Source organism: Martes martes, assembly GCF_963455335.1.
Source record: "Martes martes genome assembly, chromosome: 8".
Classification (NCBI taxonomy): domain Eukaryota; kingdom Metazoa; phylum Chordata; class Mammalia; order Carnivora; family Mustelidae; genus Martes; species Martes martes.
The window spans coordinates 7,016,109-7,083,711 of record NC_137895.1 but is presented as its reverse complement, the minus strand read 5'-3'; the positions used below and the strand labels follow the sequence as shown (position 1 = coordinate 7,083,711).

The following is a 67,603-nucleotide window of genomic DNA, read 5'->3' as shown; positions in this document are numbered from 1 at the left end:
ATCTTTAAAAAAAGAAGTAGAACTTCCCATCACTCTCAGAAGCTTTTTCAGGCTTTCACTCACACTGCCCCCTACAAAGATAACCATTATTCTGAATTCTGGCACCAAATCTGCCTCTTATTTGTTATTTCTGTTAACTTTTTATTGAAGTATAATATGCACGGAGAAAAGTACACAAATCATAAATAACAGTTCAGTGACTTCACAGAGCAAATACACTCACACAGCCAGCAGACAGATTGAGAACAGAACATGACCAGGACCCCAGAAGCATCCCTTGCAGTCAGCAAACTCCCCCTACCTACCCCCAAGGCCTCCAGCCACGGTAGCCACCGTCCCGGTCACCACAGGTGTTTGCGTCTGTTGGGACTTTATGAAAGGAGAGTCGCACAGTAGGTACTGTGTATGTCCAGCTGCTTTTGTGCAGGGTTGTGTGTAGATTCGTTTGTGTCGTTGCACACAGTGAGATCGTCCATTCTATGGCGAGACCTAGAGATGGACTTTTGAGTTTCCTGTTCGTGGTTATCATGAACAGTGCTGCTGTGAACGATGCTGTCCATCCTGTGGTGAGCGTGTGATTGCATTTGTAGGGACAGTGCTGCCAGGTCAGCGGCTCCAATGATGCAGCTTTAGTAGACCATGCCCAGCAGTTTTCCCGAGCAGCTGCATCGGTTTCCACTCCATTAGCAGTGTAGGAAAGAAAGTTCCAGTCCCGCCTCCTCACCAAACACATGATCCCGTCATTTGTGGCCCTTCTTTTTTTTTTTTTTTTAAAGATTTTATTTATTTATTTGACAGATAGAGACCACAAGTAGGCAGAGGCAGGCAGAAAGAGAGAGAGGAGGAAGCAGGCTCCGCGCTGAGCAGAGAGCCCGATGTGGGGCTTGATCCCAGGACCCTGGGATCATGACCCGAGCCGAAAGCAGAGGCTTTAATCCACTGAGCCACCCAGGCGCCCCTTGTGGCCCTTCTGATATCTCTGGTATCTCATAGTTTTCATTCGTAATTTCCAGGGAACTAACAATGTTAAACACCTTTTCATTGGCCATTTGGATAATCTCTTTTGTGAAAATCACATTCAAGTCTTATACCTGTTTATTTGCAATGTCTGTTTATTGATCGAAGTTCTTTATTCTGGCTTTAATCCTTTGTGGGATATGTTCTTTGCATGTATCTCCTGTGGCTTGCCCGGTCTCTCTCTTTTAAAGATGTACTTATTTTAAGACTAACTTACTTATTTGAGAGAGACAGAGCACAAGCAGCAGGAGGGGCAGAGAGGGAGAGAAAATCTCTCTGTGCTGAGATCGTGACCTCAGCCAAAACCAAGAGTCAGATGCTTAACCCACTGAGCCACCTAGGCGCCCCTATTTATTTATTTTAGAGAGAGAGTGTGCATGAGTAGGGCCCAGGGGAGAGAATCTCAAGCAGACTCCATGCTGAGCACGGACTGAGCTCAGTCTCATGACCCGAGACGAAGCCAAGAGTCAGGCGCTCAGCTGACTGAGCTGCACGGGGGCCCCTCTCCTCCTGGTGTCAGTTGATGAGCACAAGTTCTTAATATTCATGAAATCAGACGATTAGTCTTTTCCATTATAGTTAGTGACTTTACGTCCTGTGCAGTGAATCTTTGCCCTGTCCCAGTTGTGAAGACGCTCTACTGTATTTCTTATTTCCAGACCCAAGTCCAAATCTCCACCTGGAATTGGCTTTTTTGTGTGAGGTGGAGATGTAAGATCTACTTTATTTTTCCATATGCAAATCTCCCTGCCCCCAGACTCTGTTATTAAAATGACTGTCCTTGGGGCGCCTGGGTGGCTCAGTTGGTTAAGCTGCTGCCTTCGGCTCAGGTCATGATCCCAGGGTCCTGGGATCGAGTCCCGCATCAGGCTCCTTGTCCAGCAGGGAGCCTGATTCGCTCTCTGCCTCTGCCTGCTTGTGCTCGCTCTCTGACAAATAAATAAAATCTTTAAAAAAAAATAAATAAAATGACTGTCCTTGCCCCACAGCACCAAGTGGCACTTCTGTCATAAATCAAGTGCCCGTGTATAATGAGTCTGCTTCTGGATGCTCCAGTATGTTCCATTACGCCAACACCACATGCCCCTAGTGGCTGAATCTTCTAATATGTCTTGATATCCGGAAGTGTCAGCCCTCTAGCTTTAGTGACTAGGTTTTGCCCTTTTACCTTCCTGTTTAAACGTTGGGATCATAGTATCATCCCAGAAAGCCCCACTGGGGTTTTGATTGTCCTTACCGCCAAGACGCAGCTGCGCTTCTGAGGGACTGAGCCCACTTGAGGAGGGTGTGTGCGTGGCAGCCGAGGATCAGAAAGATGGTGCCCTTGAACCTGTCCCTGCCGGGTCACCTGGGTGGCTCAGTCAGTTTAGCAGCTGCCTTTGGCTCCAGTCATGATCCCAGAGTCCTGGGATCGAGCCCAGCATCGGGCTTCCTGCATGGTGGTGAGTCTGCTTTCCCTGTTCTGCCACTTGCTTTTTTCCAACCAAACGGTGGGTCTTGGGCCTCTGTCTTTGCGGCCTCCTTACTCCACGGAGGCTCGTAGTACCGCGGCATGGTTGCTCGGTGGCATCTGGTTGCTTCCCATATTTGCAGTTGCGATGCTGCGGGCCGTGTCCCCTCACGCCGTCCTCACCCGCTTGTCCGAGTCTCTCCTGAGGTGAGATCTCTAGAAGTGGTGGTGCTCGCTCCAAGGGCATTAATATCTGGAACACCATAGGTATGGCCAGAGTTGGATTTTCAGTAAGGCTGAGCAAAGGAGAGGAACTGATTTCTGGGAAAGGAACCGACCCTTCCATGGATTGGCGTCTCTTGAGAGGGTCCAGACTCAGAGACCCAGACAGTCCTTCCCTGAACGGGGCGGGGGATGCAGGCTCTCTGCTAAGCAGAGTGACAGGTAGAGGCAGAGGCAGAGGGAGAAGCAGGCTCCCTGCTGAGTAGGGAGCCCAGTGCGGGGCTCGATCCCAGGACCCTGAGACCATGACCCAAGCCGAAGGCAGAGGCTTAACCCACTGAGCCACCCAGGTGCCCCAGTCGAATATATTTAGCTAGCAAATGAGTCAGGCTTTGAGGGCAAGCAGAGGGCTGGCTTCTGTGAAAATGATTTAGACCAGAGGTTCCCAATCTTTCTCACCTCACGGCACCCTTTCTGTCTCAGTAATTTTTTCATGGTTGCCCTGGGCTAAAAGAAATACCTAACAGTTCTGTTTATTAGTCAGGTGCAGACATCTTAATACACATTTATGTCTTAACAGTTTAGTAGTTATTGAAGAAATAGACACAAAGTTGAAAGAAGAAATAGTATTTTTTTTCTTGATAACTGTTATTACTGATCACTGGGGTACATGGACCTGTTGGGTGTCACATACCTTCTCAGACTTTGAAATCAGAGTAATATCAGCACTGACTTCTGATTTTCAGACAGTGCTTCCTTTTATTTATTTATTTAAAGATTATTTACTTACTTGTTAGAACAAGCGAGTGACTGAGCAGAAAGTACAGAGGGAGAGGGAGAAGCAGACCCCTGCTGAGCAGAGAGCCCGATGCGGGGCTCCATCCCAGGACTCTGGGATCATGACCTGAGCCAAAGGCAGATACTGAGCCACCCAGGCGCCCCAGTGCTTGCTTTTTTTTTTTTTAAGATTTATTTATTTATTTATTTATTTGACAGACAGGGATCACAAGTAGGCAGAGAGGCAGGCAGGCAGAGAGAGGAGGAAGCAGGCTCCCCACTGAGCAGAGAGCCCAATGCGGGGCTCAATCCCAGGACCCTGAGATCGTGACCTGAGTGGAAGGCAGAGGCTTAACCCACTGAGCCACCCAGGCACCCCCAGTGCTTGCTTTTTATTCCAGTAGCCTTTTAAAACTCAGCTTCGTGAAGATGTGACATCCAAAGGGAGATCGTGCAATCTCACATCGAGACTTCAAACTACCACCACTTAGTAGTTTACGTGGTGTCTGACTCGTGTTGGGCATGGCTGTATTTACTTCAGAAATGTGAACTTCCCGTGGCGCCCTTGCAAGTTCCCTGGGTACTTCGGGGTACCTCGGCACACAGTTTGAGAACTATAGGGTGAGCCTGGTGTGGGAGGGACACTGTGGAACTGGGCCTGGCCAGGGACTGCAGGGTGGCTCTCAGGATCTAAGCAGTTCTGAGTCTCCTGCCACAGCTGCTCAGTTTGGCAGTTAGCAGATGAGTTAGAGGGGACGGGGCTCCTAGGCCACAGCCTGGGGGGATTCTGGTGTCTGTAAAATTTAGGGAGATTATCGTAGCGTGATAATGCCAAGAAAATTAAAAGAGTAACAGAAATCATTCTTTCAGTTTGCCTCCTAGAAATTACACTGTGGATGATTGTACCCCAGGATTTATATGTCTTATTAATACAAACCGCTAAACTCCACCTCTCACACATACAGACACACACACACACACACACACACACACACACACACACACTAAGATGTCTTAGAACTGAGGTTTTTCTGCAGTATTAAGCTTAGACATATATTCTAACTTAATGATTTTCTAAGTCATTCTTTGGGTTCCTTTTGCAAAACCGCCTAACGAGGCTTTGGTTTTGCTTTTCTTGCTGATATTTGGGATTTTCTGAGGGACCTGTTGTTTTTTATTGTTATTTTGTTTTTTAAAAGATTGTGTTTATTCATTTGAGAGAGAGAGAGAGGGAGAGCATGAGCAGGGGGAGTGGGAGAGGGAACTGAGCAGGGAGCCTGATGCGGGGCTCGATCCCAGGACCCTGGGATTGTGACCTGAGCCAAAGGCAGACGCTTAACCGACTGAGCCACCCAGGAACCCCCAGGACCAGTTGTTCTCAGTTTCCCCTGGAGCAGCACTCTGCTCCCTTACTGATGAGGCAGCCGTGAGAAGGTTCTCTGACTTCAGACGCCTTGGGATTGCCAGCGCCCCACGCCCAACCTCTTGGCCCATTCAGGCTCCTCCACTGCAGTTACAGGCTCAGATTCTGCAGCACTTTGTTGAGGGTCAGGTGAAGGTCATGGGATTCCTCTGCATTTGTTCTCCAGTATCCCGTCTCGAATATGGTGGTCAGTAAGGAGGAGGGAAGGTCATGAGTGCTGCTGGCCCCACGATTAGAGACTCTGGGGAAGTGCTGTGATCGTGTTGGGGATCTCTATAGGGCAGTTGGGCCAGGCCATCCAGGCCATTTTCTCTCAGAGTCAGGCAGCACTCCAGATTCATCCCCCACCGCCCCCCATGAGAATCCGTCATCTCGGTCTGTGTTCCCCTAGCAGCACTTCGGTGGTGCTATTTCTGATCCTGGCATTCAAGTCGTCTGAAGCCGTTACATTAGCTGATGGCTACTTAGAGCCCAGTAAAGGTCAGAACCATCAGACTGAACCAGACAGGGAGGCACTGACCTCATTGTGGAGGCAGGGGCGGAAGTGTGAAGGTTAAGTCCGCGAGCCTGTCCCGGTGGCCCCTCTGGGTTTCCTGAGCTCTGGGTCTTGTGCTTCTCCCTCCCTCCCATCCTTCTCGGCTCAGCTCCTTGTTCACATGGCCCGCACTGACTGGGCTTATGAGTTGGAAATTGTGGATTTTAGAGTAAAAATACCATCTCTCAGTAAATGACAGAATTTCTGAAAACACGGCTGGACGGCGCATCTGCAGCACTTCCTGGAGGCCTGGAGTGATAAGACCCCGCAGGCGAGGAACGGCCTGTGAGACGAGGGCACTGGCTTCGAGGGGCCCAGCAGAGAGGCTCTCAGAGTCTCTCCCAGTCTTCGCTCACAGGCTGGTGTTCACGTCAGGGGATCCTCTAGGCATGGTACAGCAGTCTCTTTAGGGGACTAGATAAAGCCTTTGCAAAGCCAGCTCTGGGGGGAAAGACAGCAGCTGTAGACACGCATGCCTGTGTGGATCCTTGGACAAGCCTGGGCGCTACCCCATCACCCCAGTCTTTCCAGCGTTGACGGTGACAAAAATAACAGTTCCTAGCTGCTTGCTGTGTGCGTCTTCTCTACTTTTAATACTCAGAGGTTAAAGAGATGAAAAACCAGTCAAAGTGGAACACTCTTTTGCCTCAAAATATTCTAAAGGATAACTAATTAAAATGCCGGATCAGGAAAAGTCCCAGGATCCGGGGCGGGGGTTAGGGGGGTGGTGCCAGGCTTGGCCTTACGAGGCCCTCACAGGGCTGAGGATGAACACGCGGCTGCAGAGCCTCCGTGACCTCTCCTCCTCGAACCTCCCCTCCTCACCTCTGCAGGCTGAATGCCAGCAGGGCCAGAGGGAGATTGCACGAGGGTGAGGCCAACCGAGCAGGGCAGGGTGCAGCGGGGGCCCCATACGTGCCCTGAAACCTTGTTCCCCGCTCTTGCCGGTCACCAAGTCGAGCTGGCTCCCCCAGAGCCACTTGCCCTGGTTTCGGTGGCGTTTACTTCCACGGAGGTGAGGGGCCCGGCCCCCCTGCTGATCGTTCCCCAGCCTGCCTCCACCACAGTGGTGCTCTCCAAAGGCCCCGTGGTGGCTGCAGCTGACATCCTGCCACCCTGGAATCACCGCTGGTCCTTGTCCTTCTGCAGAGCTACTTCCTCAGTAGAGCCCAGAGCCTGTGTGGCCCAGAGCGCAGCGCGGTCCCCGACTCGCTGCGCTGGCTGTGTCACCCCCTGGGCCAGAAGTTTTTCATGGAGCGGAGCTGGTCGGTGAAGTCGGCTGCCAAGGAGAGCCTCTACTGTGCTCAGAGGAACCCAGGTGAGAATTTGGCAGCCATCGGGGATTGGAGAAAGCCACGAGAGCCTCCAGGACCTCAGGGGGACTTTGCTCCAAACACGGGACAGAGGTGGTCTCAGTCTCATTCTCCCCAAAGCTCAGGGACGTCACAAACCTGGCTGGCTGCTGAGCTAGGTTTGCAGCCTGCCTCTCTCTGACATTCAGAGCCCATGGCTCTTATCTCCATCACATTGTTCTGGGTGCTTTGGAGACACAAAGGATGAGTGGAGTTGCTGTTCACTGGCCCCAGCCCCCCAGTCCCACTGGAAAGCAGTTGTATACGGAGCAGTTAGAGAACAGTAGGCGACGGGGTCATCAAGTGCTCAGAGTGGTGGCGGGGACAGGGCCCCAGGCATGGAGATGCTGGCTTGCTGTCCCTGGTGTCTGACAGTGATTGGAGGTGACTTGCCCCGCTCTCAGACTTGAGCGGCCAATGGCTTTCTGCTCCCTGTGTGCTCTCCCCTCTCTAAAGTGGGAGCATGGGGAGAGTGGGGCGTGTTCTGCAGATACGGCCCGGGCTCGAGCTTCCACTATCTTTTTTTTATTTTTTTATTTTTTTTTTATTTTTTTTTTTTTTTAAAGATTTTATTTATTTATTTGACAGACAGAGATCACAAGTAGGCAGAGAGGCAGACAGAGAGAGGGGAAGGGAAGCAGGCTCCCCGCTGAGCAGAGAGCCCGATGTGGGGCTCGATCCCAGGACCCTGAGATCATGACCTGAGCTGAAGGCAGAGGCTTTAACCCACTGAGCCACCCAGGCGCCCCTACCACTATCTTTTTTTTTAAAAAATAATCACTTACGGGGGCACCTGGGTGGCTCAGTGAGTTGGGCCTCTGCCTTCAGCTCAGGTCATGATCTCAGGGTCCTGGGATCGAGTCCCACATCGGGCTCTCTGCTCAGCGGGGAGCCTGCTTCCCCTCTCTCTCTGCCTACTTGTGATCTCTCTCTCTCTGTCAAATAAATAAATAAAAATCTTAAAAAAATTTAAAAAAAAAAAATAAAAAAAAAAAATAAAAAATAATCACTTACGGCTCTGGTGCGCAACACCAGAAAGAAGGGATAAAATTTAAAGCCATCCTGAATCTCGGCTCCATCCCCACGGTCTGCTTTGTCTACACTGCAGACTTCCACAGGCTCTCTCACCTCATGGGGGCTCCATTTCTAGGCCCTGTTGCCCAGAATGTGTTCCCCATCCTTGTCAGGTGGCGGCCCCCACCCCTGCACAGGACAGGAGGGAAGGGGCCGCTGCCGCCCTGCTTCGGGCCTGCCAGTTGGCAACTTGGCCGTCACAGCTGTTGCAAGCAGTACAAGGCCACTTGTTTAATCAGCACAGCCAGCCCATCATTGGCCACAAAGTTCTGGAAAACAGGAGCGTGTCATGTCAAGGCAGCGGCCACCACTTTGTTGTCCTCTGCTGACTGTCCGCCTTCCCATTTCTGTTTCCTGCTGAGGCTTGCCGCCCCAGCCTTGAATGGAAGTCGAGCACTGCCAGGAGACACAGCACTGCCCTACCTCACGTCCCCCCACCTTCCAGCTATCGAATAGGGTGCTTCGGGGCTTTGCTGGAGAAGGGGGTTCAATTCCCGTTCAGACAGGAGAGCTGTTTCTGGGGTTCCTCTCCCCATCCTCTGTTTTCTCAGCAAAGCCAGAATGGCCTTATGAGAACGCCCTCTGACCCTTTTGGTCTTTCTCCTCTTCTTCAGCGGACCCCATTGCCCAGGTCCACCAGGCGTTCTGCAGGAACCTGCTGGAGCGAGCTGTGGAGTCGCTGGTGAAGCCTCAGGCCAAGAAGAAGGCTGGAGACCAGGATGAAGAGAGCTGGTAATGCCCCCAGGACGGGCCCCTGCCTCGGGCATCTGCGAGGCCCACACGGCTGGCAGGAAACAAGCCCCAGTGTAGGGTCTGCGGGGCAGTCAAATGACTCCTTGGTGTTTATTTCCCAAACCTGGCAGCCCCACGAGAGTCCCGGGGGAGCTCTGACCTGACCTCTTTACCCTTTACCCCCAGACCGAGTGTGCCGAGATGTGACGAGGTTGCTGTGCTTTTTGGGGAGGGGAGGGATGGCCTGTCAGGAACATAGGAACGGAATGTGGAGGGCCGAGCAGAAGGCAGACGTCTGGGGGATGCGTGCCGAGCAATTTCTTATTCCTACAGAGCAGTGGAGCGCTGTCTTTTCTCCTCAGAGTAAGACCTGCAGAGCAGACAGGTGCCCAAGTCACCGTCCCGCAAAGCCCAGGTCCCAGATGGAGTGTACCTGAGTGGGGAAGGGAGGCCAGTTCTGCCCCATGACATCAACAGACTGGTGGGAGGAGAGGACATGTGAACTAGGCCTTGAGGGGAGGAGTCAGGTTTTGCTGGACAGCGGATGGAAGAGAGAGGCTAGAGCATCAGGAGCCGCCCCGGGACGCGTGAGGAAAGCAGGCCTGTGGCGACTGGGAACGGCGTTGGGGGCTGGGCTCAGGGTGTGCCTGGCGCGATGCGGGAGAAGGGACCAGAATGGTCACTGGGTCTTGGAACTGGAGCCTCGAAGCCAGACACGAGGGTGGGCCATCTGTCCAATCTGACATACGCTGGGACTGTTTCTTTTCTTTCTAGTGAATTCTCTAATGCTCTGGAGTACCTGAAATTACTTAATTCTTTTGTGGACTCCGTGGGGATTGTGACTCCGCCCTTCTCCAGCAGCTCCGTGCTCAAGTCGGCCCTTGGTAAGCATCCGCAGGTCGGCTCTGCAGGCCTCGTGTTGCCGAATTCCCTCCTTCCCAGCCCGTTGGTCCCAGGGGCTCCGGGGCAGCTACGAGTGTGCACTGGAGAGTCTTCTCTGGATCTGAGGCGTGTGTGTGTGACTCGCACGTAGCCCCACCTCATAGGTACCCCCAGCTGGGTGGCATTCTGAGGACAGGAAGTCCTGATTCTGGAAGTGGGACGACGAGCAGTGGGATATCTTTCCTGGGTCCCGGCCGAGTGGGGCAGGAACTTCCCCCAACACCCAGCCTGGGCAGCAAGTGGTCCAGACACCGGGGGCTGGTGGTGGCTCACTCTTGGATGCCCAGGGGCCCCAAGGCTGCTTTTGGGTCTGGCACTCTCCACTGTAGAGACTTTCATCCAGGCATCTGTCCTCTGCAGCTGCCCGTCGGTCGAGCCAGTGCAGCCCGCTGACTGAGCTGGCTGGCACCAGGGCATTCTTTGCTTCTGTCAGGATGTTGGCATGGCAGGCGTTTCTGACGCTGCTGGGAGAGGGGAGCTGCCAGACTCTCTTCTGGCCATTCTCCCTGGGGAGGAAAAGATTCCAGAAGAGCAACCGCCCCTGACCCCTGACCCCTGACCCCGTGGACTGTCTTAAGAAAAGCACAGGCTCTTCCGCCTTTTATCTTCGCTTCCGCCCCCCGCCCCACTCCCACCCCACATGGCGAGACCACCGGCAGCTGAGAAAACTTGAGTCTCTGAGAGGAAAAGACTAAAGATCCTAACAAGAGCCTTTTATTGCGAACATTTGGGAAGCCCCATTTTTCATGACTGGGAGATTCAGGTTGTTTCCAGCATTTTCCTTAAAAACTGCACTACATGGGGCGCCCAGATGGCTCAGCCGGTTGAGCGTCCGACTCTTGATTTTGGCTCAGGTCATGATGGCAGGGGGCTGAGCTCGCTCCGTAGGCGTCTGCTTCAGATTCCTGCTGCCCCTCCTCTGCTCGCGCACTTGCTCCCTCTCTGTCTCTCTGTCTCTCTCTCTCGTGCTCTCACTCTCAAATAAGTAAATCTTTTTTTTTTAAATTACACTACAGTGCCCACCTTTGTTATTCCTTTTTTTTCCCTCTATCTGGGGCCAGTTTTTTTGTGATAGGTTGCCCAGAATGGGATTACTACCTTAATAGGAGTGAACATCTTTAAGGCACTTGATACAGGTTGCCAGACACTTTCCAAAAGATAGTGCTGGCTCATGTCCCACCAGAATTGTATAAGGGGACAATCCAAAGGTCCCCAGCCCACGGCCAGAAAGTAATGATGGCTCATGCTCACGGGAACTAGGCGTAGGCAGCCAGGCTGAGCGCCGTCGGTCTGTGGGTGCTGGAGTCACGTTTGATACTGTTCCCTTCTAGGTCCAGATGTCATCTGTCGGTGGTGGACGTCCGCCATCACGGTGGCCATCAGCTGGCTCCAGGGAGACGACGCGGCTGTACGCACTCATTTTACTGAAGTAGAGCGTGTCCCCAAAGCCCTGGAAGTGACAGAGTACGTAAGCCCCCTTGACCGGTTACGTGCTTCTGCCCGGGGCGCTCCCCGAGGCCCGCGTGCCAGGCTCACTTCTCCGTGTGAGCAGGAGCCAGCGGGTCTGAGACGTCACCAGGGTAAACGGTCAGGCAGCCAGGGGACTACGTGGTAGACAGAGAGAGAAAGCGAGAGGCGGGGAGAAGGCGGCACGGAGAAACCGAGCTCGGCAAGCTCCCCGCCTGTGCTGCGTTGTCCCGGCGGCTTCTGCTCATTGCCGGCGCCGCCTCCCCCATCCCCTGCGGGGCCACAGGCTACAGGGAGAGCAGCGCGGCTGCTGGCATCTTCAGAAGCTGCTGGTGACGCCAGGCGGTGTCATGATGGCTCAGGGCTTGGGAGGGCCCTCGGATCCTCTCGTGGGCTAGTGTGGTATCGTTTCCTTCCAGCTGTCTCTTAGCTCTGTGTCAGCTCTGTCCCTCAGAGGGCCCTGGGCCCGTAGCACGAGCGTAACCAGAGAGCTTTTGGCCTTCCTACTGGGGGACTCAGCGCCTGCCTCTTGGGGGGCATTTGGCCCATAGTAAGTGACACTCGACCCTGCCCGCTGACACTCTGCTGTTGCTGACTCCGTGTCCCTAACATCTTCTGCAACTCCAGAGAAGTAGTAAAATGCTCCAAGACAGGAAAGCCCCATCAGGTCTGGTCCTCAGAGCCAAGGCTAGAACATTGCCTGTCAAGCAGACCATGAACCAGGAGAGCAGGAAGGACCCGAGAAAAGTAGGTCTAGGCAGGTTCTCTGAGGTAGGTCTGACACCCCCATTTCATTCAGGTAAACTTTTTTAAGCACCCTGACCAGTCAGCACCCGCCTTGCGCTCTGCCCGCATGTGTGCTCTCCCAGCCAGGGTGCCTGAGGACATGGCAGGTCAGTTGTCCGGGGTCCCCTCGTGTAAGCAGCAGAGCCCTGGCATCCGCTCAGACCCTCAGCAGACGTTCCTCTCCCTGAATCCATTCCCTCTCGGGTCCCTCTCATGGATGATGATGCTCTGGGGCCCCCTTCCATCCCCAGCTTCTCCAGCCTCTCCCCGATGTGCTCTATGAAAAGAAGCCATGTGTCTCGAGAGAGTTGAACAGCCAGCTTCTGAGGGAATGGCCCCTCAGAGAGGAGCTGCATATAATAGAGTCAGTACATCATGCCACCACAGGTGGCAGCAAATTACGGCCACTTTACAGATGAGGAAACTGAGGCACAGATGGTTTGTCAGGTGCTCTTTAGTGGCATTCCTGGTGGGTGAGCCTGGGTCTCTGATCCTTTCCTCGCCGACACACGCCCTGTTCCCAGGTCTCCCTCCCCCTTTCCTGGTTCCATTGTTTATTGAGTAGATGCTTAACTGAGGGCCCTCTTGGTGGCAGCTGCATTCTAGGCTCTGAGAGGCAGCAGGGAACGGGAGAGCCAGTTGCGGCCACAAGCAGGCGATAGTGGCCAGGCCTGCACGGCCGCTTCTGTGGGCAGTTGGCACAACTGCCTTCACCAGGCCAGTCGTGGCTTCTGGGAAGCGGCCAGCACGTCTCTTCACCCGGAGGGGTTCTGGGCCAGAGGGAGGGAGGCCCGCCTACCACAGGTCGGTGTTAGGGTGACCAGAGGTGGGTACAAAGGGCTTGACCCCGTGGGCGGTCAGAGGAGGCTGGGAGGGGGCAGGACAGGAGAAGGCAGCCCAGGGGCCACAGTGCATGGACTAAGTCTCAGGGGACAGGTTGGCAGAAGGGGCGCTCCCCTGCGTCCACGTCAGCAGAGGCACAGAAGTAGGAAAGGAAAAGGAGGTGGGCTCCGGGTGCCGGCCTTCTGGAGCAGTCAGAAGCAGGTGGGGGCCGGAGCCATGGCTCGGCGGAGAAGGGCCTGCCCTCTCTCCGCTCCCCTCACTTCCTTTCCTCCAGTCACGCTGGCCCCTGGATATTCTCCCATGCATCGGAGACTCGGGGCCTTTGCACGTGTTGCTTCTCTGCCTGGAGTCCTCTCTAGAAACCCACACAGCTCACTCCTGTGTTTCCTCAGGTCTCTGCTAAAATGTCCCTTGCCCAGAGAGGACATCCTCGACCAGCCTCCCTCATAGGATGCTGCCTTCTTCCTCTGCTTGGCTTTCCTTCCTGGCACATCTGCCGCCTGTCCTTGCGCCTTCCGTGTTCGGTGCATGTTCTCTCTGACTCTTGCCCTAGAAAGTGAGCGTCCACAGGCAGGGACTCGGCTTGTTCATGGCTGCGTCGCCAGGCCCGGGGCTCTGCCGCCCCCATCCCGCATGAAGGAGGTGCTGTGGGGGTGGGGAGCCCCTCCACCCCCATTCGGGGCCGGCGTTTCAGATCTGGAGCCATTGTGGCAGCATATGGAGTGGACCTACCTGCATGTTGCCAGCTCAGGCCCGGCCTCCTGGTGCCCCGGTGACACCCACTGACCTCCCGCCCCTCCCCTTCCTCTCCCTGCCCAGGAGCCCCCTGGTGAAGGCCGTCTTGCACACCTGCAGAGCCATGCACAGCTCACTCTCTGGGAAGGCGGATGGGCCGCAGAGTGCCTTCTGCCACTGCGAGCGGGCCAGCGGCCACCTCTGGAGCAGCCTCAACGTGGGCGGGGCCACCGGCGACCTCCCCCTCAACCATGTGAGTGGGGGCTCGTCTGGCCCCTCAAGGAGGTGGGCGGCTGTGGTGGGGAGGGACGCTCCGGCCCACCCGAGTTTGTGCAGCCCATGGGGCCATCCAAAGACAAACCAGGCCAGCAGGTGCTTGTCCCGCAGGCATCGCCTCTGGGCCCAGTGGGGGGTCCCTTGTCGGCCGTCGGGCAAGCGTGTCTCCGCCTGCGTTTCGGCTGGGTTCCCTGAGTCCCAGACCCTGCCGGCCAGGGCTCTGCACTTCCCCTGGGCAGCTTGCGCAGGGCGCCCAGGCCACCGCAGGCCAGCCTTCGAGGGGCCGCCCACCCGCGCCCCCGCCCGGCCCTGGGCCCGCCGACCGCCCCGGGCACCTCCGCGGCCCCACGCACGCCTCCGAGCGGGCAGCTGCGGTGCATTGTAGTTGCATTGCATGTTCCGGCCGTACCCGTGCAATGTTTCCACAGTGCATCCCAGAGGCCTGCCTGGCCCTCGGGACGCTGCCTGCCCGTGCCCCCTCCCAGGGGCCCTACTGTCCCTGCAGGATTGCCCGTCCCACCAGAGGGGAGGGAAGGGGAGGGGAGGGGGGCCCACAAGGAGAAGTGAAGCCTTGTCTGCTCCCTCAGGAGCCTGGTTTCCACTGCACGAAGGGAGGGATGAGCTGTGGCCTGGAGCGTTCGGCTCTGAGACCCTCACTGAGGCTTGGTCCCCAGCGGCTGGCCGGTGGCCTCCGGTACTGAGGCGAGCCCAGGAAGCGCGCCGGCCCTGCAAGACAGGCAGGGTGCAGAGGGCCCACCAGCAAAGCCCATGGAGGAGCCACCGCTCACTTTGTGCCCCTCCTCCATGGTCTCCGGTGGAGTTTGTCTTTGTGAGAGAACCAGATGGTCTCAGCTGGGTTTGGGGAATGGGAGAGAGGCCGTGGTGCCCTCGGGGCTGGGGTGCCCGGGTGGTAGTTCTCTGGGAGACTGGGCCGAGAAGGAGGAGATGCCGTGGAGCCTGGCGTCTCTCAAAGGACAGAATCCAGCCCCAGGCTGCTCCCCCGTCCACAGGTGCTCCCCCCAACACTCGCGCCTTAGAAATGTCAGGTTCTGTTTGAAGAGGAAGGCCTCATCTGTGTCCCCGGAGGCTGTCGTCAGCCAGAAAACACTGTGACAAAGGGTCAGCACACAGAGCAGGCACGAGGCAGGGTCCAGGGTGGGTCCAGTGCCCTGGCGAAGGGGCGAGAAGGGGAATGTCCTGGGGGCGTCCGTCTGAGCCGGAGGACCGCATGTGACCCCGCTCAGAAAGGACTGGGCTGTCTCCTCACTGTCACCGCTCCCTTGTGCTGACGGGAGCCAGGCAGGCGGTCCGGCCTCGTGGGTGCCGTGCAGACGACAGTACATGAGGCCCCCACTTGTGCGGGGGTCCGTGCACCAGCGGCTGGCGTTGACAGTGCCTCCCAGGGCCGGGCGCGGGACACACACACACACACACACACACACACAGTGCTCTCATGTAACACAAACAGCCTTTGGTGCCCACTTCGCGGATGAGGAGACTGAGGCCGAGAGGTTCAGTCGTGTGCTAGTCGGTGGCAAAACCATAGTTGATTTAGGTCTGTGGGTCTAAACCTCGGCGTTCAGGTGCTCCGTGGTTCTGCCTTCTTGTATGCCTGTGTCCCCAGCCCCAGGGACCACCCGGGCTGAGCCTTGCCTGCCTTGATGTGAGCCTCTCCTTTCCTTCCTCCGTCTCCTGACCGTCCTGACATTTCAGGCCCTTCCATCCCAGGGGGGCAGGGCCATGGCGCCTTCTGGGGTTTCACCCGCGGGGGTGCTCCTGTGGTATGGGAGGAACCTGTGCCTCCCTGTCAGACCACAGGGTTTCATTCCTGCTCCTGCCACGTGTGTCCCCGACACACAGGCTAGCCCCTGCCCGGGCCTCCCTTCCCCACCTGCTGCCACAGAGGAGACCAGATGCCGGGAGCCCAAGCTCACCCTTGAGCCGCTCTCTTGTTCCCTGTGGTGTGTCTTCCAGGCCGCTGCCCCTCTGGGACCCTCCACTCCTCTGGGCGCTACTGAGTGTGGGGCTGGGGAGCCGCCGGATCCACTCGGGGATCGCTGTCCCGGCAGCAGGCCAGTCACCTGTCTCCTCCCTCGGGGCTCACTCCACAGGTGGTCCAGCTGCTGACCTGTGACCTGCTGCTGTCGCTGAGGACCGCTCTCTGGCAGAAGCAGGCGGGAGCCAGCCAGGCCCTGGGCGAGACATACCACGCGTCGGGGGCTGAGCTGGCCGGCTTCCAGCGGGACCTGGGCAGCCTGCGCCGGCTGGCACATGGCTTCCGCCCAGCCTACCGCAAGGTGAGGCCAGGGTGCCCGGCAGGGGAGGGCAGAGGTGGGGGGCCTGGAACCCGGTGGGGCACCAGTGTGGGGTTGCAGAGTTGGTCCTCTGAGGTCTGCCGGCTCGCCTAGTCAAGCGCCGGACCTGGGGCCGGGGACACCCTGCTCCTGCTCGTGTTAGGTGAGTCCCTGCTGGGCACCCGGCCCTCGGGCATGGCGGTGAGCAGCCTGGGGGCCGCGGGCGGAGGCCGGCGCAGAGCGCCCCTCACCCACCCAAAGCGAGGTCGGGAGGAGCTCCTGGCCCTGGGATGGCTGGGGGGCACGGAGAGAGCGCTACTCTGGTTTTTCTCACTGGTGTCAGAGTGACCGAATCTCCCTAGAACTTCATTTAATTCTTTTTCGGAGCCCCTGGGAGCTTTGGTTCTGCTGCCTGACTGCACGGAAAATCCCTTGCTGATGGCCATGGGATCTGAGGAGTCTCCAGGGGCAGTCGTATAATTGGGCTTATTGGACCCAAATAATTTTCTTGTTTTATTTTTATTGCTAATTAGAGTAATGTACTCAACATGGTTTTGCCTGAATTACTTTCTAAAAACTCAAGTGAGAAGGCCAGCAGTGTCCATGAGGGGGGAAGGGCACGAAAAAGCCAGGCTGCCTTTCCCGGGGCCCTCACGAGGTCACACTGTGACTCCTGCGTGCAGTGAGCCAGGACAGACAGTGGACAAAACACATTTATCACCGGTGACCCACCCTCCAGCGGGGAAAAGAGGACGTGTGCCCCCAAGGTTCGGGGCCCCGTGGTCTGCTTGGGGCCTGGCTGGCATCAGAGGCCTCCTCGTGAAGCACCATTTCCATCCTGCCCCCCACACTGCTGACACTCTAGTGGTTCCCCCCACCCCGTGGCCTTCCTGGGTGGCACTCAAGACCTCCCCACAAGGGAGATACGGAGTATAAAGGAGCCTTGAGATCCTAAGGAATTACAGACTTAGGCCTTGCCTCCCATTCCCCGGTGACTCGAATTTACAGAAGAGCGGCACTTCGTGGCCTCTCTTTTTGAAGAAACTGAGGGAAATGGGATCCAGCTCCCCGGCTGCCGCTGCCTCACCTCAGCCTGATCTCGGGTGGGAGGCAGCCCCCTCCCCCGCCCCCCGCAGGACTCGAGGCTGCACCCAGGCCTCTCGGCTTCCAGCCCGGGGGGCGTGTCCGTGCGCTCTTTGTCTCCAGGAGAGGGGAGCGGTCCTTTGCCTCTCTCTGGGCTCAGCCTCACGCTGCCCCCCACCAGCCGGCCTGTACCCTGCTCCCCACTCCTGCTGCTCCCAGTGGCCCGCTGGGCCTGGAGGTCAGAGGACAGAGGTGGCTTCCAAGGGGAGAACAGGGAAGGGCCGTGATGGGGTGGCCGCTGAGGTGCCCAAGACCCATCTGCTGGGGTCGGAACAGGCGTGTCCCCTGCCCCTCCCCAGGTGTTCCTGCATGAAGCCACCGTGCGCCTGATGGCGGGAGCCAGCCCCACCCGCACGCACCAGCTGCTGGAGCACAGTCTGCGCCGGCGCACGGCCCAGAGCACCAAGCATGGTGAGTCGGCCGCGGGCACCCCAGCTCTGGGCCGGGGAGGAGCCCGGAGGGCCCTAGGGCTGCTGTACCTCAGGAGCAGGGAGGGGAGGGCGGGGGGCGGGGGTGCCCTGGAGCCACACTGCAGGGGGTGCATCTCAGCCCCACCCCGAACTCTAGGCGCGGGGTGCTAGCCGCGTGCCCTGCGGGTCATTGTGAACCAGGGAGGGCACCAGAACTCACCTCATCGGCGGGGTGGGGGTCAGGGGGCGACTGAGGTTCAGTAAATAAGCCCCAGCGAGCCCTCGGAACAGCCCCTGCGTCTTGGAGGCCTCCCAGTGAGGGGTTCCTCCTCGTGTCTCGTTCCCGCAGGAGAGGTGGATGCCTGGCCCGGCCAGCGAGAGCGGGCCACCGCCATCCTGCTGGCCTGCCGCCACCTTCCCCTGTCCTTCCTGTCCTCTCCGGGCCAGCGGGCGGTGCTGTTGGCCGAGGCGGCTCGCACCCTGGAGAAGGCGGGTGACCGGCGCTCATGCAACGACTGCCAGCAAATGATTGTCAAGTTGGGGGGCGGCACAGCCATTGCCGCCTCCTGACCCCTGGGCTCCGCCCACTGCAGCCCCCTGACCCCCTCGCCCTCTTCCTTCTGTCTCTCGGGTTTCTCTCCCTGCTCTCTGTCTAGCTGTGTCTCTCCCTGCTCCCTCTGGGAACTGTGGGGTGAGCCTGGTCTCCTGAGCTGTCGCCTGTCGAGGCGTTGGACCACCTCAACCTGGTAGGTCCCCTGGGCGGAGCCCCAGAATCTGCTGCGGAGAGAGGCCCGTGGTCCAGGAGCCCATGGGTCTGGGAAAGCCAGGGCAGGGCAGGAACTGGGGAGCTCCCTGACTTGAAAGCGGCGGGGGGGCTCCCAGTCTGCTTGGCCTTTGCCTCTAGCCCTCCACCCTCCCCAGCTCTGCTCTCCCCGAACATCCCCCTTTCCTGCTTCTTGTTTTTTATCAGGCTTTCCCCGTGGGGGACATAGGTCTCTGGGCACCAGAGCGCTTCTCCCTTGGCACTGGGCCCAGCTCGCCCCCTTCCTCCTTTTTATACAGATGTTTTTATATCCGCGTGCTGGGGTTTGCCGTGACTCGGGGCTGAGCTGCTGCGGCATCTTTATTTCTCTCCTTGAGTCTGCGTCCCCTCCCCTGTGCCTGACAAAGCCAGTTCATTGTTTTCTCTTTATTACACAGGACAGCCAGGGAAGGAGGGGAGCCCGGCCCTGGGGAGGCAAGTGGGAGGCAGGGGGCAGGCCTGGGGTTGGATGAAATAATGTCGGCATTATTTTTTAATTTTTTAAAAAATAAATGGTATCTTATTTAATTGTCCTGTTCCTTCCCGCTCCCCCACCCCCTGGGATGCCAGCCCAAGTTCAGGGTAGGCCCAGGGGGCTGGAAGAGATGAAGCTACCCATGGGGCCTGAGGACCGGGGGCCTCCAGTGGGGGCTCCCAACTCCCGCCCACCCCAACTCCTACCTCCACAGTCTATTTTTAATCCCTAACTCTTGACCTGAAAATAAGCCAGGGTGGCAAGGACCAGCCCCCAACCCCTCCCCATCCCTTTCTGGGGAGGACACTAGTTCTAATGCCCCCTGCCTTGACAGGGGTCCTGGGAGGAAAAGTGCTCCCTTTTCTGGATCCCCCTGGCTTGGTGCCTCCCCTGAGGCCATTTCTACCGGGACCCCAGGACTGCCTGAGACCCCAGAGTCTGCTGCGAGGCCGAGAGGGGCTACCTTCCCTCGCTCCCCGCCTGTGCTGGGGGTCCCAGCACAGACTAGGGGGTGCACACAGCAGGGGCTCCCCCTGACGCCAAGTGCAGGCTGGAATGGCTCAGCTTGGACCCTACCCCCTTTCTCTCTCTGCTGCCCACACACACTCTGATTTGTGGCCCCTGCCCCCCCCCCGACCCCCAGGTGAGCCAGCCCTTGTGTCATGTGTATATACCGTGCCTTTTCTCATTATTGTTTAGGGGTGGGAGGGGGTGTTTTTTCACAGAAAAAGGGATACACCTGTGGTTTCCTTGATATGAAGTCATTCACTATGTCCTGGATGTAGGTTATTCAATAAACACAGATTGGTACCACCCAGCAGGAGGTGTGTGAGGGTCTGTGGTGTGACGGCTGTGATGACAAGCCAGACTGCATGGCTTGGCTTCTGGTGGGTCAGGGGCTGAGGACAGCCTCTTCCTCTCTGCTGAGAGGCCCCTGGAAGGTTCCAGTCGGAAGGACCTTCCTCGCCTCCCATGCACACCAGCCCCTTCCTTCTGATGCCTGCTCCCTGATACATGCTCCCGGGACCGGCACAGAGCCTGGGGTACAAGGGCAGCTGGAGGTACTGCTGGAGGCAGAGGTCCCTGTGGCCAGGACACCGCTGGCTGCTCACAGCAGCAGTGGTTTTGGAATTGGGATGCTAAGCCCGTATGTGTTCACCCCCAAGGATACATCTCTGCCCTTCTGGGGGTGCTGCCATTTGGTTTCCCCTTCCGGGCCCACCCGATGCACTTCCCATCCAAGTCCAGCTCCCTCCCGTACTTCCCAGCTGGGCCACCTGGGGCAAAACCTCATCTCCGATCCACTTCCATGTGTGCAGGACAGGGATGACAGTCCCCTCCTTTGACAAAGTCCCCATAGACCTGTTGGCTACTTGCAGTGATAGGTTAAGTACCAGTTTACAGTTAAGTGCCCTGTGCACCTGCCGAGGGGCAAGACCACTGGGAGCGGTGGGTGGGAGGGGGAGGAGTCCGAAGACCTGGGGAGGAGCCCAGGTCTGTGACCTGGCCCAGCTGAGAAATGAGCCTCTTCGAAGGGCAGTCACAGCAGCCACACTGTCCCAAGGGCCAGAACAGCCAGGGAGGCCCAGTTGCAGCATTTTCGGTGGTGGCCCTGCCGGTAGCCCCAGCCTGCCCCCCCCCCGCCCAGGATGGAGATCTAGGGGCCTTGGGACTGCAAATGCCCCCACCTCCCAGCAAAGCCCAGTCAGCCTCTGTCACCAGGGTGAGTGGCTGTGGGTGGCCGATGCGCTGGGGAACCTGTGCCTTTTGTGAGTCTCCACAGGCTCCATGACTCAGGACCCACCCTCCTCCCCCGGCTCTCTGCACAGCTGCAGGATAGGCCGGGGGCACCCCACCCCCAGTTGAGGGTGTGAGGACCGGCACCCCTGCAAGCCACAGGGGTCCTCATTGCAGGCAGGACCACGGACTCTTGGCTCTGTTAGGTCCTGAGGCTTCTGGGCCTGGGATTCCTCAGAAGCCCGGAGAGTGAGGTGGGCCCTCCGGGCGGCCCTGCCTGCAGAGGGGAGACAGACTGCCTGTTCTTGGGAGCAGCACCGCCCCACCCCAGCCCTGCCCGCCCTGCCCTGTCTGCCATTCATCAGACGCACAGTAGCAGAAGACCTCGGAGTCCTTAAACTGCTCAGCTGGGTGACCCTGACAAGTTACTCAGGTCTCAAAACCTCAATTTCCTCATTTTGTAAGGCACACACCCGTAGAGCTTCTGTAAGGGTTAAATAAGAGACGCAGCAACAGATGGTGACCGTTGTCACTAACAGTGTATCATGCCTAGGCTACGTGGGAGGGAAACTGAGGCCCAGCTGGTTGGCTTTGATGATGTCCCACAGTGAGGGGCATAACCCAGACCTCAACCTCCCCAACAGTCCCTGGCACAAAGAAACTCGTACACCCAGGCTGCTGGCCATGCCCTGAGACACAGCGAGGTACCCAGGCCTGCCTGGCAGGAAGGGGGAGAGCTGGCCTCGCCGAGCATGTGTGAGCACCCCCCAGTGGGGACACTGCCAAGGCTCTGTGTCCAGCATCCCCATTCGCTTCCCCCCCAGAGCAGCTACTGGGAGGAGGCTCCCCCATCCTGAGCACCAGCTGTCTGCTTGGCCCACTGCCCACACCCATTAGGGGGGTGGCCCTGGACCAAGCTGGCCAAGTGGCCTGCAAGCCAGGTGCCGGCTCAGGGCCAGATTATGTCAATGAGGATCAGCCGGGCTCAACCAACTCAAGACGGAGAGTGAGTGAGTGGCTGGAGGGGGGACACCTCCAGGAAGGGGCATGGACCCTCCATGGGGCCTCGGGCCCCCGACAGGCCTCTCCCCTGCGCGCTGGAGCCCTGCGATGGCTGGGGCGCAACTCCCACGGCTCCCACTGGTGTGGACATTAAGCTTGGCACTCAACCCTGACTACCCTCTCCAGCCACCTCTCCCTGGCTCCCAGAACGCTCGCCCGCAGCTCTCAGGAGCCGTCCTTTGCTTTTGCACATGCTGTGCCCTCTGCTCGGACCGCCGTCTGTCCAGTCAATGACCAATGCTTCCACCATCAGTGCCTCTCACCGCCAAGCTGGGGCTCCTTTATTCTCAGGGATGGGAGCCACAGAAAAGGCTTTATTTACATGAGGAACCCGGGCCCTAGGACCCCGAGAACAGAGCCACTGGCTTTAGGCATTGGGCCCCTTCTTAGCCCTGCAGGCTCCAAGGCCCCAGTCCAGTTTGGGCAGGCATAAGGAAGGGCTGGCCTTCCACGGCCGGCGCCCCTCCTCCCCCGGAACCGGCCCAAGGCGCCCCCCAAGGCAGACGAGGGCCCCCGGAGATGCGATGGCTCAGGAGAACCAGCAGCCCCGTCTTCACACGGTGACCTCGGCTTTGCTGTTGGTGCTCAGGTGCCGGGGTCCGCGGCCCACGCTGCCGTAAAGGCCAGGGGGCTGCGGGCTGAAGGCCTCGGGGAGCTTCTCCACGCTGAACTGGCGCCGGGGCGCATGGCCAGGCCGCCGGGGTGCGGGGGAGGCCTGAGCCACCAGGTGGCCGCGGGGGGCGGGCCGGGCCTGGCGGCCAGCGACCCAAGCCTTGTAGTGGCCCGACCGGGCAAGGCCGGCGGGGGGCGCGTAGCCCGGCGGGGCCCAGGGGCAGGCGTCGAGCAGCGCGGGCAAGTCCTCGCGCGGCCGCGGGACCCGCGCCGGGAGGGTCAGCGGGGCAGGGTCGGTCGCGGGAAAACGCTGGTAGAAGTCCTGTGGGGTGGCTTCTGCGGGGACAGCGGGGACGAGCCAGGGAGCGAGGTCAGCCCCCGGAGGCAGGGCCCGAGCGACTCCGGGGATGGGGTAGGGAGAGGCCAGGCCGCAGGGGCGGGGCCTCAGCTTCTTTGGGCGGAACAGGGCGGGGTCAGGCCTCGGGGGCGGGGCCCCGGCGGCTTGGGGGCGGGGCAGGCCGGGGACCCGCCGTGGGACTCGCGGGTCTCCACGCCCCGGGCTCGAGCTCGGGGCCGCCGTGAGGCACTACCCGGGTGGCCTGGTGAGGGGACGGGAGGCCGAGGCGCGGGAGCCGACTGGCTGCGTAGGCGCGATAAGGAAGCTGGCTGGAGCGCCGACCCGCAAGGCTGGGAGCCGCGGAACTGCAACCGGGACCCCGAGCCTTGCTGTAATCTGGGAGCTTAGATACCGGGGGTGCGGCGCCCCGCGCTCCCCGCACAGGGCTCCCCAGCCACTCACCTGCGGCCTTGAGCCCGGCTGCCTTGAGGGTGGCGTACTTGGCGAAGTCGGGCTGCAGGGTCATGCTGCCACCGCCCTGCAGCCTGGGGCCGCGCGGGGGTCCCGGTGTGGCTGACCCCAGGGGCACGTTGTTGGGGCGCTTCTTATCTGGAACGGGAAAGGGAAGGTGAGGCCCGGCCTGCTGGCTGGAGGACACTCTCCACCGGCACTAGCACTCTTTGTCCTCGCCCCAGCTGCTGTTCAAGGAGAGCTGGTGCGGTGGCTCCTTGGGGGAGACGGAGAGAGGAACCTGAGAGGAGCCCGACTCTCCTCTCCGGTGCCTGGGGCAGGGGCCTGGCTCCGAATAACGTGGGTGACAGCAGCCAGCCCTGAGCGGCTGTGGCCCAGTGGATGACGCCCCGGCATGTTCAGCCTGGGCCAGGCGCTGCGTCCCAGGACCTGCTTCTCATGAGATGGAGTTAAGGTCTGAGAATCAGAACCCATAGGGGGGGAGGAGGGGTGTTGTCTCACCAACAAGAGACCAAGAGGGAGGCTCCAGCCTGGAGAAAAAGGCCCACAGGAGTCCACAGGTTGGTGCCAGGCAGTCCCCTGGGGTATGGAGCCAAGGCCTAGAGCCACAGCCTGAGCCAGGGATCCCTGAGTCTGGACCCTTCCTCTCCGAGTCCCTGTGACTGGAAGTTGCAGGACACCAAGCGGGTCTCCCTTCACTAAGGGGAGCTGACCGGCTTGCCCAGCCACCAGTCAGCTAAGAGCCTCTTCCCTCTCAGCCCCTGCCTTCTGCTCCTCCCAGGCCCTGTGCCCGTCCCCCAGCTTACACACCTGTGTTGTTGGGGGAGCTCCGGGGGAGGCCATCACCCATCTGCACCTGGACACAGCTGCCCAGAGGTGGGCCCAGGGGTGGAGGCAGTGGCTCCTGGGGGTCCGGCTGCTTCAGAAGTTCTGTGAGTGTCCTGTGGGAAAGAGGCATGAGAAGCAGCCCTCCCAACCTCCTCCTTCCCCACTGGCCAGGCGGGGCCTAGCCAAGGTCAGCCGCCCCACTCTGTCACTCTTTCAACCTCTACGGGCCTCCCTTCTGTCCTGTGGTTGATCTCGCACATCTAGTTTCCACATCTGGTTCCCCCAACCTGGCCACTTCCAGGGCAGGTCAGGAAACTCTAACGGGGTCACCCTGCTTCTCAAAGACTCCCCCGCTCCCAGGGTCCATTCATCAAGACCTGCGGGGTTGGGCCTCCCCTCCCCCACGAAATCTCTGCAGGTGTACCAGGTGTACCAGGCCCCTGGATTTGGCCCGCGCCGGCGCCCTGTGCCAACAATTCTCCTCCATCTCCTCCCGCAAAATTCCTACTCATTCTTCAAACCCCACCAGAATCCCTCCTCTTCCAGGAAGCCTTCTTTACCTGCCAACCTAACTCCCTTCCTGCAGCAGGGGCTTCTGCTGGGTCCTGGGACAAAGCTGCCACACAGGCACAGAAGGCAGGACAAATAGATAAAGGGTGGGAGGAGCCAGGAGATCCCAGAGTGGCAGCCCCGCACCCAAGACTCTGTGACCTTGGGCGGCCACCTCCCTGGTACCAGGACACCCAGTCCCACCCAGGCGTGATGGCATCTGACTGAGCCTTCCCTGCAGACTGCCAGACCCGGCCTCCCACCCAGTTGCCTTTGGTGCCCAGAATTCATGGTTTTCTTCTGGCGCAGTCTGGCCCTCCCTCCTTCTGGGGCTGGGGGCTCAAACGGCTGAAGCACGGAGAAGCACTCTAGAGGTGGGCCCTCCGGGGTAGGTGCTGTTTGGGGGCAAAGTGGCAGGAGCTGATCGTCACACCCCACCCACTCCTCTGCTCTGCGCCGGCTCTCCCAAACACCTGAGTGATTGCCATGCAGGGGGCCGGGGGGGGGGGCGGCAGGGGTCCAGCACACAGCCACACATGAGCTTAAGCTGGGCTCCAGACCTCTCTGGAGAAGCAGAAACAGCGCACATGGGAGCTGGAGCCCAGACAGAGGAAGGGACTGGCCTAGGCCACACATCACATCCCGGGTGGCCATATCTTTCCGAAGCATCACCAGACCCGCTTCTCCATGCCCTGTGGAGAAGTGGGCTCTAGGGGCAACGTGTGTGCTAGGTGGCCCAGCCACCCCTCCCTCTGCACCCTCACGGCCCTCAGCTCCGCTACCCCACTCTCAGTCAAGGCGCTGTCTTCTCCTTGCCCAGCATGAGGGGCTCCGAGCTCAGGACCGGCCCCCGCCGCATCCAGGACCCGGGATGAGCGCCTCAGCGTTGCGGCCACGGAGCCAGGGTTCCACTCCCAGCTCTGCCCTGCAGCTGTCCGGGAGACAGGGGTGCTGGGGAGTGCCTAGGAAGCCCTCATCCCCTGCCCCTGAAGTCTAGGAGGCGGAAAGCATCCACACCTGGCCTACCCAGGCACGGGGGCGTCTCTCTATTGTCACCTCTAATACCAGCCTGTCACATACCCAAGGGAGCCCAGATCTGGGTGAGGAGGGCACAGGCCCCAACACATGGTGGGGGGCACGTGAGCATGTCAGCGTGGGGGTAGAGTTCCAGGGCAAGGACACAGAGTCCCCATTAGAGCTGAGACCCCACCTGTAGACCCCACTTCCCACAAAGCTCAGACTCAGCTAGCACCTGTCCTGGCCTCAGCAACAACGAATCTGTGTCCCCCACATTTCCAGCGCCTTCCTACACCAGGAGAGACGCTGACCCCTGTCGGGGATGGGATGGGTTGTGTATGGAGTGGAGCGGGGTGGCGGGAGGCCTTCTCCCCAGGGAAAGAAGGTCAGGCCTGAGTCACAGCTATGGGGGTGGGGTGGAAGGGAGGGGGGAGTGGGGAGAGAAGCAGGAGGGGAGAGACCCAAGAGAGCTACAGAAAATGCCCCTTCCCTTCCCTCCGATGGGGGACCGAGACGGCCATCGCTATATCAGCCTACGCTACCCCGAACTAGTGGGTCTCAGGCTCCAGGCCCCCTCTCTGGGGTGCGCGGTCGTGGTGCCCTCTGTCCAGGGCGACCAGCCCTCCCGCCCACTCCGGAGGAGGCGGGAGCCTCGGGGGAGGAGGGCTCAGCACCCAGCTCCCTCCGGAAGGTCAAGGGGAGACGGTATCAGCTGTCTCCCTCCACGAAGTGGGGGTGGGGGGAGTAACAGACCTGGAGACAGAAACAGGAAGGAAAACCCAGGAGGAGGGGGATGCCGAGAGGACGAGAGTTTCCAGACGGGCGGGAAGGATGAAGGAGGGCGAGGGGGCGCCCACCGGTCGGGAAGGACCGTCCAGGCGCGGCGGGCGGGGGACCCCGGGCCCGGGGCTGGCGCGCGCTCACCTGGTCACCGTGCGCCGCGCGCGCGGGCTGTGCGCCCTCTCCAGGCCCAGGCGCGCCCCGATGCCGGCCAGCACCAGCAGCGCAGCGACGCCGCACACCGCGTAGACGGCCGTGTGGCTGCGCTCGCGGCCCGGGTCCCGGGGCGCGGCGGCGTCGCGGGCACGCGCGGGTGGCCGGCCCGTCTGCACCCAGGCCGGCGTGTCGTAGTTGGAGCAGCGGCTCTGGTCGAGGCGCCGCGGCCCGTCGTGGCAGCAGAAGCGGTAGCCGCACGTGCCGCAGCAGAAGCTGTAGGCGCCGGAGCTGCAGTTGAAGGGCGGGTCCCACTGGCCCATCACGTCGTAGTAGCCGCGGCAGCGGTCGCCCCCGGCCGGGGCCGCCGTGCCGGGCTCCTCCGCGGGCTCCTGCGCCTCGGGGGCCCCCGCGCGGCCCGACGGCGGCCGCGCCAGCAGCAGCGCCAGCCCGAGCGCGAGCCGGAGCCCCGGCGGGCCGCCGCCGCCGCCCCGCAGCCCCCGCGCCCCGGCCCGCTCCATCGGGCCCGCGCCTTCGGCTACAGCGGCCCGCGCATGGCGGCGCGCCGCGGCTCCCTGCCGCCCGGCCTCCGGGCCCGCTCCTCGGCGCCCTCAGGGACCGCGCGGGCCCCGCCGCCCGGGCGCCGGCTGCGGCGGACGCCTCCTCGCCGGTCACCTTCCTCCTCGGACCCCGGACCCCGGAGCCGGGTGGCCACGGCCCAGAGCTCGCGGGGCCGCCCCTCCGGTGGGCGCGTCCCCCGCCGACTCACTTCGGAGCCGAGCCCGCGGTCCTCACTCTGGGACGCCCCCCGGGGCCCGGCGGCCAGTCCTCGCCCGCGCGCGGTCCCCGGCCTCTCCCCGGCCTGGCGGGCGTGCGAGGCCCGGGCCTAGCGGGGGCGGCGGGCCGCCCGACTCCGCTGCCTTCCCGCCGCCCGCTCCGCGCTGCCCGCGCTCTGGCTGCGGCTCGGGCTCCGCGCGGGCTCGGGCGGGCGGGGGAGGGAGGGAGCGAGGGGAGGAGGGCGGGCGGGCGCGAGGCAGAGCCGGGGGAGGAGCGCGGCTGCCGCGAGGGGAGGGAGGGGGCGCGGCAGGGCCCGCACCGCCGGGGCGCCCCCGCGGGGACCCTCCCCGAAACATTCCTCGGAACTGGGGGCTCCAGGGCCTTCAGCTGACGCTCTCAGGACTGTTACTTCGGACTCAGGCCCGCGTGAGTGCGCCTCGGTTGTACAGGTGCGGGGACTTAGGGGACAGAGAGGTCCCGGGAGGGTCGTTGCGGCTCCCACCCCTTCCCCTTCCTTCCCATCCTCTCCGTCAGTTCTGGCCAGGACAGAGTGTGACAGGTGGCAGGCCCTTTCCCCGCTCTGCGCCTCGATTTTCCCGCCTCTCGAATGGGAGGGAAACCCCGAGCAGAGCCGCGCCACAGAGCCAAGTGCGGGTCGTCTCTGCGCCGCCTGGAACGCAGCGTTACCCCTGGGCCGTGCGCCCTGGTCCCCAAACCTCTTGGACCCCGGATTGGGGCCCTGGGGTGTCCCCACTTCTACGGCGATGGGCATGGCCTGGTCCGCGTCCTTCCGGGATCTCTTTGCTATTCCAGGTGTGGCGGGGAGGAGATTGGGCTGGACCCTGACTCCGCTGCGGGGGGCGCGGCCGGGCCAGGGGGCGGGGCCATCAGCGGACCCTCCGCTCGGCCCCGCGAAGGACGCTCAGGTGCCCCCCGCCAGCCCCGGGAGAAGGGGGAGGAAGGCGGTTAGGAACTTGGGCTTAGCACGGAGCCTTTCCATGGTGTTTTCGAAGCTGAGTTTAACTGGAAAATGTGACAGATCCGGGGCGCCTTACTTCTCTCGGCCTCAGTTTCTCATCTTAACATCAAAAACGCTTCGGGGAGGTGGGTGGTGGGCAGATTCATAATCCACCCCTTCGAGGAGGCAGGAGCCAGTACGGTGCCTCCCACTGTCCAGAGGGGAGCACCAGGAGAACAAGGGCTGGGCGTCCACTGCGTCCCAGTGTTCCCGCACCGCGTCGTATCTGCTGCATGAATGAATGATGCATGAACGAATGATGTGACTTTAGCGTCTAGTTTTTGTAAGATTTAGGCTCCTAGGCTCCCCTTTGCATGGTGTCTTCACTCAGCGACTGGGATCAGCTTATAAAAATGGAGGAAGTAGAGGGAGGAAGGAGAAGGATTTACATTTAAAGGAGGATCAAGTCCGTGTGTTGTGGAGATGAGGGGCTGACAGGCTAATTTCAGGTATTAATGCCTAAAGGCCCTCCCTCCTCGGGGTCATTCCTCCTGCCCTGTCCAGAGATAGCTTGCTCCCTCCTCCTCCCCATACAACACTCTTCTGATCCGTCTCAGAATACCCTACCCCGTTAGAAGACTATCACAATTTTAGAGCCAAAGAAAATAGATGAGCAAAGCAATGAAGTGAAATTGCCTTAATCCCATCACCAGGGACAACTGAGGCTAAAATAAGCCCCACTTTACATACTGTTTTTTAGTGACTCGTTTTTTAGTTTACTTTGTGCTGTCAAACTTTCCATTTGTTATTCTGTTTAGAACTTAGTTGCTATATTCCTGGTGCAGCCATTCTTGGTCCCTGGGGGCCCGGGTTGGGGGTGTTGTCCTAGAAAGGGACTCCATGGCACAAACGGTCCGGTTTGTATCAGTGTCCCCACCAGGGCTCTGAGGGGAACTGCTTCTTCCCCTTTTCTCACCCTATGGCTGGACACTAGATTTAAGAGGCTTGTCTCTGTCCCCCTGGGACTGTGGCCTCATCCCAGGTAGGATCGCCCTACTGGGCCCAGACCTTCCAATGCTCCTCCCTGGGTTATGTCCCTTCCCCAGGCCACCACCCCCCCCTTTTTTTTAATATTTTATTTATTTATTTGACGGAGGGAGAAAGATCACAAGTAGGCAGAGCAGCAGGCAGAGAGGGGGGAAGCAGGCTCCCTGCTGAGCAGAGAGCCCCATGTGGGGCTCCATCCCAGGACCCTGAGGTCATGACCTGGGCCAAAGGCAGAGGCTTAACCCACTGAGCCACCCAGGTGCCCCCCAGACCCCTCTCTTACCCTACTGTCCCAGCACCATTGGGTGCCCCGCTGAGATTCCAGCCCCTGTTGCTGCCATCAGGTCCACTTATATCTATATGTGTATATAATATATGGTTATAGATCATATATATCATATACAGGTGATATATATGATCGTTTGTCCATTGAAGGAGCTGGATCCCAAATTACAGCCCCTCGCCCGCCAGTGGATGTCCAGCCTCCAGCTCCTCCCCACATCCATGGCTTCCTCCTGGTCTCGGTCTGGTTCAGTGGTCAGCCAGTAACCATAGATGCCCACATCTACCAGGCCAATGCCAGACACTTATGCCCTCTCAGTATTAACACAGAGCCTGGGGGCAGGCGGTGGGGGGGGGGGGGGACCAATGCAGAGACAGATCAGGGCTGACTGACTGAACCTGGGATCTGGCCATTCATTCGGCTGGCGCTGCCCCTCGGGTGCCTGACCATTTGCTGACCATCTAGAAATGGAGCAGCCCAGCCAAGAAGTGACCCCTTGGCCCAGGCTACCCTCCCTGGACCCTAGGGTCTTTCTCCTCAGTAAGGTACCAGAGCACACACGTCTCTGGGCTCCTCTGCCTGCCCCCCGCCAAGCCTGTGTCACCAAAAATCGCCCATTGATCCAGGCTTAAAATAACCCCTGGCATCTGCAGCGGGCCCCACAGGGCGGGCAGAGGAGCCGCGTCTCTGTGCCTGAAGGGCACCCGCCCCGCCCCCAGCTCTGAGCGCTGGCAGCTTGAGTGTGAGGGTGTCTGCGTGTGCTTCCAAATGTGAGCGAGAGTGCATGTCTGGGGGCAGCCTGGTTATAAGCCCTTCCTTCCACCATGGACATGTGCGTGCACGTGTGTGTGTGTGGGTGTGCGTACCCCTGGGCACACGTGTTCTTCCTTCACGTTTGAATCCTTGCCTGGTGCCCAGCTCTGGCTGTGCGAGGCTCAGGGTCCTGAGAGGTCATGGACATTAGGGAAAGCCCCCGGGAGGGGCCTCAGTGTCCCCATTTTAGACTGAAGGTCAGTGACCAGTCTGCCCAGCCCTGGGCCAGGGAATTTGGGATTTCCTAAAGACAAACCCAAGACCCAGAGAGCGGAAATGGCTTGCTGTAACTGGCGCACAGCCAGGAAGGACCAGGGTCTGACTTGGAACCTGAACTGTGAGTCTCAAGCCTATTTCTGACCAGTTTAATACAAAAAAGAGAGCAGCTGGAAGTTCTGGCCCAGAGGCCAGGCAAGTGTTCCTACAGCCCGAGAACACACACCATGCCTGACGATGCCTGATGTGCCCCGACTCCTACAGGAGCCCCCTGTTCCCAGCCCCAGGCTGTTCCCTGTCCCCAGAATGCCTTTCCAGCCCCTCACAAGGACGGCGCCTACTAATCCTTCGTTTTGGAGAGAGAGTAAGGCGTGTTGGGATTCCCGCTCTAATAGGACAAGCCAATCTTTCTAGGCCTGTGTTCTTTCAGCTGGCACCCCTCTGGCCGGGCTGCAGGGAGAAGCCAGTCCCCCCCAAACCCCATGGAGAAACACGCAGATACATGCTGTGCCGTGGGAGCTCCCACCTCCACGGCGCTGAGACGGTGATTGCCATGGTGGGTGCCATCCGTAAGCCTCCACGGTCCCATTCCCAAGCCCATTTTGCTTCCATTTCTTCCGTGATAGAGGGCTGCCCAAACAGCAGAGGTTCTCGAGAAAGATGGACTCCCTGCTGGCACCGATGCCTGTGCCAGTGCCGGGAGCAGGTCGGGAGGGGGGGGGGGCGCACGGCTCCTTTGTCTCCCTGAAAGGCAGTTTGTGACTCAGGCTCCAGCGGCCTGTGGAAGGGAGGGGGCACCCAGGCTGAGGTCCCGAGGGAGCAACATGGGGTGGGGGGAAGGGATGCTGGGAGCAGGGGCTTAGCCTCCAGTCCCAAATCCTGGAGCGCCCTCTCCCCGGAGCTCCCCTCCCCTGCCTCGGGGAGTCGCTGCAGACATCACAGCTGGAATTCCCTGATTAACACCCCCCGCCCCCAGAGTCTCTCCCTTCAGGACCTTCCAAAGGCCCCAGTGAATATGCAGATCTGGACTGGCCACTAAGTCCCTACGCCGGGAACAGACTCAGAGAGGACAGAGCTCAGCGGAGGCCACACAGCGCGTCCCCCAACCCGGCACAGTAACCCCCCACCCCACCCCCGGCCCGCCGGCCTGCCGGTTCCTGGACACAATTCTGAGGTCAGCTCCCAGCCCACAGCGTTTTTTGCGCCCCTCGACATAGACGCCTCGCTCCAAAGCCGGGGCCATGCCCTGCATCTGGCCCGGGACGCTCGTGAGGACCGGAACCCCGCGTGAGGGTTTGGAGAAGGTTCTGGTGGTCTGGGTCCCGCCGCTCGTCGGGGGCCGCCCTTTCTCCTCGCCCCTTGGCCTTCAAGCCCCTCCTTCTACTTGCCCCGGCCCCGCCCCTTTCCGACTCCCCGGGGGCTCCGTGTCCTTCAGCCCCGCCTCCCTCCCGACCCCGCCGGCAGCCGCGCCTCCAGCCGCGTCCTCGCCCGCTCGGTCCTGCGGCCCCGCTCCCGCCGCTCGGCCGCTTCGGGTCTAGGTGCCTCCTGCTGGGCTGACCGCGGCAGCTGCGGAGCTGGACGTTCGCCTGCCCCGGAGTCATCTCCTGGATCTCAGATTCTCGGCAGCTCAGGGGAGATGGAGGAGATGTCCAGAGGCGCTCTGGGCCCCGGGACCCCTGTAGCGTTGCCTGGGCCGTTTCCCCGCCCTACAGAGTCCCGGGAAAGTGGGTGGGCCTGGAACAGGGACATCCGTGCCCTCCCCGCTCCTCCCCCACCCTCCTTCCGCGGGACCCCAGGCCGTCGATCCTACCCCACCCCCACCGCCACCCCCGGGTCGGGACCTGGCCGCTGGGGAGCAGGTACAGACTGGAGGGAGGGCAGATTCCTGCTCTGGGTGGGCAAGAATGGGACCTCAGCCACCCAAAAAAGAGCAAATGGGAGTGAGTTCCCACTCTGCGCCCAGAGGAGTGCCAGAGGGGTCTGGTGAGACACTAAATGGTGGGGTTGGAGAAGCACCTGGGGTTCCCTGAGGAGGGATGCCCCCCATGAGCCGAGGGACAGGCAGGAGCGCAGGAAAGGTTGTGACAGCCCCACCGGGCACTCTGAGGTCAGGGTACCCACCTGTCCAGCTCCTCCGCCCCTGCGCCCTGCTTCTTGAGCCTTTTGCGCCCGCCCTCTCCTCTGCACCTTTGCACACAGTCCCCTGGACCAGGAATGCCTATTCTCCACTCCATTCCTGCAGGGAAAGTGGGCAAGGCTCAGGGTGTACTTCCTACCGTCCAAAGCACTTCCTGGACGCTGGTCAGTCAAACCCCCCCTGCCCGGGGCAGGGATCGCCGTGTCCTGTCGTTATGTCCTGCTCCTTCTCTCCCATTGGACCAGGACCTAATGGCAGGGCCGGAGGCTGACCTCCAAGCATTGCCCAGAATGGCGCTGGCCCAGAGCAGGTGTGTTTGGATCTGATGTGCCCAACAGAGCAGTAAACAAATGGGTGAGTGGCAGGAGTGGGAACTGCCGGGACCAGAGCCTCAGACCAGCTCTGGGAAACTCACTTCCCGGAGGAATTTCCGAGGGCTGGTGACTCCGGGCAGGAAGTGTCTCCATCCCAGGGAAAGGAGGCGGAGGCCCTCTAGGGTGAAGACCCTTCTACTTGCCACATGACCTCTTTCATCTCGAAGGCGGCTTGGCCCTTGGGCTCCACTTCGGAGATGAGGAGGCAGGCTCAGAGGGAAGGGCTGTGTGGGGCTGTCCCTGGCGAGACCTCGGGAGGCAAGGGGTCAGGTCTCTCCTCCCGGGCCTCCCCAGCTGGGCCGCCCCACCCCCACCCTGACGGGCTGCTGGGCAGGAAGTGAAAGGTGCCTGCAGGAAGCCCCAGGAGGAACTGAGACTTGAGCCAGCCCTGCCTCCACCTGCCCGGGCCCTGGGGACCTCAGGGAAACCAGAGCCTCCTTCAGGAAAAACTGGCCAGAAACCCAGACTGGGGGGAGGGGGAGCTGCCTCCCTCGGTCTCCACCCCAACCAGCAGTTCTTCCAAAGTCTATCTTGGGTCCCTTTTAAAGCAAAAAGAGACCAGTTGGGGAGAAACATCTTTGAGGAGTGACGAAAGCAAGTAGTCAAGCCCGGAATGGATTCCTGGAGTCCGTCGCCCCCAAGGAGGGCACCTGGGCCAGTGACCTTCTGGACAGGGGCGCGGGGCAGGGCCGGGAGCCTCTCTAGCCCAGCTCTACCACGGTGGGCAGACTGTAGCTTGGGCCAGATCCTCTCACCTCCAGGGCCTCTTTTTTCCTATCTGCAGAATGGGACATCTAATCCCTGTTCTCGGACATGAACTAACTGGTCCAGATTTTTAGGAAATCAGTTCAACCCACAGGGGCCATAAAAGAACTCAGGCAAAGATTTAGGTCAAGATAGGCAGCGCTACCCCAGCTACAGTAGTAAAAGCTCAAAACAACCAAGTACTCAAGTGCAAACCTTTACAAATGTTGAAAACCAGACAAAACTCACCAAATATGACAGCCAAGGTACGAATTTATGCGTGTAAAATGAGTACAAGTCACTCAGGCTTATGGGTCATTTCTCCATAGACTCCACCCTGGGTCACTGCCCTGAACTTTCCAAAGCGTTTACAAAGTATTTGTCTCGATTTTTTTCTAATTAAAAAAAAAAAAAAACTTTTTAAAAAGCGAACAAGGGATGGCTGGGGGGCTCAGTCGGTTAGGCGTCTGACTTGGGCTCAGGTCATGATCTCAGGGTCCTGGGTTGGTGTCCGCGCTCCATGGGGGGGCTCCCTGCTCAGTGGGGAGTCCGCTTCTCCCTCTCCCTCTGCCCTTGCCCCACACTCATCCTCTTTGTCTCTCTCCAATGAATAAATAAAACCTTTTAAAAAAAGGAAAAAAGTGAACAAATACCCACGCACCTCCTCCAGGTGCTGTCCTTAAGATCAAAAGCTGTGACTTCATTGAAGGCTTCTTAGAAAACACTTCCTGGGACCCAGAGCCAGAGACTGGAACCCCCTGAGTGGTGGGGTCCTTTCCCGGGGGCTGCGGGAGACTGACCCCCTCGTTGCCCACGCCTCCCCCCGCCTCTGCTCCTGGTTCTTCTCCAAGGAACCTTCCTTCTGTTATTTGCCAAGTCTTCTCCCTCTCTGGGTCTGTTTCCTTATCTGTAAAATGGTGGGGTGTGGACAAGGAACTTTTCGGGTTCTTTCAAGTCCTTCTCCTCGGATGGCGACAGGCCTGGAGAAACACTTTGCATCCAACACCTCCACCCCCACCCCGGCCCCGGTTTTTCAGAAATGGAAACCGAGACCAGAGGGGAAGCTGGGGTTTGGCTGGAACACAGTGGTGCCAGAGGTTTGCATGTCTGGACCCCAGAGGGGTTTTACCCACCTGTTTTACCTCCAGGGCCCAGTCCCCCGCTCTGGTACAAAAGGTGAGTGGGAGGCAGAGGGGGCCAGGCACAGCATAGACTCCCTAGGACCCAGATGAAGTAGAGTGGAGGTCTGGGCCCATGCTGGGCCAGCTTCCCACCCTCCTGCTGACTGCCAGCCACCTGACCTTGCCCCAGCCACCTGGCAGCTGACAGAGAGGGGCACCTGGGATGAATTCAGGGAGGGAGTGACTTAGGAAGAGTTAAATTGGGTGTCAGGGTGCTGGGGGCTCCAGGCCGTCTTCTGGGCTGAGAAGACGGTGGCCAGGAAGGGTGGGTGTCTGCCAGGCAGCTCTGCTGGGCAGCTCAGGGAGAGGTGGGCAGAAAGGCATCAGATGCATGGAACAGGACATGGCCAAGGCCCTACAGTGGGACAAATGGGACCCAAAACTCCATCTTCTAATTCCTAGTCCATGTTCCTTCGGAGGGTGCTAACCTATGACAAGTTCCAAGGGCTGTCCAGGACAGAGTCCGGGTCAGGAGGTTCTAACTCTATAGGAGAGCCGGCAGGAGACGCAGTGCCTGACCGAGTACGGAGTGGTCCACAACTCGAGGAGATGGTCTCAGTCCCAGGCCCCAGAGCAAGGGGCACTGCTGTCAGAGGAGCAATTCCACTGGGAGATGGGGTGACCCCAGGGGCTGGCACAGAACAGCCGAGTGACCATAGCATTTGGGGCCTAGTGCTTCAGGGGGGGAAGGCCATGGAGAGAGGGAGCTCAAGGGACATCAGGTCCAGCTGGTTCAAGGCCACAGGTCTGCTCTGGCTTCTGAACAAAGGAGCCCCTTGGTGGTCCTGGGCCTTTCCCTGTGTACAGCTGAGCGCGCCTCGGAGACAGTGGGACTCCAGGTGGCCTCCGAGAGAGAGGCTTGGCCGTCTGTCTTCAGCTTGAGCCTGCAGTCCAGCCCCAGGGGGGCTGGAGACTTCCTCCCAAGGGCAAGCCTGGGGCTCTGGAAGCTGCTACCGGGGTGAAAAATGGCATAGCAGGTCCTGGAAGATTGGGCCAAGCTCAGGGCTGGCCCTCGGGTACAGATACCTGAGAATTAGCACAATCCAGTCTCTTTGTTACAATCAGAATCATTCTGTATTAAATCCTGAAGCAAACCAGTCAGCTGGTTACTCCTTGCTGCCATTTGCATCGGTTAGAAGCAGGACAGCTGGGAGAGCACGTATTAAAGAGATACATCACCCAGCTATAAATTAAGCGTCCTCCCACCTGATCCTTCTCCTAGATTCATTCTGGTTGATGGTGGCTTCCCTGCACTCAGAGAAAAACCTCCTACACCGTGTGCCCCAGCCACTCAAAAGCGCAGGAGCTCAGCCACAACCTTCGAGGGCCGCCAAAGATGGTCTGGTTTTAAGCCAAATGCTACCATGCGGTAGGGCCGCCACGCCTGCCGTCTGAGGTCTGTAGTCTGTGGTTCTGCGGGGTTAGCAGGGGAGCAGCGTGGTTCCCAGAAAAGGGGCAGGTGGGCATGGGGGTAAAGAGCCGAATCCAACCTCCAAGCCCCTGGCTGACAGCCCACCGGGAGGACAGGGGCCACCTCCTGCCCCCTCCGTCGCTACTGCTGCTCAGGGCCGGCTGTCTTGGTGGTCACCAGCTCAGTGGAGCCCAGCTCTGTGGCTGGCACGGGGACGCTGTGGGCAGGTGGGGTGTTGGCTGTGTCTTCTCTGGTTGGAGGCCAGACGGGAGCGGTGGCATCAAGGGGTCCCGGGGGGAGGATGGTGACATGGTCCAGGGTCTCTGGGGGGGGGTGGGGAATGCAAGGTAGGATTGCGTCACAGCCCTTCCCCACCCCTGTGCAGGAAGCCTCAGGGACAGCCCTGGACGGAGCCATTAGTCCCGAGGCTCCTCTGCAGGGGTGCGGAGGGGTGGCAGGGCATGGGGCCTCGGGACAGGAAGTGCAGAGCGGGCTGGCAAAATGGGAAGTGCAGGGGAAGGGAGAAGCCGGGGAGCCTTGGCTCTCGGGCTCCGAGGGCTCTCCCGGGGGAATCAGTCGACCCGAGGTCTTCAGCGCCCGCCCCAGAGCCCGGCCCCGCTGCAGGCCTCCCCGCGCCCGGGGCGGTGGGGGGGGGTGCAGTCTCCCTCCCAGCTGCCAGGCCCCGCGTTACTTACCGCGGGGGTGCGGCTCCGGGGTCCCTGGGGGAGCCGCCGCGCGCAGCCGCCGCCGCCACCGGCAGCCCAGCAGGCCCACCAGGACCAGGGCCAGCGCCAGGCCCAGCAGCGCGGGGGCGCCGAAGAGCAGCGCGGGCAGCGGCAGCGCCGCCTCGGCCTCCGCCGCGCCCCCCGGGCCCACCGACTCCTGCGGCTGCAGCGCCGTCCCGGGCGCCAGGCTGCTGGTCCCCGCTGCTGGGGGCAGGGACGGAGAGGGAGGGCAGGGGGCGGAGGGAAGAGACGGCGGGGGAGGGGAAGGGTCGGAGGGAGGCGAGGCTGGGCCGGGGAGGCGAGAGAGGGCCGGGTGGGTGGACAGGGGGAGGGGAAGACAGGGAGCGGTGAGGGCCACGTGGGGACCGCAGGGCCCCATGCAGGCCCCCTGCTTACAGCCCCCCCATCAAGCTGGTCAGCGAGCCCCTTCCCCATCGTGGGGCCGGGGGTAGGGGGGGAGAGACCATGCTTGCGGCTCCTGGGTGCCGGAGGGGCTGATAGGGGGACCCTCTCTCCCCGCACCAGGACTGCCCTGCTGCCCAACGGGGTGGGCTCTTACCCGGTCTCGGTTCTGGCGTCCGGAAGAGATTGCAGGCCACGCAGTTTCGGACCAGAGGGTCAAAGCACTGGGCCTGGACGCACTGTGTGGGGGCCGGGCCCTCTCTGCCCCTCCTGCTCCTGCCCCCTCTCCTCTTGCTGCCCATGTTGCCTCGCACCCAGCGCACTGAGTCTGGCTTCAGCTGTCGGGAGGAGGAAACCGGGAGGGGCCACCACCCACTGTGCCCCGCCCCACCCTCCTGCCTGCTGGGCTGGGACCACTGTCACCCCGGGCCCCAGGGCCCTGCACCCCACACCTTCTCTTTCTACCTGCGGTTCCTCCATTCGACCACTCAACCATCACCCCCAGATGCTAGCTGGGCGGGCCCTGTGCTGGGCTCTGGGACAGTGCTGGGGTGCAGACCTGGGCCTGCTCTTGGCCAATAGAGGTTGGGCCCCCGTAGTCAGGACACAGACCTCGGGGTGGCCTCCTCTGTCCTGCTCCCAAGGGCCAGCCCCAGCCCCAGACAGCCCCCACCAGCTACACCCTCCCCTGGGGCTCCTTCCTGCCCTTCCCAGGCAGAGCTGGTTCCTTTCATCAGATGCTTCCTGAGCGCCCAGTCTCCCAGGGAAAGACAGTGTCTCCCAGCAGCAGCCACGGAGCGGGGCAGGAAGGCTTGTCAAGGAGGCAATGCTGAGAAGGTGTTTGCCAGAGGGAGCGAGGTCTAGGGGAGTGTGGCGGGAGGACAGAGCAGGAGCCCAGAGAGTGCTGGGTCGGAGGGTTGGGCTGGGTCCTCAGTGGAGGGTTATGGAGTTCAGACCCTAGCTGAGGGCACCAGGGGACTCTGCGGGGCTCTGAGAAGACAGTGCCTAGTCGGAGCTGCGTGAGAGTGAGCAACCTCTGGCCAGAGCGAAGGGCATGGCCGGGGGAGGGGAAAGGTAGCCGAGGGTCCAAGGGCACAAGCTGTCTCCAGATCCTGGGCAGGAGAGAGACTTAGATCAACAGATGAACAGACAGACAGACCAAGGCCCGGTGGGCGGCCGAGCCATCCCAACTCCTTCTCCCTAGATATGTGTGTCCCAGCCTGCTTGCCTGTGCGTCTCACCGAGGTCCCCTCTGTCTGTCCTTCCTCTCCAGCGTTTGGGTTTCCCCACTTGTCTGTCCCCCTCGGTCTCAGATTGAGTCTCAGACACACACACAAGCCTTCCTGACGTCTGCTGCGCTGGCCCTGGGGGCAGGGGTTGGCAGCGAGCCCCAGCACGGCGGACACGGTGGGCCAAACCAGACCCCTATGTGGTCAGGGCTGGGGATCCAGGGGACAGCAGGGGCTTGGGCACGGGAGTAGATCTTCAGCAGCTGCAAGGGGGAGAGAAGCTTCCAGGCAGAGAGACTGGCAAGGGCAAAGGCAAAGAGAGGTAAGAGGGGACGCTTACTCTGGGGACAGGCATGGCTACCGCCTGGGGGGGTGCTGGGGAGGCGGGGAGCCTGAGGCTGCAGAGGCGCTGGGCCCCGGGGATCCCCAGGAGGTGCGTGAGTGCAGGGAGCTGTGCTTCATAAGGACCCCCTCTCTCTGGCTACTGTGGGGTTGGAGATAGGACACCGGGGTCCAGGGCAGGGGAACCATCTCGAAGTTGTTTAGGAGGAAAGTGATGCTGTGGAGAGAGGGGAGCGAGGCTGGGCCCCAGGTTTCTGGCCTCGAGGAGCCCTGGCCCACTGCCTCTCCGGCCCCTGCCCACGGGCCAACAACTCCCTGGCAGGAAGGTGTAGGCGTCAGGCAGCTGCAAAGGAGAAGTGGGTCTGGGGCGGTGGGTGTGGGTGTGAGTGTGGGTGTGTGGTGAGGGCGTGGGGGGGCCTGGAGGGGCCCCCACCCCCATCCCTGCAGAGCTGTTATGACCTGTCACCCTGAGGACCGCAGAGCCCTTACATGGGACCGGGCGCCTCACGGAACCCTCATTCCATCGGGCGGAGCAGACTGAGTCTTGCGGGAACTGGGAGTGAGGAACCCGTCCCTGGGGGAAGGTGGGCCCGCGGGGCCAGTCTGGGGCCACTTGCAGGAGCCACTTCTGTGCAGGCTGGGCGGGCCTGTCTCACTGGGGCCCGCACTGGCTCCCACAGAAAGCAGGGGACGTGGCCTTCAGGGGCGCCAGTCAGAGGGGGGAGAGGGACTGTTTCCCAGGGGCCGCCTGGGTGCCGAACGGGCCACATGCCCAGGACAAAGCAGGCAAAGGCGAAAGGCATGTGTGATTCGTGTCAGCGGCGTGTGCAGGTGCCCGACCCCACACGCACCTTCTCACTCGCCGCTTCTGAACGGGAGGCGGAGGGAGGCCTCGAATCTCGACCTCACAGTTAAGAGAAATTTCCCCGACAGACCAGCATGATAAATGCTAGGTTAAATTCTCAGTGTATTCCTTATTTTGGTCCACATCTCTGAAGTGAAATTATTAATTTCTTTATTCATGTTTTCTCCATCACTTTTTTAGGGAAGATTTTATTTATTTATTTGACAGAGGGAACATGAGCGGGGGGAGTGGGAGAGGGAGAAGCAGGCTCCCCGCTGAATAAGGAGCCCAATGTGGGGCTCGATCCCAGGACCCCAGCATCATGACCTGAGCCGAAGGCAAACGCTTAACCGGCTGAGCCACCCAGGCGCCCCATGGTTTATTTATTTATTTATTTTAAGTAATTGCTACATCCAGCGTGGGGCTCGAACTCAGGACCCGAGATCAAGAGTCTCACACTCTACTGACTGAGCCAGCCACGTGCCTGATAGTTTTTATTTTAAATACTCTGGTATCATAGCCTCAAAGGTACTGAGTAGAAAAGAAGGGAATTTCTTTTTTACAAAGATTTTATTTATTTATTTGACAGAGAGAGAGAGGGATCACAAGTAGGCAGAGAGGCAGGCAGAGAGAGAGAGAGAGAGAGAGGGAAGCAGGCTCCCCGCGGAGCAGAGAGCCCGATGCGGGGCTCGATCCCAGGACCCTGAGATCATGACTTGAGCCGAAGGCAGAGGCTTAACCCACTAAGCCACCCAGGCACCCCAAGAAGGGACTTTGTTGCTGAAAAAACCCACCTAACGAATGTCTCTCAGTGTTCTCACGTTTTCGCTTCCTGGTGAACTGTTTTACAAAGATAATTCATCAGGGGTCTGTCAGGGAAAAGGGAGTCTCCCATGATCTTTGTCCCTTGAATTCCCCTCAAAACACTCTCCCAATAGGTCTGACACAGGCGGTATCATGACAACCGGTTTCCAGGTGGCGAAGCAGGTGCTCTGAGGGACAGAGGAATGACCCAGCGCGTCCCGGGAGCCTGGACAGGGCCTGCGCCCGGCCGGCTGTGAAGCGTGGCCTCCGCCCTTCATGCCTCGGGGACGGGGTGGGGGAAAGGAGGAAACTCTGCCCTTTGGACAAGCTCGGTGATAAGCGGGGGCAGTCCCGGGGGACAGAGGGGCCCGGCGCCCCCAGATCTAGATGTGAAAATGCTCGGAGACCCAGGGCGCACTCCTTACGTAAAAATTATTTTTATTTGCAATTCTGTGAGTAATACCTGAACACATTCTCACGAAAAAAACCCTCAAACAACACAGAGGTCTGTGAGTAAGATGGGGCACTTCCCTGCTGTCCCCAGAGGGAGGCTGTTCTCCCTTTGGACTTTTTCCTCCCATCCTGTTTTGTGCCTTTAAATTCTCAGGTAAGCGTTGGCAGAAAAGCAGGGTTTGTGATTCACAAAAAGGGGCCACACAGTGTGAGCTGTTCCGTGGGCTTCCCTGTCCGCCTCAGCCCTCAGCCCCGGGGGCCCCTCTTTCGTCTTTTGTCATATTTTGTCCCGGGAGTGGTCAGGGGCCCCAGAACGGGGACTCCCTTTGTCTTTCTTCTGTGCTAGCGCTGACACACAGGACCCTGCTACAAAGTTCCCCTCCCGGGGCGCCTGGGTGGCTCAGTGGGTTAAAGCCTCTGCCTTCAGCTCGGGTCATGATCCCAGGGGCCTGGGACGGAGCCCCGCATCGGGATCTCTGCTCAGCGGGGGGGGCCTGCCTCCCCCCCCTCTCTCTGCCTGCCTCTCTGCCTACTTGTGATCTCTGTCTGTCAAATAAATAAATAAATAAATAAAATCTTAAAAAAAAAAAAAAGTCCCCCTCCCCGGAGGAATGTGGGGACCCTGGGATGAGGGGCAGAAGAGACAGAGGCTCCATACAAAGCCCTCGAGAGGTGGAGAGCCCCCAGCCCTCTGCCCCCCACTCCAGACTCTCCAAGGGCAGGTGAGGCCTTTCCATGATGTGGTTCTAGAAACCCCTGTCCAGGTTTTCACAGGCCCAAGCTGCCTAGCCTCAGGGCCTCATCTCCCTGCCCCCCACCATGCACACATTCACACGCACGCACACTTACACGCACATGTGCACACACACACATAAACGTGCACACATACCCACACACAGTCCGGCATCCCTCGGGGTTGCGGCCCAGGGCAGCCCAGCCGTTCTTAGCCTGGCCTTGGGATGGGGGACACAGTCCCCACCTCCTGGGGGCTAGGCCTGCGGGTGGCAGGTGGGAGAGCAGGGAGCCTCCCCTGGCGTTGCGGGGACAAGGATCGCGGGCTCTGGGCCTCCCTTCAGGCTCTTGGCCCTGTCCGACTGGTGCACAGGCCGACTCTGTGAGCAGATGCCTCCACTCGTTCAGCAAATACTTTCGGAGACTCACTCTGCACCAGGCGTTGTTCTAGGTGCTGGAGAGAGGGCAGGGAGCCACAGAGACAAAATCCAAACGGGGAAACCGTGTAGTAGGTGAGGGGCTGAGCAGTGCTGGGGAGAAAAATTCAGGAGGGAAGGGTGTCAGGGACGGTCCGGGAGTCAGGTCGGGCCTGGTGAGATTTCTGAACAGAGGGAGGCGGGCGAGAGTGACCCCCCGCACCCAGGATGTCCGGGGAGGAGCAGACCAGGCCCAGGGAATGGCACAGTGACCAGGAAAACGGCGGGGCTCAGTACTGCCTGACCACCTGCCGGCCCGTGCCCTGCGGGAGCCCACACCCCTTGCCTCAGCCCTGTGGGGGAAACGGCAGCAGGATTCCCACTTTACAAAGAGGAGAGCAGGCTCAGGAGGATGGGGGACGAGCCAGACAGCCCCTCAGCCCCTGAGCTCTCGCCCAGTGGCTCCCAGGACACACGCATCGGTGGAGTCCCCTCCCGGTCAGCAGGTGGAGGGGAGGTCAGGTACAGCCCTCCGGGGGCCTGTGGCCAAACTCGGCCGAGGACGGCCAGGTGCGGGGAGCCCTCTGGCCTCGCGGGGCCACTACGTAGCCAGACCGGGCACTGCCCTCAGTGTGAACTCCCAGGGGCCCCCAGATGCCTTTAGCATTCCTCCGGATGTAAGAGGGTGGCCCCTAGAAGGCTGCTTCCTGGCCTCCTGTCTGGGTCAGGGCCACTGGGACTCCCTACTCTCCCTCCCTCCCAGAGTTGGCCCTCAGCAGCCCGCCGTCCACAGGGTCACACTCAGGTGGGACTCAGAGGCGGGCAGGTCCTGACAACCCACCACATTGTCCTCACTCCTCAGCCCCCACCCCTCAAGTCTCCAGGTGTCTCCGAGCAGCCTTCCCACACCGAGTCTCTGCTGCGCCCTTACGGCCCCAGGGGAGACAGAAGGAAGGAGGGCAAGCCGGCAGGTGTGCCCTGTGGAGAGGGTCCCTTTCTGCTGGAGCCCTGTCGGGGAGGCCTGGCCCGGCAGTAGGTGCGGGAGGGGAGGGCCCGGCTGTGGCAGGCCGTCGCCTCCAGAATCCCCGGCACTCCACCATGCCCACCATGCCCACCGCGCCGCAGGGCACGGGCAGCCAGCCCTGTCTGTGCAGGCCATACACGGCGCACGCACGGGGTCGGGCTCTTTGGTTTCTCTGAGGCCCATGAGAACCTCAAGCGGCTGTGGGGACAGGAAGACAGGAAGTGAGCTGCCCCAGGTCCCACGCAGGTTGGCCACAGACCCCAAGTCAGTGAGACTCAAGGGCTGGGTCCTTTCCCACTGCACCACTTCCCCTCTGTGACCAGGTCGCCCTGGCAGAGCCCCAGACCGAGGCTGGCCCTGCCTCCGCTTGCCGAGGGGTGAAGGAGACACTGGTGCCCTGCTGCTGAGCTCCGTCCTCACCGGGGAGGCTCGGCCTCCTTGGCCAGGGTGGGAAATAGCATTAGATCGGGGCCAGGACGCAAGCCTAGGCCATGTCCTGTGAAGGAACGGGAGCTCCCTGGGGTGTGCCCAAGGAACAGAAGAACCCGTGGGCTGACCAAGTCTTGCCCTGCACAGCGGGGCCCAAACCCCACTCTTTCCTCCGTGCGCTCAGACGGCAGGGACCCGGCATGGACTCAGGCTCAGGTCATGATCCCGGGGTCCTAGGATCGAGCCCTGCATTGGGCTCCCTGCTCAGCGGGAGCCTGCTTCTCCCTCCCCCTGCCACTCCCCCTGCTCTGTCAAATAAATAAAATCTTTAAAAATAAATAAATAAAATAAAATAATGGCTTCTCCTTCTCAGTCCTGAGGCCACTACAGACAAGGAAACTGAGGCTCGTGGAAGGTCAAGGGACCTGCCTCAGGTCACAAGATCCCTAAGAAGCCAGGCACAGCCCCTCGTAGCTCCCCCCCCACTCCCCACCCCGCAGCATCAGGCAGCCATTCCAGGCACCACTGGGGCAGAAAGACCGGCCTTCCATTACTTTCCTTGCTTGAACGGCCTCCCAGCGTCCCTGGCCTCCGGACAGTACAGAACAGCCACATTCCCCAGCCAGGGGGGAACGGGCCTGAGAGGGCTGCTGACTGCCCTTCGGGGGCTGCTCAGCTCTGCGGTGAGGCAGAGGCAGGCTCTCGGGTCCTGGGCCCCTGCCAAGCTCGCCGGAGCTGGCAGCAGTGACAGCCTTGAGTTCCCCCGGCGCTTGGAAGGCTCTCAGATCCTTGGCTGGAGTGTGATGCCACTTCTCTTGTTAAATGGCACCAGGTGGCAAAGAAAACATGGCACAGGGACCAGAGGTGGGGGAGGGAGAGAGAAGTGTGCCCCATGCCGCCCAGGGGGAGGCTAAGGGGGAAGGGGAGGGGCGCCCCTCGTCTCCAACAAAGGGACGAGTCGGAGCTGCCTTCCTCTCCTGCCTGGATCCCCGCTCCACTGGCTCCCAGAAACCTCCCCTACTTCCAGCCCCTCTCCGCACTGTCCTACAAAGCCCCACCTTTCCAGCCCAAGGTGCTGAGGAGCTGAAGACAAGGCTGGTTCCTAGGAGGCACCAGGCCTCTGCGGATCCTGCCCATCCCCTCAGAGACTAGTGCCCACTTTCACCTCTCGCCTCGGCCTCATCCTTCAACCCTGGACGCAGCAACCTCACCCCGGAAGCTGGTCTCCCTTCCCCAGCGCCGAGGAGCCCCCCATTTGCAGTCATCCTCTTTCTGGTTTGGGCAGTGCTCCTACCCTGCTCCTCGCCCTCTCCTCCCACAGGCCTGCCCCTGTCCTGAGGTGCGGACCCCAGCACGAGGGAGCGGCTCCTTGAGACTGCCCTTCCTGATAGCTGCTTTCTCAGGCACAAGGCCTGTGTGTCCACCACTTCGGTGTGGATAGCCAGGGCCCGCCCAGCAGAAATGCCCGAACCTTTGTTCAACCATTAGGCACCTAAGAAAACAACTGCAGGGGACAGCAGGGGAGGGGCTGAAGGTGGGCCGCCTGATTAGCTGTGTGATGTGGACATGCCTCTGGCCGCAGCATCCTGGCGTGAGCAGAAGTAGGGAAACGGTATTGACCTCGCAGGTCTGCTGGGGGACACAGGAGTGGCCGTGTGAGGAGACTAAAGTGTGCGGTGCCCCCCTGTGTCACGGACACTAGGGACCTCAGACGGAATCATCGCAGCTGAGGTTCTCAGTGGGTCCCCCGGGTTGGCCTCTAATCAGCCAGCCGTCTGGCTGCTGGACCTACTAAGCACTAGGGGTGCGGCGCTGTGCCAGGCCTGAGCAGGAGCCTGTGGTGGGGAGAAAGGCAGGGATCCCCTCATGAGTTTCAAGCTGGCCCCACTTCATGGAGAGCAGGGGCTCCAGCTGTGACGGCAAAGTCAAAGCAGAGGCCTGAATTTGGAGGCAGGTCCCTGCATGAGCCAAATGGGGGTGGGGGTGGGGGCACCATCATGGTCTAAGGGAGCCCAGACCCGGCTCTCCTCCTGCGGTCTCCTCCACCAGCGTGTGCCCAGCTGGCCACCGGGCAGTGGCAGGAGCCCCGGCTGGCTGACCGGATTTCTGGATTCCAACCCTAGCACTTCAGCAAATTCTCATTAGACCCAGAGGAGATGGGGAGCCATGGTCACGGCACAACCTCTGGCCGCCAAGCCGGGAGCCAGCCCTCCAGACAGCCTCTCTCACATAATTCCCACAAACGTATCAATTCATAAAACAGTGTAATTCCTGGGTATGCACCAGCTTTTGAACTCAGCTCTGTGGGATTTCACACAATAGGTACCGTTCACCGAGCGCTTAGCTGAAACCGGGCAAGGCCTTACTGGAAGGGATCATGGGATACACGGAACACACGTGGAGGGAGCACTATAGCGGCAGGCCTGTCATTTCATTCGGTCCTCCCAACACGACAATGTCTCAGTAGAACGATCTCCATTACGCACCTGGGGAAACTGAGGCTCTACGAGGCCACAGCGGGCTCTGGGAGGACGGCAAGGCAGGATATGGGGTCAGAGTCCAAGCCCCCCCGGCCCGACCCTCATAACTGTCCGGGTTCAGTGTCCTCATCTGCACAATCGAGGTGGTGGAGAAGACCAGGGGTTTTCAGACTTATTTTTGAGCCGTGGATGCTTTGTTCAAACGAAGCCTGAGGCGGTGGGGCAGCCCGGCAGGTGGATGAAGACACGGGGCTCTGCTGGGGTGAGTACAGCGGGGCGGGGGCTGCCGTCCCACCAGCGGGGCTCCGGAGTCGGCCGTGCAGGGAGCCGACCGCGGACCCAGAGCCAGGCTGCGGCAACAGTAGAGTCCCCCTTGCCAGACCCCAGGCCCTGGGGAGGGGCAACTCGGTCGGGGGGACCGCAGGCCTCACAGGTCCTCCAGGGTGGGGTTCTCAGAGCTCCGCAGCAGGGACAGCAGGTTCAGGGCTGAGACACCGGGCACGTGGCCGGCACAGATCTGCAGCATTCGCACCAGCCGCTGTGCGACCGGGGCTCGGAAGCCGTCCACCTGCCGAGGGAGAGCGGAGGATGGGGGGTGAGCGGAAGCCAAGAGCGGGGGCCGGATTCGGGCACCACTGCCATCGTGGCCCGGCCCCTGTCCGCAGCCCGCCTCACCCACCAGCTTCCAACTGTTCTGGCTTACAGAGCCCTCAGAGGTCCTCCAGGGACCAGGGACGCCGCAGACAGTGACCCCCTCCTCCAGGGGAGGCGAGGCTTAGCAAGCAGGGCTGGCCAAGGCAGGTGAAGGGTCTAGCGGTCTCCAGGCTGGGATCTGAACCAGACCCAGCTCCAACCGACGTCCAGGAGGCAGAGGCCCCGAAGACCCTTTACCTGGATGTGGAAAAGAGGAGTAGACAGAGAGTGGCCCTCACGGGGACAGGGAGGTCCCACCAACAGGGCTCCTTTAACAGGGCTTTTGAGGGCAGGGGCCCAGAGGTGCCGTGGGGTGGGGTCAGGTAGGGCTGGCAACTCTGTCCCCGGGCCTGGCGCCAGCAAGCAGCAAAGGAGATGCGACATCAGTGCCTGGCGAAGGCCACACGATGCTCGGTCGCCCTCCCCTGCCAACAGGCGCCGCGGGCGCATCTCATCGTCCTCCTCCTCCTCTAACTGGGGAAGCGGTTTTGCCATCCGACCAGTCACCCTCACTAGGGACCAGGCACCCTCAGTGCTGCTTGTGCTCCTATCTTTGTCACTTGTGACTCCTTAATCCAAATCCAGAGGCAGCTGTCATTCTCACCGAGTCTCTCATCAGACCCTGGTCGGCCACAGTGCTCCCGTCTCCAGAATGCTTCTCACCAGCCCCCAGGATGCCACGCTCGCCCCCTCCACACACACATCTAAGTTCTAAGTGCTGCCCCTGGCCTTGGCCTTTGCAGGGCTTCTCTCCACACACACTCCCTGGGAACCTCATCCAGTTCTGTGATCTAAAACCATCTCACTACCCACGATGCCCAAATTACATCTCCAGACCCTTCCTCGGAACGTCAGACACACGTACCTGGCTGCCTACTCGATTTCTGGGTAGATGGCTGACAGACACCCTGATCTGATTAGCACGTCTCCAGTGCAGTCCCTGAGGGTCCTCCCAATCTGTCCCCCCTGCAGTCGCCCCATCTCAGCCAAGGGCACCTCTATCCTAACAGCAGCTCGGCTGAAAACCCCAGGGCCACCCTCTCTTTTCTCCTACGTCTCACACCCCGGCCACCCGTACAGTCGCTTGGCTCCACCCTGGAAAATGGCCCAGTGGTACAGGCCATCCTGCCTCCCCCTTCCCTGGGCAGCATGGAGCCCAGGCCACTCCTAACTCTTCCAGAAACAGCCCCCGGGCCCGCCTCCTCATTTCTGCCCCTGCTTCTCTTCCATTTACTCTCCTCCCAACAGCTGGAGGGATCCATTTAAACTTGCATCACATAAATAGAAAAGAAAAATAAATAAAACCCGCATCAGGCCCTCCCCGTCCCCATCCCTGCACCTTCCCTGCAGCTCCCGTCTTACGCCGCCTGAAAGTCACCACCCTTACAAGACCCATGAGGCCCTCCTGCTCTGGGGACACGGTCATGATGACACAGCCACCACTACCCTGCCCTCTGCTGTGCTCTGGTTTTCAGCCTCCCGGGGGGGACCCTGGGCACACCAGGCAAGGCCCACACGCAAGGCCTTCGCACTTGGTCCTCCGGCCTCCTCCCTCCAGCGGTCTCCGCACCTGCCTTCCTATCGTCTTCAAGTCCGTCAAGGCCCCATTCACGGTCACTCCCGCCAACACCACAAAACCTTCTCCGCTTTACCACCCAACACGCCACATGCTCACTTTCTAACACCCACACCTTTTACTTCTTTGCTTTGTTCCCTCCACGACAACAGAGCTGGGGTTTTCCTCTTCCTCCTTCACTCTTTTGTTCTACGCTGCATGGCTAGTGCCTAGAACAGCGCGTGGCTCACTGAGGTACCGAAGAAGTCTTTGTTGACGACATCTGCTCCCTCTGAGTTCTGTGGCCTTCGCCCCCGAATACAGCTCCGAGCTGCTGCTGCTGTCATTCGGGCTCCCCGGCTGGCCTCCTGCAACAGCCTCCACCCCCAAGCCTCGTCCCTGGCTGGGCCTCCTCCAATCCACACACCATACTCCGGAGCTGTGGCCCTAAACCCAAGTCTGACCACCCCAGGCTGCTGCGTCACCTGCAGGGAGGAACGACTTCATCCCACCGCCAGGCTTCCAGGTCTCGGCAAGTTCTTCTGCCGTGGCACACGGTGCCCGTGGTCTAGCTCCCCTGATTCTGCGGGGGCAGCCGCAACGCCTGGCCCGTCTGCGTGCTCAGGCAGCAGCCCTGGGCCCTATCAGCAGCGCTCAGAAATACAGGCACTGGGTGAATGCCCCAGCTTCTGGAATGTGTTTTTTTATGTGTAGAACAGGACCGAAAATTCCTGCCGGGCAGGGCCTTAAAATACAGCGAGGTGCAAACTCAGGTATGTGGAGGGGTGTGTCCGGCAAAGGACAACACAGGTATGAGGAGTGATGACTGTCCAAACACCGGCTGCTTCCTCCGAAGGAATGCCAGCTTTAGCTGGGGGCGGGCCAGCGGCTGCCTGGGAACAGGCCATCACGGGCCTTTTCCTGGAGTCGGGCTCCCCGAGACCCCAGGACCTGGTGTGGCCTGCCACCTACTGGCCATAAGGGGAACTGCACTGCACGGCGCTAGGTCCTGGGCCCTGCAGGGGGAACCCCTAAGGTTTGAGGTACCTGGGCCGTGGGGCAAAGATTATGGTTCCCCTTTGGAGGTAAGGAGATGAAGGCTGCATGTATGGGAAGTGACCTGTCCAAAGCCACACAGTCAGCAGGCTAAGAAGGGAAGGAGACAGCGGCTTGCAAATCTGCTGGCTCTCCCAGAGAACTTACTAGCTGCATGACTGAGCAAGTTGCCTCTCCTCTCTAGGTCTTGGGTTTCTGGGGTACATTGTAAGAAAAGCCTGGAAGGGCAGGCACTTCGGGCATGGCACGGGCCTCACGGTCCTATCTGACATCAGCGTGCTGACTTAAATAGTCATCCAATACGAAAACCGAGTCTGTGACAGAGTAGTGCGTCAGTCTTTATCGATGCACTGAGTCAGGAGACCTGCCCCTCCCCTGACGAGATGGAACATCTGCCGCTTCTGCTGGTAACAGACCCAGCCCCTGCTGCTACTGCCGACCTCTCCCGCCCATACTCATAATGCTAAATTTCACGTAGAGCTTAGTGGGAAAAAAGGAAGTATTTTTTTTTTTTCCTCATACAAGTTCACAGATTCCCCGAATTCTACCCTCAGACCAGAGGGGTCCACAAACCCGTGAATAAGAGCCCCAGGTCTGGGTGCTGATCATGGACAGGGTGCTGACTCGGTTCTCTCTGCGTCACATCACTTGGCTTTTTGAGAACAGGCGCAAGACCCAGAACAAAGCAGAAGTGGACCTCAAAACCAACGAACACACCCCACAATGAACTGAGCAGGTCTGGTACATGGGTGGGGTAGCCCAGGCCCTGGGAGTCCTCCGCTGACCACCCAGAGGAAACGGCTGCTGAGCACTTTGAGCAAAAAGTCAGGATTCATACTGCAGGAAGAGAAGCAGGAGAGCGAAATGTATCAGCAAAACTGCTCTGTCATGGTCATAATTAGGATCACCCATGAGAAACCCCAACAGAAGTGAGCTGGGACAGAACCGACACCACAGACACCCTATAACCCTCCACCCACCCACTGCCCGGCCATCGCCGCTGCCTGCTGGATGCCCTGCCCCGCACTGGGACTAGACCAGGCCTGTAGTCCAGGGGCACAAGGGGGGCAGTGGGCATTCTGACTGCGGGGGGACACGAGGCAGCCCTGGTTAATGAACACACAAGATGCCTGGCCTCACAGCACTGACAGCCCAGCAGGAGAGTAAGACGGTAATGAGGACCCACGGCACAAGCCATAGCACCTGGCATCTCGTTGGCGCTCGGGCTGAATGAGTATCATCGCCCTGCTTTGCGTTTGTGCCCCCCACTGCTTAGGCGGACTGTTGTACCCGAGGTACAGTGAGCCGCGAAAACCAGGATTCAGAACAGGATCTTGTGTCTTCACATCAGGATCCCCTCCCTCGAGCATTTGACGACCCTCAGAGAAGCGTTCTCGACCCACCCACGGAGCGCTGACAGCCCTCTCCCTGCGCCCCCGCGATCAGCGTCCTCACCTCCAGGTCACAGAAGAGCAGAGGGCTCCGGTAGGTGCGGGCCAGCCTCACGACGGTGTTCCGGTGAACGCTGCAGTGGCTCTCCCGGCCCGCTGCAAAGAAGCCGTGAGTGTGGCAGGCTGGAAGGTCTGCCTTGGCGGCCGTGAGCCAGGAGGCACTGGGCAAACTCATTCATCACCCCTCTCCCGGTCTCAGTTGCCTGTTCAACCTGCTTTTTGTCAAATTAGAACATAATTTGTTCCCAAGCTGGGAGGCCTTGGAGAGAGCGTGCTCTGGAAACACGGGTTTCTTTATCCTGAAGATGAGGATGGGAACAGCCCCCAGGACTACAGAGATTCAGTGAATTAATCTATAGGGAATTCATCAATGCTTACTGAGCATAATCTGTACCAGCCGCCGCACAGCCCCGGGAGTTCACAGTTCAGCTGGGCAGGGGCGGACGGCGCGGACACACCACCGGTGGAGGAGGGAGGGTGGGGAGTCTATGGGCCGCTCTCCCAGGGGCCCGGACTGCAGGGCCGGTCACGGAGCTGTCCCCCACGAGATGGGAAATGGGGGTTAGCGAGGCAAAGAGGAAAAGAGCATTCACGAGAAGCTGTAGGATATAGTCATTAAGGATGTGGGCTCTGGAATAGGGCTCTCGAGGTAGGACTATTGGCTGTACCGCTTTTTAGTGATGGGCCTCGAGCCGGTTACTAAACCACATGGAGAGTTTCCTCAGCTATAACAGGTGATGGTATGTGCCTCAAAGGGTTGAGTGTAGTGAAGATCAAGTACAGAGAAATGACGCTGCCTGGTGTACAGGGAGTGCTCCGGGAAGGCCAGCTACTGTCAGTTCTGCTGTTAATATGACACAGTCTCCGGAACAGCAGGATTTGTTCAGAGAACTAGAAACCGAGCCCAAGAGCGGGAGAGTGACAGGAGGATGAGCCCAGACAGGAAGGTGAAAGGCCAAACTTTGTCTTTATGGGAGCTGGGATTTTACCCTGAAAGTCACGGGGAGTCCCCAGCTGACTCTCCCGAATTATCTCAGCGGAATGACCTGCTCAGATCTGCTTTCGGAGAGCCGGACAACGGGGCAGATTCTGAAGCTCACGTTCTTTCCATCGTTCCCCCCGACCCCGCCGCCACCCCAGGTCCCCGGGGCCTGCATGGCCTCAGTGAGGAGACTCCCTGGGGAGAGGGGGTGGGGAAGGGGAACTGGGGGAATGGACTTACCGCCCGTGGCAAGGAAGCCCACCTTCCCCAGGAAGAAGGTGGCGTCCACATGGCGCAGGGACTCCTCCACGTTCCGGAGGCTGGTGCGAGAAGACAGAGGACAGACCTTACCACCGAGAAGGCAGAGGGCCTTCCTCATCCCAGAGAGGCCGGAGAAGGAGATGTAAGAGGAAATACTACTAGGGGAGTATTTTGTCTTTCACTTTGTTTAAGGACATTTCATTACAAAGTGACTCAAGCCTGTAGAACAATCCAACAGTAAATATGGGTGTGATCAGTAAAGAATAAGTGTCCCTCTCTAGCACCACCCTTCTGTCTCAACATTCCAGGGATTACTGCTGCCCACAGTTTGGGGTATAATGCCATTTGCATATGAATTTCTCATATGCAAATATAGGCAGTGATATGTATAAGCATGTAGTTGGGTTTGGTTGGGTTCAACCTGTGACATTTTTTGGAACGACCACCCCGTATCACAATCTATTTTCTAGGTGATGGACGCTTACGTGGTCCCCAGTTTCTCATCATTACAAAGAATGCTGCATGAACATTCTTCCACATGTGTTCTCATACATGTAGACAAATGTTTCTGTAGGGAAGATGCTAGATGCAGAGTGGGTGGGTCACAATATGTGTCTTTCTAAAATGTACCTAGGTTGGGGGCGCCTGGGTGGCTCAGTCAGTTGAGCATCTGACTCTGTCTGACTCTTGACTCTTGCTTTCGGCTCAGGTCATGATCTCAGGGCCCTGGGATAGAGCCCTGTGTTAGGCTCCATGGGACTGAGTATGAAGCCTGCTTGAGATTCTCCCTCTGACCACCCCCACTTGTGCACACACACTCTCTCTCTCTCTCAAAAAAAAAAAAAAAAAAAAAAGTACCTAGGTATTGCAAAATTGCTTTCCAATAAAGTGACAATATTGATAGTCATATCAAGTGTATGAAAACAATCTTCGCTAGGAAAAGGGCACTTTGACCCGCTGGGCCAAGGGTTTCATTCATTGGTGTCCAAGGAGGGATAAAGAAATCTGTTGTCTCCTGGCCAAAAAGCCATCTTGGTCAGGAGAACCAAGCCAAGGTTTCAGCCTGAATGAGCAAGGCCTGAAGCAAACAGTAAGGATGGCTCTCTGCCTCGACGTGTGACTGTAGAGCAGAATCTCCCTAGAGACAGGTCAGCGTCCCTTTCGAACAGAGACGTCTCACCAAAGAGCGGCAGATCTGCTGAGTCAGGACCTCTGGCGATCATGGCAGATCTCAGCCCTTTCTCTGCGCCACCATGGGCTCTAGCCACTGCTCACCTGTTACCCCAGGCTGGACAGCAGGTCTGAATCTGATCCTGCCGCTGGGTGTTTATGTTTGGTAGCTCTATGTCCCTGGTCCTAGTGTTTCCACCCCAGCCTTCCCTTAACCCCCACCTCATGACTGGGTGTGTGTTTCGGATTCTGTGCTGGAGGTGCACCCCGCCTACCCTCAGTCGGCCATCCCCCAAGAGGGAGAGCAGACCTTCTACCGTATTCCCCAGGTTTACTGAGGTCCTGTCCCCCAGGGCAGCCAGCACCATAGGGAGGCCAGGCCAAGCGCCCAGCATCACCACCACTCATGCTCCCCTGGCTACAGCCTCCCACTACCCTGGGCTCCTGACCCAGGATTGGCCTTCACAGTCCTGCACACACACCTTGTGTTCCTCCTACCCATTACATTAACCTTCTTCATCTGGAACCTTCTGCTGACTCCCACTTTTACCGGGCTAGTTTGTCCTGGTCACCTCCAGCAGAAAGTCTACCCTGCCCTGAGTCCCGAGTCAGAGGTCTTGTTGGGACTCTCATAGCCCAATGCATTCTTCCTTTACAGGACTGATGCCAGATACTGTAATCATCTGTTCAGCAGTCTGGCTTCCTCCCCCAGTGGGCTGGGAACACCTTGGGGTGGAAGGTCTGCTTCATTCATGTCTGGGTCTGCCATTAGGGATACAGAGAAGGTTGCAGAAAGCATTAGATAAATGACCGATGCCACCGCTGGAGTTTATTAGTGTCTTTATTTTTTTATTTTTAAAATTTTATTTGAGAGGGAGAGAGAGAGAGAGAGAGAACAAGTGCATGGTGGGGAGGAGCAGAGGGAGAAGGACAGAGTATCTCAAACAGACCCACATGGAGCACAATCCCAGGACCCTGAGATCATGACCTGAGCCAAAATCAAGAGTCCGATGCTTGAACCGACTGAGCCACACAGGTGCCCCCATAATCTTTAAAATATCATTCACTTGCCACTGGCTCCGCATCCTCACCCTCTGGGCTAACCCCAGGCAGCCTCTCCTGTGTCCCCTGTGTCCCATCACAAGTGAGGTCACCATCCCTGTACACCCCTAAGCCAGGTCTACCTGAGCCCTGACGCCCCCACTCTCTGGCTCTCACCTGTATTTGCTGTGAAGGTTGACCACAAACATGATCAGGTCAATTCGGGGCCGATTCACGTTGGAGGGCAGCGGGAGGGACCTGGCCAGGTGGCTGAAAAATGAGAAACTGCAGGATAAAGATATACATACCCACACCACAGGGACATTTCCCGTGCTGCCCTCCCTGGGGCAAGAGGCTGTCAAGGGCTCCTCGCCTATTCCCCCGCTGCTCTTGTGGACTAGACTCCTCAGGTGAGCCTAGGGGCAGGGCAGAGCTGGTCCCATCTAGACTGACCTCTACTGCCAGAAGGTAGCTCTGGTAACCACCTTGGCAAGAGCGAGTCGGGATAGAAGATGGCACGGGGCTAGCCAGCTACACTGCATGCTGGGAGGGAGATCAGGCTTGGAAGAGGGGCGTTAGACTGTGCGGATTAGGGGTTAAGGCTGAACCTCTCTGGAGGACAATGGAAGTGGGCTCAAATCTCAGGCTGCCCATGACCAGCTATGTGACCTTGGGTAAGTCACCCTTATCACTCGTCTGAGCTTGTTCCCTCATCAGATTCTTTCAAATGCTGGAAGGGGGTTGATTCTCCCAGTGAGGGGTGTTTCCGTTTCCCATGGAGGTACACCCTGTGGACTGGGATCCTTCTCCGTCAACATGAGCCCCTGGAGCTTGTCCAGCAGGGACAATGACACCCACATACATCCAGTCACTTGATTCCCACCAGCAGCTGTTTCCACTCTCCACCAGTTAAAAAAAAAAAGAAAAACAAGATACTACTTCTTTAGTCAACTTTTCTCGAAATCTGGGGGGTATTTGAACTTTCCTCTGTGCCAAGTACTGCTCAAGCCACCGGGGATTCAGAAGGAAAAAAGTCAACGTCCCTGACCTCAAGGGGCCGACCTAGGGGTCCGTGGGGTTGGCAGCCCCGAAACGAGAAAACGAATAGGTGCACAAAGACATCTCCTGTGGTCACAAGAGCTGCAGGAAAACAGGAGTGCGTGACAGAGAGCGATGGAGGGTCCCTTGGCTGGGGACGGATCGCGCCTCTGGGCCTGGCCCCACCTGCGCCCGCCTCTCTGGCTCCCCGCTCGCGCTCCTGGGCCCACCGTTCAGGCCACCGCAGAGCCATCGGACACCCCCGGCCTCGGCTACTTACACCTTCAGCTCCGAGGCGCAGTCCTCCTTGAGCATCGAGTCGGCCAGCTGCTGCAGAAGAGCATCTTCCGCGCCCACCAGCTGCCCGGGAGAGAAGGCGGCCTCCTGAGGCCCCGGCGCCGCAGACCCGCCGCGGGGCCCGGGGAGCAGGCCACACACCGAACGCCGCGCGGCTCCCGGATTCCCGCCCTCGCGCGCATGGCGCCGTTTACCGAGACAGGGCTCGGCCCGGCACGGGTGGAGGGCCCAGTGCTGGCCGCACAGCAGTCCTTCCCTCCCAGGACCCTGCCCCGGACCGCGGGACCCAGCGACCCCGGTAACCACTTCGCCCGCTCCGCGAGCAACTCTGCCTCCCGGGACCCTCCCCAGTCTCCCCGCCCAACAGCTCCACCAATCAGAAACGGGGAAAGAGCCCGCCGCGCACGTATTGGTGGGGGCGTCCTTCAGCCTCAGCGGGCGACCACTCCCATTGGCTCGGAGTGTGGCTGTCCCGCCCACCACACCCCAGCCTGAAAGGCGCGCTCCAAACCCTGACAGAGCGCCCAGGAGCTGGCAGCTGAGGCGCCGCCAAGGAGGGAAGGAGGGAAGGCGGGCGGGGGAAGCGGAGCAGCTGACGCCTACCAAGATGGTGGCCGTGTTCAGGCCAGGCTGCTTGTCCAGTGGCCGCAACACCGACATTCCAGTCACGTACAGAACCTCCGCTCCTGCCCCGCGCGCGGATCTTTCAAACCGCTGAGGTCCGCCCTTAAGCGAGAGACCGAGGGGCACGTGACCCTCATCTGGGCGGGGCTTCGCGGGGAGGGGCGGAGTCCTCTTAAAGGAACCCCGACCTCCTTTAATTTAATTTATTTATTTGACAGAGAGATCACAAGTAGGCAGAAGACAGGCAGAGAGAGAGAGGGGGAAGCAGGCTCCCTGCTGAGCAGAGTGCCCGATGCGGGGCTCGATCCCAGGACCCTGAGATCATGACCTGAGCTGAAGGCAGAGGCTTAACCCACTGAGCCACCCAGGCGCCCCCTCCCCCCGCCCCCCACCTCCTTTTTTGAGCGGGGAGCTCCAGCTCTGGCCTCCGGCTCCTAAAGTACAGTCCCTGGGACAGGCCTTTTATTTCCCGCCTCAGGAAGAAGGCATTCAGTGTTTCGTTTTCTTTCGCTCATGCTCATTCATCATACTCCTGATTCCTTCCAAGCCTGCCCCTCCCACATCTTCCCTGGCTCGGCTCAGAACAAAACCTTGAGGTCACTCTTGGCTCCTCTTTTCACATCCCACATCCAATCCATAAGCAAACTTGTGGGTTTCAGACTTAAAATGCATCTAGAAGCTGACTACTTTTCACCACCTCCACCGCCACCACCAGGACAAGCTATCGTCATCTCTCACCCCAGACTCGTGTAACAACCTTCTTACTGGGTCCCCGCTTCCTCCCCAGGGGGGCTCTTCTCCATGCAGCAATCAGAGCCATCTTTTTTTTTTTTTTTAAAGATTTTATTTATTTATTTATTTGACAGACAGAGATCACAAGTAGGTAGAGAGGCAGAGATAGAGGGGGAAGCATGCTCCTGGCTGAGCAGAGAGACCGATGCGGGGGCTCCATCCCAGAACCCTGAGATCATGACCTGAGCTGAAGGCAGAGGCTTAACCCACTGAGCCACCCCGGGGCCCATTAATTTTTATTTTTAAATTAATTTTTATTTTTCAAATTTTTAAAATTTAATTTTAAAATTTTTAAAAAGATTATTTATTTATTTATTTGAGAGAGAGAGTGCGTGCAAGTGAGCACGAGCAGGGGAAGAGGCAGAGGGAGAGGGAGAAGCAGACCCTGGGCTGGGCATGGAGCCTGCTGCATGACTCTGATTCCAGGACGTTGGGATTATGAGCCGAAGGCAGACTGAGCCACCCAGGTGCCCCTAATTTTTATTTTTTAATTAAAAAAATACTTAGAGGGGCCTTTCTTAACAATCCTATCTAAAGCAGCAAGTCTTGGGGAGTCTGGCTGGCTCAGCTGGTAGAACTTGCCACTCTTTTTTTTTTTTTTTTTTAAAGATTTTACTTATTTATTTATTTGACAGAGAGAGAGACCACAAGTAGGCAGAGAGTCAGGCAGAGATAGAGGGGGAAGCAGACTCCCCGCCGAGCAGAGAGCCCGATGCGGGGCTTGATCCCAGGACACTGAAATAATGACCCGAGCCAAAGGCAGCAGCTTAATCCACTGAGCCACCCAGGCTCCCCAAACTTGCCACTCTTGATCTTGGGGTTGTGAGCTCAAGCCCCACCTTGGGAGTAGAGTGTACTTAAATGAATAATAATAAATCATAAAAAAAAAAACCCTCCATTATCTAAAAAAAAAAAAAAAAAGCAAGTCTCCCACATACTCCCTGTCTTCTTTTTCTGCTCTGTTTTTCTCAACAGCACTCATCTCCACTTTGCATGTGGTCAAGAACTGCACAGCCTCTGAGATTGTACTGTATTTACAATCGAATAAACTGTTACTGTTTATTATTGTTTAGTAATAGTGTGTTACTGTTTCATGGGTGAAACTCCTGGGTAAGAGACAAAGGATTTTGTCTAGTTTGTTTCCTATTACTCATGGTATAAACAGTAGCAGGTGTATTTGTGTCAGTCCCCATGTCCCCCGAGCCCTGTGAAGGACCCACCATGGACTCTTATACACTTCATGCATAGGATGGCAGTACAGAAGGGGACTAGACATTCACTCCTCTTATAGCAACCAGCATACAGTTCTTTGTTCGGGGCATGGGGGAGATGTCACCTCCTCCCTCAAGGTTGCTTGCTGCAAACACAACCCTGAGAAATCGTCTGGGTAAAGAGCTTTCAGGGCCTCGCTCCCTTGGCATTCCCAGCAGGAGCCCGCAAGGAAGTGCAGGCCCATTGCTTCTCCCAACAGTTATATGATTACTTGTGCGTTGTCTTTCCAGTTACAGCAAAAGACACAGGAGAGCGGAGACTTTGTCCTTTTGCCTGTCTGGGCCTTTAAAAAGTGCCTGGCCCGGGGCACCTGGGTGGCTCAGTGGGTTAAAGCCTCTGCCTTCAGCTCAGGTCATGATCCCAGGGTCCTGGGATTGAGCCCCGCATCAGGCTCTCTCCTCTGCAGGGAGCCTGCTTCCTCCTCTCTCTGCCTGCCTCTCTGCCTACTTGTGATCTCTGTCTGTCAAATAAATAAATTAATTAAATGTTTAAAAAAAAAAAAAAGTGCCTGGCCCTTGGGAGTTGCTCAGTGATTATTTGTTGAATGAATGGATGGATTTACATCCATTGATTAATTCTCAGCAGGGGTCTTTTCATCATTTCCTAGGGCGGACCCTTCACCCCACCTTGAGAATACAGATGAGTCAGGCATTGTCTATCAGCTCTGGAGTGGGGGGAACCAGACCCTGATCCCACGGTGTGCTCCCTGCTGTGGTGTCTGGGAGAGCAGAGCCATACTCCCTGTCTAGCCTACATCCTTCTCACTGCAGGGAAAACTGTTTCTTGCTTAGAAAGAGCTGGAAGTATATGGCTTCATGGAGTTCCTGCCCCAGTTCCTGATTGCTGCTACATGGGGTGTGGAAGGGGCTCCCCCAAAGTCCGAAGGTAATGAGTACACTGAACATTAAGTAAGGTGAGCTGGGGGATGGAGATGGACAGGAAGAAGCTTCTTTGGGTCAGGGGAGGCTTCTGTCAGCAGGTCTTGTTTGAGCGGATGCCTGAATTCAGCGAGAGAGGAGCCAGTTAAGGATACAGACGGGGCTTCAGGCAGGAGTAGCAGCAGATGCTAAGACCCAGAGCGGGGAGCATCCCTGATGAGGGAGGCCAGGGGCTGAAGCAGATGGAGTCAGGAGACAGTGGGCAAAGGGGAGGCTGCAGAGGTCACTGAGGCCCTCGGAGCGCCCCGGAGAGACCCTGGCCCCCGTAGCACTTGCTAGAAGAGGCTGAGCTGAGACCCATTCAATCAGCAGGTGCTGAGTGCCTGGCTCGGGCCAGGCCTGGTGCTGCGCGCTAGTGACCCAGGCACCAGAGATGCCATCCCTGCTCAGTGGCGGTTGGACCGATTACAACAGCCAAAGCAGATCAGTTGGTGAGAGCCACCCCCGGGAGCGTCGGGGGCCCAGAGGCGTGTAGGGTCCCTGGGGAGCCACCGCTACACTTGCTGCGGAGGTAACGGTTGGCTGAGATGTGAAAGTGAGCTGGGGCTTGTCACCTGGGCAGTGCAGTAGAAAGGAGCTGTGTGTGGGATCCATACAGCGATGAAGAGAGGGGACGGGCCAGAAGGCCAGACCCAGGCCTGGAGGTTCTAATATCAAGAACACGTGGAACCGGCAGGGCCATCAGACATCCTCTGGGACAGTGTTTTTCAAATTGGCTTCTGTGGAGCTCTGGGGAGACGCCTCAGGGATATGCTGTCAGGAGCAAAGGGAAGCTGTGTGGGTCGTGGGTCGGGTCCAGAAACCCCATCCCATTATTGAACAGAAGCAGCTCAGGGCTTTATTCTCTGTTTTATACTGGTCTTCCCATTATGGTTGTTTTTTTTTTTTAAGATTTTATTTATTTATTTGACAGAGATCACAAGTAGGCAGAGAGGCAGGCAGAGAGAGAGGAGGAAGCAGGCTCCCCGCTGAGCAGAGAGCCTGATGAGGGTCTTGATCCCACATGATCCCACGATCCTGGGATCATGACCTGAGCCAAAGGCTGAGGCTTTAAACCACTGAGCCGCCCAGGTGCCCCCAATATGTTCGTGTGTGAATAAAGAATCATATGGCTAAAACGATATCTGAAGGCCATTGATCACATTTTTTACGGCTTTATCATAGTATAATTGACATAGGATAAGCTACACATAGTTAAGGTCTATGGTTTGGTAGGTTGGGTTTTTTTTTAAGATTTATTTATTTATTTGACACAGAGAGAGCACAGTAGGGGAAGCAGCAGGCAGAGGGAGAGGGAGAAGCAGGCTTCCCGCTGAGCAGGGAGCCCTACACAGGGCTTGACCCCGGGACCCTGGGATCATGACCTGAGCCAAAGGCAGACGTTTAATGACTGAGCCACCCAGGCGTCCCCATGGGTTGATAAGTTTTGACCAGTGTGTCCACCTAGAAAGCCACCACCACCATCAGTGTAATGCACATGTCCCTTACCCCCGAAAGTTTCTCCATGCCCCTCCCCCAACTCCTCTCTGTCCTCCCACTCCAGACTGTTGAGAAGCACTGTGGAGTCTATGCTCACAATAGTCCCATACTGGAAACACCCCAAATGTCCTTCGGTGGTCGACAGATAAACCAGTTGTGGTATACTGACCAATGTAGCAACATCAGTTGAGAATCAAAATAATTGTGTTGAGCGACAGATGCCAGACACAAAAGTACATAATGTATGAGTCCGTTTACATTAAATACAAATACAGGAAAACCTAATTTACAGTGATATATATCAGTGGGTACCTTTGGGAAGGGGGTATTGACTGGCAACGGGCAGGAAGGAACCGTCTGAGGAGATGGAAATCTCCTAGACATTGATCAAAGCTGTATACACAAGTAAACACTCACCACTTAAGATTTGCCTTTTACTAAATAAGTACTCAGTCGCATTACAATTCCCCCTCTGACCGCAAACTCACTCCCCTTGCCATATATATCTGGAGAGGACCCATCACCCTTACAGGGGGCCAGATAGTCCCAGAGCTGGCAGAGTGTCTGTGGGGTGGGGGACCCTGGGTCCTGAAGGCATCTCCCCTAATGACCTTTCCCACTTGCCTATCCTCAGATTTCTGGGAATGGACTCCCTGAGGAAGTGTTTCCTTGAAACTGCTTTCCCGTCCTATAGGCCTCTGGGGCTGCTCTCTACTCTAAAGCAGTAGGCACTGATGTTTATGGAGTGCACACTGGGAGCCTGACACTTTGCTGACACCCTGTTTATAGCACAGGTGGGAGGACCCAGGCTGGGAGGTGGACCCCTTACCCCACCCCCACTCCCTAGCTTCGTCACTGAGAAGCTGGGTGACTTAGAGGGAGGAGAAGGTAAGAAGCCTCACCTCTGAGCTGTAGCTGCCTCATCCCAGATGGACTCTCAACGCCAGTCCAGCTGGAGGACAGAATGAAGCGTTGTGGGGGGCCATGCCTGGGACATTGGGGTGCCCACTGCCCGGGAGTCACAACCATGTGAGGCTGTATCCCAGCCAGGGCAACTGTGGGGCTAGTGAGGCAGAACCTGGAGAGGCAGCCCCTGTGTGGGGGCCTGAAGGCCAGGCTAGGGCTCTGACTCTGGCATTGTCACTTTCTTGCTGTGTGACCTTGGATGACAGATAAATGAATTACTATGCATAAAACACTGAAAGCAGTGTCTACATTGGACCTAAGTGTCCAGAGTCTCCGCCTTGGTTCTTTCCTCTACAATATAGGATTCTCATTGGCTCTACTAGTCACTACTTCTCTGTACCCACCCGCTGGCTGGGGACCCTCATCTCTTCCTACCCGCAAACCAAACCTCAAGCCTCCAAACCCTTCTATTTATCTCAGCGGGGGTCCCCTCCTCTCCAGGCTCAGCCGCCTGCTGGGCGGTTCCCATCCCTCCCCGAATTCTCCCAACCCTGCCCTGACTGTCATTTCTGTACCACGTGCACAGTGCGAGGGATCCAGAAGGGAAGGCTGGTTGCCAGGGCAACGGAGGATAAAGCCCTTGTTCTGCCAGTCTGCTGATTGGCTGAGACACGTCCCGCCTCCCACCATCCTGATTGTGGGGGGCAGAGGGAAGGGTCTTGATGGGCAGGGAGAGGTACCAGTGTGCCTTGCCAGCACAGGACTTCCCCCTCCAGGCCCAGTCAGAGCCCCCAGGGCCTGAGGAGCTCAGTCTCTCACGGGGGACACTGGCCTCGCCCTTTCTCTGCCTCCAGCACCCACGGCGGCTGCAGATGGCAGTGTGTCTGGGGACAGCAGCTGCGACAGTCTACAGGCCGACGCTGAGCTGCTCAGGCTGAGGTGGTGCGCTCAGCACAGAGCCCCCCTGGACAGGCATCCGCAGGGCGTGAGGTGGGTCTGCGGGCATTTGGGGGAGGGGAAGGGGGCGCCTGCCAATGGTTTGGGAGGCAGGAATCTGGGCTCTACAGCCCTCAACCCTCACACTGTCCTGGATGGGACTTTGGCTAGAATGGGGCTGGAAAATTCCTGATAGATCATCTGGTAACCCCTCTCCCACCTTGTCACGGTGCGTGGGGAACCCTGAAGCCCAGAAGGGGGTGAGGTGCGGCCCAAGGTCGCTCAGAAGCCCAGCGAGTGATTTGTTTCAGCTAGGCTAGTCCCCTGAGAATCCAGGAGAAGGTCCGGGGGTCCTCAGTCTGCCTGGGAATGCCTGGGGTTTTGTTCACAGGGATGGAGAGGTTGGGGGACCCTAAACCCTGCTCCGTAGATCCACACCACTGCAGCCCAAGTGGCTTTGGTTCTGCCCAAGTCCTTCATTTTCATGTTTAAGCTGCAAGGGGACTGGGGTTCCTGCCTGTGGCTGGGGGTGGGGCACGAATATTTGGCCTCAGTCAAGTTCATTTCGAGCAGTCTTCTTGCTTGGGGTCCCTCTTCCTGACTTCCTCTCAACCCAGTTGCACCAAAGCGATTTTGAACTCTCTCTTTGGCTCTCCAGAAAGGCAGATGCTTAGGAGAGAATGGCTAAGCCCTCTTCATTTTATTTCTCCATGAGTATGGCACCTTGAGACACCGTCTGTGCTTCAGAGGGGCCAGTGGGGACCCTGGGGGTCAGGAGCAGGCATCGGGATGGATGTGGGACTGGTAAGCAGCATCTCTCTCTCCGGGGATCACGGCACACCTTGAAGAACCACCTGGAAGTAGTAGGACGAGAGGGGCTGGAGTTTGGAGACAGAGGTCTGAGGAGCTGGGGCTTCTCTTTAGCTTGTCCTGGGGTCGTTCCATTCATCCCCTTTCTTCCTTCCCCAGAAGTCAAGGTGGGTCCCTGTTCATTTCATTCTGCTCAGGTGTCTTTACCCAATGCGGAGGACTCAAACCTCAGGGCATCTCTGGGCCTTTGGGGCCCACCCAGCTCTTAGACACCTTCCAACCCAGGGCAAGTTAGTGAACCCCTCTGGGCCTCGGTAAAATGTAGACAGTAACACCTACCCCACAGGCCTCGTGATTTGTGAACACGCCCTAACAGGGCTCCCCTCTCCTGGCAGGCAGATGTGGGGCTCCTCACTCTTCCCCAATTTTTACTTCTCAAGAAGGGTTTGAGGGTGGGTTAAATGGGTCCTACTCTATCCCATTCCTGGAAAAGATGGTCTGGCTTTTGAAAGATGAGTAGGAGCCTGCCGCATGAACATGGTACAAAGGGCATCCCAGGGAAAATGAAAATGAAAAGGGCATCTCCACCCTATGAAAGATGCAGACTGTATGACACGCAGGGACACACAGGTGACTGACGAGCAGTTCCATAGGACGGCACCTGGGCGGGGAGAGGAGGATGGGGAGGTTGGCAGAGCACAGCTGTGAGTACCTCTGGGCCATTCTAAGGGGTCTCGGTATATGGAAACTTCATGAAGTACCTTATACCTGCCACCTTCCATTTTCCTGCTTTCCTGCCCCCCGTGGGCTGGAAATAACAACAGGTAAGACAAGGGCTGATTCCGGGCCATGCAGCTTGGTGCTAAATGCTCTTTAGTCCTTACCTTGTCAAACATTCACAGTGACCTTAAGAAATGGATCCTACTTCTGTCCCCATTTTACAGATAAGGAAACTGAGGCTCAGAGAATAAGAACAAGGAACTATAGAGCACGTATCATGGGCCAGGCATTAATTCTGAGTATTTTACATAAATCAACCCATTGAACGGTCACAGCAGCTCCCCGGACCAGGTGCTATCTTCATGCCCATTTTACAGATGTGGAAACCCAAGGCCCAAGATTTGGGGGTGGTGTTCACAGTCTTATAATTACAAAACTGGGCAGAGGCCTGGGTTCGGGAGCCTGCGCAGACCCTGTTGCCATCTACCCGGTCCCCTGGGGATGGGTGTTTGTTCAGATCGCTTTTGTAAGCCACACCCAACCAGGATGTGCGGGCGGCTGGGGACCCACTCATCTGTGAGGGTCTGGCAAGAGGCGAGAGGCAACATCTGCGACTGCACAGTCAGGGCCGGGAGGGGTGGCTCAGGGGAGGCATGGCCCCAGCTGTCCTTCTCTGAGCCCTCGGAATCCCCCCCCAGGCTCCGGTAGCCATGCTGGGCTGAGAGTTTAGGCAACTTGCCTGAGGGCACCCTGGCCTGTGAGGGATGGAGCCAGGTCCCGCCCTCAGCTCCAAGCGGCCTTCGTGAAGGGTGAGTAGGTCCCAGGAGGGCCCCTGTGATGGGGCAGCTCTGTTCTTGGCCCCCGCGCAGGGGGCGGACCCCGAGTCCCCGCTCTCCTGGGCCTCAGCCTTCCCAGCTGTAAGGTGATGCTCCGACCTTCTGGCTCTGGGAAGCCGGCGCGGGTCCGTCCGGGCTGGCAGGTGGGACCAGGGGCGCCTCCGCCAAGCACTCACCGCCCGTGTCTCGGCAGCTGAGGCCGCCGCGATGCCGCACTTCCTGGACTGGTTCGTGCCCGTCTACCTGGTCATCTCTGTGCTCATCCTGGTGGGCTTCGGCGCCTGCATCTACTACTTCGAGCCCGGCCTGCAGGAGGCGCACAAGTGGCGCATGCAGCGCCCCCTGGTGGACCGTGACCTCCGCAAGACCCTGATGGTCAGAGACAACTTGGCCTTTGGAGGGCCAGAGGTCTGAGTGGACCCCCGCCGGTGGCCGGTGGCCGGCACCGGGCGCCCTCCCCCGCCTCGCCCAGACTGCAGACCCCGGGGCAGAGAGAGGACAACCTCTGGTCCTCCAGGCCATCCTTCTTCAGCCTGGACCCTCCCAGCAGAGGCTTCCGGGTCTTCCGGGTGGACCCTGGCTGCACCTATTAAGATGGGGCACCTGGGCACCTTAAGGTGTCACTGCTGCTGGCTCAGGGCTTGCTTTCCACGTCCTGCCCTCCCCAGCTCTGGGTTTAATCCCCCACTGACCCCCAGTGCCTTTGTGCTGCCCAGCCCTCCTGCCCCTCACCTGCAGTAAGGCACCGCTGTCCCTGCCTGTCCTGAGCCTCGAGAGAGTCCCACTTCCCCATGAATTCCTGGTGATGCTCAACTGCCCAGGCCACCCAAGGCACCCACCCTACAGCTTCACGTGGCCGACTTCAAAGCAGACCCAAGGAAAAGGCCCTTTTTGGAGGGGCACCTGCTTGGTCCAGGCCAGCCCCACGCCTCTGGACTCAGGCGTGGCACTGAGAGTATGTGATGGGGTGGTAGGGTGTAAGACCACAGAGGAAAGAGGGGTGTGTGTGTGTGTGTGTGTGTGTATGTGTGCATGTGTGAGAGAGAGAGAGTCTGTCTGGGGGGAGAGGAGAGGCATGTGGGGGAGAGGAGAGGCAGGTCTGTGTGTGTGACAGGTGGAGTGGGAGGTAGTGGGGATAGGGCGAGCTAGTGAGCAGCCCCGGGGGCAACCAGCAGCAGCTCCCATCTCCGTCCCTCTGCCAGACTTTTCTATATCTCCCCTTCCCCAAGGCCCATGCCCTCCCCTCCCTCCCTGCCCTGTACCACTCCTTCAGATACTGCTCCCCTCCCCGCACCCACCCTGCCCACCCTAGCCCCATCAGGGAGCCCCCCTCCTGTGTGATCGGCAGTCTGTCTCACTCTCTTCCTCTGGAGCACCCCTCTTAGTTTCTTGCAATAATAAAGACTTCGTGACTATTTTTGTGGGACTCTCTCCTTTCCTGAAGGACGGATCATGTCTGTCATGTCACTGGATCTTCAGAAAAAACTATGATAGTGCAATATTCCCCTCTTTAGGGATGGGGACACCTGTCTCAGAGAGGGTAGCTAAAGCAGTTTCTCAGCAGTAGCATTCCTGATGTTGTGGCCCAGATCATTCTTTGCTGTGGGAGGCTATCCTGTGTGTTGCGGGAGAATGGGCTTCTCTGGTTTCCATTCACCGGAAACCAGTAACTCTCACCTCCTCCCCCTAATCAGGACAGCCGAAGCTGTTAGCTGAATACATGAGGTCGAGTGCCTCTGAGAATATGAGTTCAGGCACAGAGATGCAAAACAACGGCCTTAAACCAAATAGAATGTTCTTTCTTGCTCACAGCACAGTTCTCAGGAAGGTTGTTGGGAGCTGGTCTGATGGCTGGGTCCCCGGATGTTCAGGGGCCCGAGTTGCCTCTCTCTGGCTGTTTTGCTGTGCCTGGGATGTGGCCCAGAGTGGCAAAATCCAGGGGCCTCCTCTGCACCTAGAGCAGCAAGGTGGAGGGAAGTGTGTCCCCTCCCTTGAGGGACACTCAGGGATGGCCATAGCCCCCATGCCCTTATATCCTACTGGTCAGTACTTGGTCATACGGCAGCTTCTAGCTACAAAGGGGGACTGGGAAGTATATTCTCACATTTTTATTTTTTAAATATTTTATTTGTTTATTTGAGACAGAGAGCGAGAGAGAACAAGCATGGGGTAGGGGCAGAGGCAGGGGAGAAGCAGACTCCCTGCTGAGCAGGGAGCCTGATCCTAGGACCCCGAGATCATGACCAGAGCTGAAGGCAGATGCTTAAGCAACTAAGCCTCTCAGGTGCCCTGGGAAGTATATTCTTTTTTTTTTTTTTTTTAAGATTTTATTTATTTATATGACAGAGATCACAAGTAGGCAGAGAGGCAGGCAGAGAGAGAGAGAGGAGGAAGCAGGCTCCTCGCTGAGCAGAGATCCCGATTCGGGACTCGATCCCAGGACCCGGAGATCATGACCTGAGCTGAAGGCAGAGGTTTAACCCACTGAGCCGCCCAGGTGCCCCGGGAAGTATATTCTTTAGCTGGGTGGCTGTGTGTCCGTTTACGAAGTCTGCCTCCTTGAGAGGGAGAGAACACAGGGACACAATTATCATTCCATTGTCTTAAGGTTTTTCTTTCTTTCT

At 58.8% G+C, this 67,603-nt stretch overlaps 5 protein-coding genes across 6 annotated transcripts in view; 2 read left to right on the top strand and 3 right to left on the bottom strand.

The window, feature by feature from the left end:
- The window catches only part of SREBF2 (sterol regulatory element binding transcription factor 2), a 60,285-nt gene extending 41,331 nt beyond the window's left edge, over nt 1–18,954 (top strand). The window contains exons 12-19 of the mRNA XM_080810542.1: nt 6,574–6,742; nt 8,465–8,582; nt 9,357–9,466; nt 10,856–10,988; nt 13,440–13,608; nt 15,743–15,928; nt 17,368–17,479; nt 17,828–18,954. Coding sequence (XP_080666668.1) covers nt 6,574–6,742; nt 8,465–8,582; nt 9,357–9,466; nt 10,856–10,988; nt 13,440–13,608; nt 15,743–15,928; nt 17,368–17,479; nt 17,828–18,048 — 1,218 coding nt within the window. The 3' untranslated portion in view covers nt 18,049–18,954. The remainder of the gene's footprint in view (nt 1–6,573; nt 6,743–8,464; nt 8,583–9,356; nt 9,467–10,855; nt 10,989–13,439; nt 13,609–15,742; nt 15,929–17,367; nt 17,480–17,827) is intronic.
- A 2,854-nt stretch (nt 18,955–21,808) lies between these two features.
- SHISA8 (shisa family member 8) lies at nt 21,809–26,822 on the bottom strand (the record flags this gene model as incomplete). The annotated part of the gene is made up of 4 exons (XM_080812168.1): nt 21,809–22,502; nt 22,966–23,112; nt 23,785–23,915; nt 26,293–26,822. The coding sequence occupies 4 exons, from the start codon at nt 26,820–26,822 to the stop codon at nt 22,108–22,110; spliced, it is 1,203 nt and encodes a 400-aa protein (XP_080668294.1). The 3' UTR covers nt 21,809–22,107.
- Nucleotides 26,823–35,889: 9,067 nt separating this feature from the next.
- Nucleotides 35,890–37,693, bottom strand: TNFRSF13C (TNF receptor superfamily member 13C). Its single transcript, XM_080812450.1, has 3 exons — nt 37,527–37,693; nt 36,938–37,252; nt 35,890–36,565 (listed from the first exon to the last, which is right to left on the bottom strand). Exons 1-3 carry the CDS (start codon nt 37,669–37,671, stop codon nt 36,384–36,386), a joined length of 642 nt encoding a protein of 213 aa, XP_080668576.1. The 5' UTR covers nt 37,672–37,693; the 3' UTR covers nt 35,890–36,383.
- An 8,196-nt stretch (nt 37,694–45,889) lies between these two features.
- CENPM (centromere protein M) lies at nt 45,890–56,404 on the bottom strand. Of its 2 annotated transcripts, none has more exons than XM_080812430.1 (6): nt 56,270–56,404; nt 55,650–55,729; nt 54,509–54,601; nt 52,100–52,179; nt 50,882–50,973; nt 45,890–46,690 (listed from the first exon to the last, which is right to left on the bottom strand). In XM_080812430.1, exons 1-6 carry the CDS (start codon nt 56,324–56,326, stop codon nt 46,550–46,552), a joined length of 543 nt encoding a protein of 180 aa, XP_080668556.1. In that variant the 5' UTR covers nt 56,327–56,404; the 3' UTR covers nt 45,890–46,549. The 2 variants fall into 2 exon arrangements, with proteins under 2 accessions (XP_080668556.1, XP_080668557.1); XM_080812431.1 differs by lacking the exon at nt 45,890–46,690 and adding an exon at nt 49,910–50,263 and having other exon boundaries at nt 56,270–56,398.
- Nucleotides 56,405–65,186: 8,782 nt separating this feature from the next.
- SMIM45 (small integral membrane protein 45) lies at nt 65,187–65,393 on the top strand (the record flags this gene model as incomplete). The annotated part of the gene is made up of 1 exon (XM_080811789.1): nt 65,187–65,393. One exon carries the CDS (start codon nt 65,187–65,189, stop codon nt 65,391–65,393), a length of 207 nt encoding a protein of 68 aa, XP_080667915.1.
- Between the last annotated feature and the right edge of the window lie 2,210 nt (nt 65,394–67,603).

Coding starts and splice junctions, on each gene's coding strand:
- TNFRSF13C (XM_080812450.1), bottom strand. CDS start 37,671: ATGGGCAGCAAGAGGAGAGGGGGCAGGAGCAGGAGGGGCAGAGAGGGC. Junction 37,253..37,526: donor GACGCCAGAACCGAGACCGG/GTAAGAGCCCAC, acceptor TCCCCGGCCCAG/CCTCGCCTCCCTCCGACCCT. Junction 36,566..36,937: donor CCCGGAGCCGCACCCCCGCG/GTAAGTAACGCG, acceptor ACCCCCCCCCAG/AGACCCTGGACCATGTCACC.
- CENPM (XM_080812430.1), bottom strand. CDS start 56,326: ATGTCGGTGTTGCGGCCACTGGACAAGCAGCCTGGCCTGAACACGGCC. Junction 55,730..56,269: donor TGAACACGGCCACCATCTTG/GTAGGCGTCAGC, acceptor TCTCCCGGGCAG/CTGGTGGGCGCGGAAGATGC. Junction 50,974..52,099: donor GGGCTTCCTTGCCACGGGCG/GTAAGTCCATTC, acceptor GCTTCTTTGCAG/CGGGCCGGGAGAGCCACTGC.